This window comes from Pogoniulus pusillus, chromosome 25 (assembly GCF_015220805.1).
Source record: "Pogoniulus pusillus isolate bPogPus1 chromosome 25, bPogPus1.pri, whole genome shotgun sequence".
Taxonomy (NCBI): domain Eukaryota; kingdom Metazoa; phylum Chordata; class Aves; order Piciformes; family Lybiidae; genus Pogoniulus; species Pogoniulus pusillus.
Genome location: NC_087288.1, coordinates 16,179,603 through 16,249,778, shown reverse-complemented (window position 1 = coordinate 16,249,778; position 70,176 = coordinate 16,179,603). Strand labels below are relative to the sequence as shown.

Genomic DNA, 70,176 nt, shown 5'->3' with positions numbered 1-70,176 from the left:
AATTATTTCCCAGGTCTTTTCACAGTATCACAGTATCACCAAGGTTGGAAGAGACCTCACAGGTCATCAAGTCCAACCCTTTACCACAGAGCTCAAGGCCAGACCATGGCACCAAGTGCCACGTCCAATCCTGCCTTGAACAGCTCCAGGGATGGCGACTCCACCACCTCCCCGGGCAGCCCATTCCAGTGTCCAATGACTCTCTCAGGGAAGAACTTTCTCCTCACCTCCAGCCTAAATTTCCCCTGGCACAGCTTGAGGCTGTGTCCTCTCATTCTGGTGCTGGCCACCTGAGAGAAGAGAGCAACTTCCCCCTGGCTACAACCACTCCTCAGGTAGTTGTAGACAGCAATAAGGTCTCCCCTGAGCCTCCTCTTCTCCAGGCTAAACAATCCCAGCTCCCTCAGCCTGAGAAGGATATGTTCTTCCTGGAGAAGAGGAGGCTCAGGGGAGACCTCATTGCTGTCTACAACTACCTGAAGGGAGGTTGTGGCCAGGGGGAGGTTGCTCTCTTCTCTCAGGTGGCCAGCACCAGAACGAGAGGACACAGCCTCAGGCTGCGCCAGGGGAGATTCAGGCTGGAGGTGAGGAGAAAGTTCTTCCCTGAGAGAGTCATTGGACACTGGAATGGGCTGCCCGGGGAGGTGGTGGAGTCACCGTCCCTGGAGCTGTTCAAGGCAGGACTGGACGTGGCACTTGGTGCCATGGTCTGGCCTTGAGCTCTGTGGTAAAGGGTTGGACTTGATGATCTATGAGGTCTCTTCCAACCTTGATGATACTGTGATATGCTGAGCACAGATGAATGGCTCAAGTAAGCTGGAGGCAATGGCTCTGTCCTCAGCTTCAGGCAAGCCTGGATCAGCAGCTGGATAGGCTGGTGCTGTTGTGCCCACTGCTGCTGACTGGATATAGCTGGGGAGAGGGAAAGTCTTCCCTGGAGTCTGGATCACCCAGCAAGCATCCTGAGACTAACAGGAGAGTTGAACAATATCAGAGCTGGTCACTTACTTATCTGTAGCAGTAAAGTGTTAAACATTTGGTCCCTCAGAAACTCTTGGAGCATGTGCTGGTGTGGAGCAAAGCCTGCAATCAGCAGGTTGTTACTAAAGGGGCTGGTAGTAATGGCAAAACATCTGCCCCTCCCTGGGATAAGTAAAGGCATTGCTTGATAGCTTCCACTACCCCTTTAAGGGCATGAGCCTCAACTGTCCTAAAAAGGCATTAGAACTCTTCTGACCAACATGACAGGACACAGTGGCCTCACTGTTCCCACTGGCCTTGGTTACTCACTTCTCCAGGTCTCCAATCAGATTTACTCACATCACTTTTTCAGATGGGATATGCGTGGTGAGTAAGCTGGGTTGGGTGAGTCTAACATAGTTCATTATGCCAACATGAGATTCTGTTTGTAATGTCCTGGTTTATGAAAAGAATATATATATATACTGGAGGAGGAAGAGTATTTTGCTATAGACAGAGGTGTCTCCTTTTAATATCACACTACCATTCAGACAGCTGATAATGCTTACTAGTTTGCATGCTGCTCCATAGGATTGGATTTAATGTCCCATGAAATAATGCCAGATGATGTGCTAGGGAAATTAGGAGGCAAAAAGGCTTTTAAATACACTACACACTTCTGAACATAGTTTAAAGGCCATGGTGGACTTAGGTTGGCAGCTGGATTACCCTGGGTTACAGCTGGATATACTCTTTGGCCACAGCAACCCCAATCAGGACAACAGGCTGGGGACAGAGTGGCTGGAGAGCAGCCAGGAAGAAAGGGACCTGGGGGTACTGGTAGATAGTAGCTGAAGATGAGGCAGCAGTGTGCCCAGGTGGGCAGGAGAGCCAATGGCATCCTGGCCTGCATCAGGAACAGTGTGGCCAGTAGGACAAGGGAGGTTATTCTGCTCCTGTACTCAGTACTGGTCAGGCCACACCTTGAGTGCTGTGTCCAGTTCTGGGCCCCTCAATTCAAGAGAGATGTTGAGGTGCTGGAAGGTGTCCAGAGAAGGGCGACAAAGCTGGTGAGGGGCCTGGAGCACAGCCCTGTGAGGAGAGGCTGAGGGAGCTGGGGGTGTGCAGCCTGGAGAAGAGGAGGCTCAGGGGTGACCTCACTGCTGTCTACAACTACCTGAAGGGAGGCTGTAGCCAGGTAGGGTTGGTCTCTTCTGCCAGGCAACCAGCAACAGAACAAGGGGACACAGTCTCAAGTTGTGCCAGGAGAGATCTAGGCTGGATGTTAGGAGGAAGTTCTTCACAGAGAGAGTGATTGGCATTGGAATGGGCTGCCCAGAGAGGTGGTGGAGTCACCATCCCTGGAGGTGTTCAAGAAAGCCTGGCTGAGGCACTTAGTGCCACGATCTGGTTGATTGGACAAGACTGAGAGATAGGTTGGACTGGATGATCTTGGAGGCTTGGAGGTCTCTTCCAACCTGGATGATTCTATGATTAGATGGTCTTGGAGGTTTTTCCCAACCAAGAGAGTTCTATGACTCTGTAATATTTAGCTCCTGATCTGTGCCCAGAAAAGAGCAGTCTGATACATTCAGCAACATCTGCCCAAAGCTGTCCCTGGTCTTCATCCTGTGTGCAGTGTGTGCAGTGGCATGTTACTGATGGATTGCCATGCCCCTCCGACTCAGCAGGACATGGAATACCAGCGCTTGGCTTTGCACCCCTGGTGGAAACTGTCCTCTGCTCTCTGATCACTTCTGACAGCCTGCAAGGCTGGGAGAAAAGTCCATCAGCACAGGAGAATTGCATGAACCTTCTGTTTTACTGCCAACAAAGAAGCATCTCCAGAGGAAAACAAAACTAAGCTGGCTGATTTGGCCAAGTAGATCTGAGATGGAAAGTTGATAGACTCACATCCTGCCTGTGAATGTATATTTGCACATCACTTGCCCTCAGTTCCTTCCTCTAAGCAGTACACTCGAGGGGTTTTGCAGCTGCACTACAGCACCACCCAGAAGTTACTCTGACACCTGAGGAGTCTTGTTCTTGAAACCTCTCATGTTCCAGGGGGAACTGCAGCAGCTGTAGACCATGAGCACACTTTGTAGCACATCCACCCAACTGTCTTAAACTGTGGCACTACAAAACCCTCAGGCACATGTTATAGCCTCTGTTGGTGGTGGCATTTCAGCTAAACCTGTCACAGTATCACAGTATCACCAAGGTTGGAAGAGACCTCACAGATCATCAAGTCCAACCCTTTACCACAGAGCTCAAGGCTAGACCATGGCACCAAGTGCCACGTCCAGTCCTGCCTTGAACAGCTCCAGGGACGGCGACTCCACCACCTCCCCGGGCAGCCCATTCCAGTGTCCAATGACTCTCTCAGGGAAGAACTTTCTCCTCACTTCCAGCCTGAATCTCCCCTGGCACAGCCTGAGGCTGTGTCCTCTTGTTCTGGTGCTGGCCACCTGAGAGAAGAGAGCAACCTCCCCCTGGCCACAGCCACCCTTCAGGTAGTTGCAAAAGCTAGGTGTTATGCTCTTGGAAAAGGAAATCCTCTCCCTGGCAGGGTGTGAGCTGCATGCAGGTTGGAGGGTACTCACTGAAAGCATTCACTCCTCTTTTCCATCTGCTGTGCTACCTTGGTAGTGTAACTACCACCCCTGTGTCAGTTTTGGTTTCTAAATGGTTAAAGCTGATGAATTATCTTCTGTTTCCCTTTTCCATAGCCTGATAACGAAAAAAAAATTTCCCTTAAAGTATTTCCTGTGCTGTGAATGTTCTGACCATGACTGATCAGCTCCAGTCAGCACCATCCTGAATGACTGCAAATTGTGTAACGTTGTCCCTTGATGAAGAAGAGTGAGCTCATTGGACCCAAATGTGACTCTTCTCCCAGGCATTCCTTCATTAGCAGAGAAAGAAAGTCACAGAGGAGCAGGAAGGCTCCAAAACAAAAATCAAGGACTGGCTCAGTGAAACCTGGGCTAACTAGCAAGTGTACTGGGGAGGTGAGGTCACCACATTTGTGTGGCTCTTCTCACAGAGTGGGAGTATCCCAGGAAAATTAGCAGCCAGCAAATGTATGAGGAGTACTAACACTCTGGTTTACATACAGTGTAATTAACATATGGAGATCCCTTTCACAGAGAGTCTGGAGGTCAAGAGACAAGTGGGATTAACAGACTGAATGGAACACTTGGAGGGCTACTGCGTGCTGGGCAGCAGGGCAAGGGAGGGGATTCTGTCCCCTTACTCTGCTCTCCTCAGACCCCACTTGGAGTCCTGTGTGCAGTTCTGGAGCCCCCAGCACAAGAAGGACGTGGAACTGTTGTAGCCAGTGTAGAGGAGGCCATGAAGATGCTCAGAGGGCTGCAGCAGCTCTGCTATGAGGACAGGCTATGAAAGTTGGGGCTCTGCAGCCTGGAGAAGAGAAGGCTTCCAGGAGACCTTATAGTGGCCTTCCAGTGTCTGAAGGGGGCCTATAGGAAGGCTGGGGAGGGACTACTGACAAGGTCTTGAAATGAGAGGATGAGGGGCAATGGGGAGATTTAGACTGGATGTTAGGAGGAAGTTCTTTGCAGTGAGGGTGGTGAGACACTGGCACAGGTTGCCCAGTGAGGTTGTGGCTGCTCCCTCCCTGGAGGTGTTCAAGGCCAGGTTGGATGAGACCTTGAGCAACCTGTTCTAGTGGGAGGTGTCCCTGCCTGTGGTGGGAGGTTGGAGCTGGATGATCTTTGAGATCCCTTCCAACCTAAACCATTCTATGATTCTATAACTCTAGCGAGACTGCTCCTAACAACTCTGTTAGAAGGAATCAAAAGTACCACAGAGTTTCACCTTCAGGTGCATTTACTAAGGCTTGCACATTGTAGCTGTTCCTTGGTTGTTCACTGAGGGATGCATTCAATCTTTGGATGAATCTCCTTGCTCTTGGAGGCCCAGTATCAGAGTAGGTAGGTCCCTGGGATTCTCAGAACACCAGTTTGTTTGGATAGCATGGAGGGAATCATCAAAAGCATCAATTGTGTGGAAATTTACCTACACACACTTTGTAGATGGAAGCTATTTAATATGCATAGTTGTTCAGACCTCCCCAGGCTTTATGGCTCCAAAATCTGAAGGCATGAAATTGTCAAGAAGAAAAGTTGCATTCATCATCTTTTTCTTGCAAGCTCCAATTTGTATTGGAGCAACACTGGTCAGGACACACCTTGAGTGCTGTGTCCAGTTCTGGGCTCTTCATTTCAAGAGAGATGCTGAGATACTGGAATGTGTCCAGAGAAGGGCGACAAAGCTGTGAGGAGCCTGGAACACAGCCCTGTGAGGAGAGGCTGAGGGAGCTGGGGGTGTGCAGCCTGCAGAAGAGGAGGCTCAGGGCAGACCTCATTGCTGTCTACAACTACCTGAAGGGAGGCTGTAGCCAGGTGGGGTTGGGCTCTTCTGCCAGGCAGCCAGCAACAGAACAAGGGGACACAGTCTCAAGTTGTGGGAGGGGAGGTCTAGGCTGGATGTTAGGAGGAAGTTGTTGTCAGAGAGAGTGATTGGCATTGGAATGGGCTGCCCAGGGAGGTGGTGGAGTCACCGTGCCTGGAGGTGTTCAAGAAAAGCCTGGATGAGGCACTTGGTGCCATGGTGTAGTTGCTTGTCTAGGGCTGGTTGCTAGGTTGGACTGGATGATCTTGGAGGTCTCTTCCAACGTGGCTGATTCTATGATATACTGACTTCAGCAACTATAGCAGTGGGCATAGTAATATGAAGGAAAAAAGTCACAGCAAAGCCTCCCAGTTGCTTACCCATGCATGTTCCCAAATACTACACTGAGCTAGGCTGGAATTTTGCAAAACATTTTTTCTTAATAAAGGGCTGAATAAACAATGAGCTTAGAACAACCTACTTTTGGTTTTGGTCAGAGAGCTGGAGCACCTCTCCTGTGAAGACATACAGAGAGAGCTTGGTTTGTTCAGCCTGGAGAAGAGAAGGCTCCAAGGAGACCTTGTAGCAGCCTTCCAGTATTTGTAGAGGCCTGCAGGATAGCTGGAGACAGCCTTTTACAAAGGCATGTGGTGACATGATGAGGGATAATACCTCCTTCAAATGGGAAGAAGCTGGATTTAGATTTAGCCTGGAGAAGAGGAGGCTCAGGGGAGACCTTATTGCTGTCTACAACTACCTGAGGGGAGGTTGTGGCCAGGAGGAGGTTGCTCTCTTCTCTCAGGTGGCCAGCACCAGAACAAGAGGACACAGCCTCAAGCTGTGCCAGGGGAGATTCAGGCTGGAGGTGAGGAGAAAGTTCTTCCCTGAGAGAGTCATTGGACACTGGAATGGGCTGCCCGGGGAGGTGGTGGAGTCGCCGTCCCTGGAGCTGTTCAAGGCAGGATTGGACGTGGCACTTGGTGCCATGGTCTAGCCTTGAGCTCTGTGGTAAAGGGTTGGACTTGATGATCTATGAGGTCTCTTCCAACCTTGGTGATACTGTGATACTGTGATACTGTGATAGATGAGACAGTAGGAAGAAATTCTTCCCTGTGAGGGTAGTGAGGCACTGGAACAGGTTGCCTAGAGAAACTGTGGAGGTTCCATCCCTGGAAGTCTTCAAAGACAGGTTTGCTGAGACCTTGAGCAACCTGGTCTAGTAGGAGGTATCCCTAAGCATGGCAGGGGGGGTTGATTTTTAAGGTCCCTTCCAACCCAAACCATTCTGCTATTCTGCGTGTGTGATTCTTCTCCCTTCCTCTCGCTGCTCTCTCCCCAAATCTGCACTGTGTAACATCCTTACACCAAAGTCTACAGATGAAACTAAAATGCACGAGCTCCTTCTGCTATTTGTGTCTCTTTGGAATGCCTGTGTCCCTAGGTCCTCTGAGCAGTGGCTCAAGATCCGTGCTGCTGCCCAGCAGGCCAGGCTGTATGACGCTGACCCAGTCAGGATGACAGAACGCTTGGACGCTCCCATCACGCTTCTGAGCCCAAGTTGAAGTTTTATTTAGGCAAAGTTTGCCAGAAAACCTTTAGTCATGAATGAAATATCCCTAAGATCACAGGAGTGCTCCTCCTGAGTTTCTGTTTCATCTATTTCGAAAGGATGTATGCTTTGAGAGCACAATGGAGCCTTTTAACAGCTGCTGTGTACCAGAGATGACTGATACTTGCAGTGACGAGTGGAACAGATGAAGAGAGCTGTTGTTCATCATCCATCGTGGCAGTTGCATGCATCCTCTGCCTGATGAAGCAATTCCTTATTTGTGTAGTGAGTGCTAATTGTTTGTGTTTGCTCCTTGTTTAACACAGAGAACATTGCTCACTCCCCTGGCATTTACAATTAGTGCTTAACACAGGCAGGGTAATCAGATGTAGGTGGTACCTAAACAAAAAACCAGAGAGGTGCTGATTTTGTTACACCTGTACCTGGCACCATTGCTATCTCCTTTGGTAGACTTTATCCCTGCTGCAGGCATCCTGTGCTATGCCAGCCCCTCCTGGCAATGAAGGTGTGATCCTAGAATCTGGAGTAGGCCAGTCAGTAGACAGGACAAAAAATGGAATGCCTGGGAACTGCAGGATTCCTCTTCTCTTCTGGTCTTGACACTCTGATGGGAGAGCAGCAGGAGGATGAGGGCAGAAGAGAAGCAGTGCTCAGGCTGTGCTTGGCATTAGAAATGTGTTTCCTGGCAGGGAAAGGTTTGGTGATTCATTATCAGAGCCTCCACCAGTCTGAAACAATTTTGCTGCACATTTCTCAATCCCTGTTCTGCTCATCCCACAGATAACTAGGTGACAGGCAAAGACTCTTTGGAGAAAAAAAACCCCACATAATTTATATGTACATATATATATATAAGTGGTGAGAAACAGCATCACAGCAGCAGCTGGCAGAGCTGTTTCAGATAAGGGCTTGTGACAGTTTCCATTACCATGTTGTTCCAAGTGCTTATGGCTCAGCCATTAAAATTAGTTTGGAGCTAAAAGCTGGCATTGAGTTGCTCATCTCTAACACTGAACCAAGGCATGGTTTTCACAGCACACGTTCCCCAGGCTTGGCAAAATGCACAGAGAAGTGATTCTGATGCTTTGCTCTGCTGTGGTGAGACCTTGCCTGGAGCACTGCGTCCAGTTGCAATACATGAACCTGATGGAGTGAGTCCAGAGGAGGGCTATGATCAGGGGGTTGGAGCACCTCTGCTGTGAGGATAGGCTGAGGGAGCTGGGGCTGTTCACCCTGGAGAAGAGAAAGCTCTGGGGAGACCTAACAGCTGCCTTCTGGTACCTGAAGGGGGCCTACAAAAAGACTGGAGAGAGAAGGTTACAAAGGTCTGTAGTGATACAATGAAAGGCAATGGCTTCAAACTAGAGAAGAGTAGGTTTAAATTGGATGTTAGGAACAAGTTCTTCAACCATGATGGTTGTGGAACACTGGAATAGGTTGCCCAGGGAGTTGAGGCCCCATCCCTGGAGATATTCAAGGTGAGGCTTGACAGGACTCTGGGGAACCTGATCTAGTTGAGTATGCCCCTGCTGGCTGCAGAGGGGCTTGGCCTAGATGACCTTTGGAGGTACCTTCCAACCCAAACCATTCTATGATTCTATGCACATGCCCCCACCTGTTAGCATGCAGTTGCAGATGTGGGACACAGAGCTACAAAGGAAGATTTCCAGGTGTGGACCCAGATCTTCTCTGTCCTCAAAGCAGGCAGGCTGTTGTATGTCTGTGCATATAACACACTCCAGAGCTTCTCCATGGGTACTGGTGAGAACAGCACCCAAGCTATGCCTACTGGTGAGACCCCACCTGGAGCCCTCATTACAAGAAGGATGCAGAGATGCTGGAGTGTGTCCAGAGAAGGACCACTGGGATGCTCAGAGGGCTGGAGCAGCTCTGCTGTGAGCACAGACTGAAAGAGTTGGGGCTGTTGAGGCTGGAGAAGAGGAGGCTCCCAGGTGACCTTCTTGTGGCCTTCCAGTGTCTGAAGGGGGCCTACAAAAAAGCTGGGGAGGGACTTTTGAGGCTCTCAGGGAGTGACAGGCTTGGGGGGAATGGAGCAAAGCTGGAGGTGGGGAGAGTCAGACTGGACATGAGAAGGAAGTTGTTGAGCATGAGAGTGGTGAGAGGCTGGAATGGGTTGCCCAGGGAGGTGGTTGAGGCCCCATCCCTGGAGGTGTTTAAGGGCAGGCTGGATGGGGCTGTGGGCAGCCTGGTGTAGGGTAGGGTGTCCCTGCCCATAGCATGGATCTCCCACTAGAGCAGGTTGCTCAAGGCCTCATCCAACCTGGCCTTAAACCACTTCCAGGTACAAAGCACCCACAAACAAGTCCCTTTGGTTAGTTCTGAAGAGGTCATTCTGCATTGGAGGAAGCCCAGAAATGGAGAAGAGAACTCTTCCTGAACATGTATTGTGCCAGTACAGACACGAGAGGATCTCCCAGCTGTTGTCAAGGCATATGTCTACCCTGACACTTCTGGAAACAGCTCTTGGAAAAAGTGTCCTTCTGTAGTGATTTTCTGACTTGTTTCTGATACACCACACGTGCCTGACCACTGCTTGTTGGGTGGATTTTCCCTGGCCAAGGAGCAAAGCTGGGATGTGGAGGGGAACCATTAGAACTAGTCTCATGAGGAGCTGGGGTCATTTAATCTAAAGAGGATCAGGCTGAGGGGAGACTTCACTGCTCTCTACAACTCTCTGAAAGGAGGTTGTAGTGAGGTAGGGGTTGGTTTCTTCTCCCTAGGATAGAATGAAAGGAAATGGCCTGAAACTGTGTCAGGGGAGTTTTAAGTTGGATATTAGGAAAATTTTCTTTACTGAAAGGAAAAAAAGACAGGAAAACCTACATATATCTTACACCAGATCCTTTGTTTGGGAAGAGGAAGAGCCAAAAGGGATCAGGGAAGGTGGCAAGAGATAGAATCATAGAATCAACCAGGTTGGAAGAGACCTCCAAGATCAGCCAGGCCAACCTAGCACCCAGCCCTAGCCAGTCAACCAGACCATGGCACTAAGTGCCTCAGCCAGGCTTTGCTTCAACACCTCCAGGGATGATGCCTCCACCACCTCCCTGGGCAGCCCATTCCAATGCCAATCACTCTCTCTGACAACAACTTCCTCCTAACATCCAGCCTAGACCTCCCCAGGCACAACTTGAGACTGTGTCCTCTTGTTCTGTTGCTGGTTGCCTGGCAGAAGAGACCAACCCCACCTGGCTACAGCCTCCCTTCAGGTAGTTGTAGACAGCAATGAGGTCAGCCCTGAGCCTCTTCTTCTCTAAGCTAAACACCCCCAGCTCCCTCAGCCTCTCCTCATAGGGTTTGTGTTCCAGGCCCCTCACCAGCTTTGTTGCCCTTCTCTGGACACCTTCCAGCACCTCAACATCTCTCTTGAATTGAGGGGCCCAGAACTGGACACAGTACTCAAGGTGTGGCCTGACCAGTGCTGAGTACAGAGGCAGAATAACCTCCCTTGTCCTGCTGGCCACACTGTACCTGACACAGGCCAGAATGCTATTGGCTCTCTTGGCCACCTGGGCACACTGTTGGCTCATCTCCAGCTACTATCTATCAGTACCCCTAGGTCACTTTCCTCCCAGCCACTCTGTCCCCAGCCTGTAGTGCTGCTTGGGGTTGTTGTGGCCAAAGTGCAGAACCCTGCACTTGGCCTTGTTCAATCTCATCCCATTGGCCTCTGCCCACCCATGTAGCCTGTCCAGGTCCCTCTGCAGGGCTCTCCTACCCTCCAACAGCTCCACACCTGCTCCTAACTTGTTTCTCTTGCAGGACGAGTGCAGGAATGGTTCCTTGCTGAAGGTCAATCCCATGATGGCCACAGGGTCAGCAGACCCCCATCTGCTGCCCCACCTGAAGACCATAATCTACTGGCAGCTCCCACAGGGGCCGTGTGTCCATGAGTTAATTAACACTCAGCAGGAAGGAATCTTTCACTCCATTCTATCATCACTTTTTATTTTCACCCTCCTTCGATTACACCCATGAGTAACTGCTCCTCGCACTGTTGCCTTTGGCATCTCCTCTTGGGTTTCCTGCGCTCAGCGGCGGGCAGGGAGGTGACTCAGAGCACTGGAGTGAACCGGGGGCGGCGTCTAATTTAGGCAGTGATGGTCGGGTGCCTCCTCTGGGTGGTTTGGGTGCCTCATCAGCATGGCATGGATGCCTAGAAAGGAAAAGGACTAAAATGCTGAATTAAAATCCCTTGACAGGAGTCAGAGCAGACCCAAAGGGTGGTTATGGTGGTTATAGACCCAGCAACTTCCTTGAACTTTTCCTGGGACACCTCCCCTCTTTTCCAAAGGTGATACACTCTCTGTTTAATCTTTAATTCCTTCAGTAGCTCCCTGCCCATCCAGTCTGGCTGCCTCTCTCCTCAGCTCTTCTGCTGGCTCAATGGCACAGCTGCTCCTGTGCCTGCAGGAGTTCTTTCTTGAAGCAGGTCCAACCTTCCTGGACCCCTTTGTTTCCAAGGGCTTTTTCCCAAGGAACTTTCTGAGTGAGTTCCTTAAATAGGCTGAAGTCTGCCCTTCGGAAGTCCAGTGTGGAGGTTCTGTTGATGTCCCTCCTGGTTTCTCCATGTATTGAGAACTCTGTAATTTCATGGTCACTGGACCCCAGGCAGCCTCCAACCACCACACCCCCTACCAGGGTGACCAGAGTGACAGTGTTTAGGATTGCTGTATCTGACTTCTTCATTGGCCAGATGTGATGAGTGATATTTGAGAACTACTTTAATCAGATTAATGGTAAATTAACTCAGCTAGAAAAAAGTCCCTATCATTTTGGGGGAAATCATAGAATCACAGAATCAACCAGGTAGGAAGAGACCTCCAAGATCATCCAGTCCAACCTAGCACCCAGCCCTAGCCAGTCAACCAGACCATGGCACTAAGTGCCTCACTCAGGCTTTTCATGAAGACCTCCAGGGATGGTGCCTCCACCACCTCCCTGGGCAGCCCATTCCAATGCCAATCACTCTCTCTGGGAAGAACTTCCTCCTAACATCCAGCCTATACTTTCCCCAGCACAACTTGAGACTGTGCCTGACTTGCCTGATGCAGCACAAGTGATTGTCACAGCCCGGTGGTAGCGGTGCCCAGTAACAGGACAAGGAACCTCTGACATAACCTGGAACACAGGAAGTTCCACCTCAACATGAGGAGAGCCTTTACTCTGGGGGTGACAGAGCACTGGAACAGGCTGCCCAGAGAGGTTGTGGCATCTCCTTCTCTGGAAACTTTCAAAACTTATCTGGATGTGTTCTTGTGTGACTTGCCCTAGGACCTCTTTTGGCAAGTCCCTTCCAACCCCTAACATTCTGTGATTCATAGAATCATAGAATCAACCAGGTTGGAAGAGACCTCCAAGATCATCCAGGCCAACCTAGCACCCAGACTTGCCCACTCAACCAGACCACAGCACTAAATGCCTCATCCTGGCTTTGCTTGAACACCTCCATGCACAGTGCCTCCACCACCTCCCTGGGCAGCCCATACCAATGCCAATCACTCTCTCTGTGAAGAGCTTCCTCCTAACATCCAGCCTATACTTTCCCTGGCACAACTTGAGACTGTGTCCCCTTGTTCTGTTGCTGGTTGCCTGGGAGAAGAGCCCACCCCCCACCTGGCCACAATGTCCCTTCAGGTAGTTACATCTTACTAAGAGAAGCCTTCCCAAGACATTGTGGCTGCTGGAAGGCTAAGTGCTCCTGGGATCTGGAGTCAGGGCCACTGCTTGCTGATGGGCATGTTATCACCAGCTCAGAAGCAGCCATGCGGCTGTCTAGTGAGAACAGGATGCTTACAAAGACAGAAGGAGCTCATTAGAGGTCAGAAGACCTACAGGCATTGAACTGGAGTACAAAAAAGGACTGGTCAGCTGTTAACTGCATGCCAAGTTGCTTTCAGCAAGTAGCAGGGGGAAAAATGATTATTGGTCCAACCAACAAATTAATCCCTCAAGGAGGCATCTAAGTAGATGGTAGATGTGGTGATAATCCTCAGTGGGCTGGGAAAGCAAGCCCATAGTGTATAATCTTCACTGCTGACATCTCTTGTGTGAGTCCCTACACAGTAGTTTCACAACCTGTCAGCTACGGGATCATCAGCGTGGGAAAAGAGAAGTTGTAAGAAGTGCCTGGGACGTTAATACTGACCCTAAATAAACTTGGGTTTATTTTGTGTGCCTTGATGTATACGAGAAGGGTGCTGTGATCTCCTGCAAAGAGCAGCAGGCCCAACTCGAGTGTGGGCAAGCTACCTTCTGAGCAAGAATAAGCCTTCTGCACAAGATCTCTATTTACAGCCAAATGCTGCTTGCTGTGGGCTCACAAATGGGCAAGAGGCAGCCAGCTTCCTTTTCTCCTTTGATTACATCATGTTATTTTCCTTCTGCTGAGAGTGGTAGAAGTCCCTTAGGAAGTCCCTCAATCACAAGCCAGCTAGGCAAGACTTGCCTTAGTTTTTTTTATCACTTTCAAGCACTGATTACATTGGCTAGTGAATTTTACTGTCCCACTGCTCTGTTGCTCATTTATGTGGTGGGGTTGTAGTCTGCCTGTTGAAAGATAGGTCACAAGCAAGAACCACAGAGACAGGCTCACCTGGTGTGATGGTTTGGGTGTTCCTCACCCCCCCACACACTTTAGAAGTTACCCAGACTAGACTCAGCCAGCTCTGGGAATATAAATGAAGCTATTTATTTACAGCTAGCACAATGCACAAGCAGATAGAATCATAGAATCATAGAATCAACCAGGTTGGAAGAGACCTCCAAGATCATCCAGTCCAACCTATCCCCCAGCCCTAGCCAGTCAACCAGACCATGGCACTAAGTGCCTCATCCAGTTCTTTCTTGAAGACCCCCAGGGACGGTGCCTCCACCACCTCCCTGGGCAGCCCATTCCAATGCCAATCACTCTCTCTGTGAAGAACTTCTTCCTAACATCCAGCCTATACCTACCCCAGCACAACTTGAGACTGTGTCCCCTTGTTCTATTGCTGGTTACCTAGGAGAAGAGGCCAACCCCCCACCTGGCTACAATGCCCTTTCAGGTAGTTGTAGACAGTATTTACAGTATATACAGTTATAGACAGAAATAGACAAATGAAAAGGTAATACAGAAACACAACAGCCCTCCCAGAAATCTGAGTCCCCAGGAGGGGCTCTCAACCACCCCTCACCTTCCCCCTGCCCCTCTCAACCTTACCCCAGTCCTAAGGAAGAATGGAGGTTCGGCCAAGAGGTTAAGAAGCAAAGGTTAGTCCAAATGGAAAGTGAGGTTAGGGAGTGAGATGTAGCTCAGCCAGCAGCCCAGCCAGAGTGAGACAAAATGGCCAGAGTGTTATCTAATGTTTTCATTTCTTCCTCAGCAACACTCTGAGGGGAGTAGACATCACCATTGTTTTCCTTTCACAGCCTGTGATCTAGTTCTTCTCACCAAAATATTCTACTCTGCTTCAAACAAGCACACCTGGTTACACCCAAATTGATCTGTAGTTTTCTCCTATCATTTTTAATCCTCAGTGTCCTTCCATCATCTCCCAGTGGCTTTAATATATTCACCTCACAAAGGAAGAGAGGACACCTAAACCACAGTGAAAGAACATGCTCTTCCCCCTGGAACAATGTCCTTTGCAGAGGCTCACAGTGCACTGTGCCAAGATAAAAGCAGTGGTGACCTCCAGAGTAAAGAACTTAGAACCATGGAATCAACCAGGTTGGAAGAGACCTCCAAGATCATCCAGGCCAACCTAGCACCCAGTCCTATCCAGTCAGCTAGACCATGGCACTAAGTTTCTCATCCAGTCTTTTCTTGAACATCTCCAGGGATGGCAACTCTACCACCTCCCTGGGCAGCCCATTCCAATGGCAAATCATGTCTGATACCAGTTCTGTAGCAGAAGTTTGTTCCAGAGTGTCTTTTATCTTCCAGATATTTTTATATTCAACTTGAAACATTCCAAGGTCTAATTTTCAGAATGGAAAACTTGGCACCAAGAACTTGTGTGCTGGTGTCCCCCAATTGGCTCACCTGCCCTGCAGGGTTTAGCAAAAGTTTGGCTTCCTGCACCCATTCTGGAAAGTCCTGGCAGCCCCTGGCATCTTAGTGGATGGAGTAAAATTGAGGGGATTTCAGGTGTGTTGTGGGACACAGCTGGCAGCTGTGAAAGTAGAAGCCATCAAGGAGTGGTGTTCTGGTGGGAGGGAGTCTTTGTGGAGGCAGGAGTTGCTTTTTATGAAACAATCATCCCTTTCAAAGGGAAAAAAATCCCTTCAATGAAAGCTGTATAGACCCATGTGGGGCTCACTGGCCTTTGGTACAACAGACTGGCAAGGGAAGCACCCTTGCAGTTAAACTGGTTTGTTCTATCAGCCTAGGGAAGATGGTGGGAGTAGTTGTTGCTCACTGCCTCAGGGACTCAGAGGAGGAGGGAGACAATCTTGTCCAGTGGCCTAGAGCACTTTGCTCCTTGACTAATGAGAAGACAATTTTGAGCCCATTGAAATGAATTCCACTTTCTCTGGTGACTGACTTTGGCTGCACAGGGATGACTGCTGGTTGCTCGACTGTGGTAGGAGGCATGGGATTTGTGAAACAGGATGCAGAGCAGCCTCTGCTCTACCTGCTCACTCCATGCTGGTCATAAAGCAAGCTGCCACTAGTGCTGTGGTAGTCATAAGCAGAACAGGGTCAACTGCCTACTTCAGTCAACATGACAGAAATAGAGTTGATCTCAACAAGATCCCAGCTCTTTCTTCCTGCTAAGTTTCCACTTCCCATTTTGGGATTACTGTAATCAAGCTGAGGAAGAGACCATTTGTTCCATGGATGGGGATAACCTGGGCAGGAAGAGAGGAGTCACTTGAAGATGAACTTTGAGAAAGGAGTCTCTGGCCCACAGAGAGGGTCCATGTGGTTCAGGAGCTGTTCCTATCCAGTCATCATCAGCCAGACCTGTTCTCCTTCCCTTCTGGTGGTGGCTATGCCAAAGGAGGGAGGTGCTTGGGCTGAACCATCTAGTCTGACCCAGCAAAAATTTCCAGGTTTGCAAGTGTGCACATCCATTAAACTGCCCAAAGTCTGGCTCTGCACAGAGCCTCCCCTGTCTGCTGCCAAGGAATATTGATGCTATTCTCTTTGGAGGTGAGATAATGACAGCCCTAATACAGATGGAAATGGGTGAGGTAGGAAATGACACTGAATGGTACTCTAACTGAGCAGCAGCTTACAATACAGTGCCTCTGCCGTACACAAACTAGTTAGGATGTTCTCTCAGGACAAACGTTTGGATGGATTTATGATGGTTCAATTATTTCCCTCCAAAACACCTGCAAACACCAAAGTGCAGCACTGCTGATGGCTGACTGATGAGCTTTACCTTGCAGCCTGCCTCTGTATGTCCTCCATCTCCCCTGGGCTTGAAGGAGGGCTGAGAGTCCAAGGTCCTTCTCTCTGGCTAAGTGGGAAATTGAGCCACATCACTCACACTCCTGAGAAAGTCTGCTGCAGGTGGCCTCTGAGTAAAGGAGCAGATGGTGGTTTCTCTACATGGGTAGTGCTTTGCTGGTGAAGTTCTCCTTTGTGGCTCTGAGAAGGGACACAGCTGCCCACCTTTCTGGCTTTTTGCTGCTGTCCTTCTGCTATTTTGTTGTAAGTGCTGGTGCAAATTCAAGAACTGACCAGGTGGAGGAGAGGTAGAGGAAGGGAGGTCCACGCTGCTTCTGCTGATTGCTTTCTCACCAGGGTGAGATGCACAGGCCAGCACAGGACAAGGAGCAGCTGTAGAGGAGAGGCAGGCAAAAAAGTGCTGCATTCTTAAGAATGCAAGTCCAGATAACCAAGACTGGGTTTTGACCCTTGGTAGTCAGGTTGATCATGGCAGTGAGGGAGGCTGGTAACAGCACAGCTCTGCATTAGTTACACATCTGCTGTCTCGTGGGGCTTTATGTGGCCATGCAGCATCACACTTTTTCACAACCTCGACCTTCAGAGCCTGTCTGGTGTCTGCAGCTGAGCTGACCAAACCTGTAGTCTAGGTCGAAAGTCTGATGTGGAAGCCTGATCTAGATGATGAGAACCTTCTCACGTAAGACAGGAGCTGCCCTTCCTAAAGGGAGGCTGAACAAGGCCACCGCTGAAGCAGTTATAACAAGCAGTTGGAACAAGCATCTCAGAAGAACTGTTCTGGTACACTTCCAAGTGCAGATAAGCCATAAAGGTCATATTCCTGTCCTGCTTCCCCTTTTGTTTGTGGGGGTGGAGGCAGAAGTGTGCAAGACAGAGTATTCTCACTCTTGCATCTCAGGAGGGAGTTGCTACATCAGCCAGTGACAGAAAAAGGAGGAGGCTGAGCACAAAAAAGGCAGGAGCTGCCACTTCTGGCCTTCAGAAGCAGACATACTCCCTGGCATGAGGAGGAAATGGTTTGACCTCACCCACCTTTGCAAACAAGCACCAAGACTAGGGTTTGTCCAGGAACCCCTGGTGGCTTAGGGGTGACCTCATTGCTGTCTACAACTACGTGAAGGGAGGATGTAGCCAGGTGGGGTTGGCCTCTTCTCCCAGGCAACCAGCAACAGAACAAAGGGACAGAGTCTCAAGTTGTGCCGGGGAAAGTATAGGCTGGATGTTAGGAGGAAGTTGTTGGCAGAGAGAGTGATTGGCATTGGAATGGGCTGCCCTGGGAGGTGGTGGAGTCACCGTCCCTGGAGGTGTTCAAGCAAAGCCTGGCTGAGGCACTTAGTGCCATGGTCTGGTTGACTGGCTAGGGCTGGGGGATAGGTTGGACTGGATGATCTTGGAGGTCTCTTCCAACCTGGTTGATTCTATGATTCTATGATTCTATGAAATGGCTTGACCTCACTAATCTTTGCAAACAAGCACCAAGTCTGGGGTTTGCCCAGGAACACACCTATACCTGCCCTCAGCCAAGGGCCTTGAAGGACCCTCAGAAGCCCCCTGTGCCATGGTGTCAGCTGTGGCATGCCCTCACCTACCCTTTGCATGCCCATCTGCAGCTCCCAGACTGCCAGGCCAGGCCAATCGGATATTTGCCTGCGGGAAGGAGACCTTGTGCCAGCGCAGAGAGAGGCAGCATTTGCTCTCCCGGGATCAATAGGCTGCTTTGCATGCACTGGCCCAGCCGGCTGTCAATAGTGCTGCAGCCTTCTGGGCTCATGGCTCTGCTCAGAGCAGCAGCTACTCTGCACTTATTTTCCAATACCTCTGATTAGAATAATTCACCTTCCCTGATCTCTTTTTGAAGCCAGAAGGGCCTTAGCCTTTATGACCTGAAACTGATGAACAGAGCTGCAGGAGTGACTCCAGCTGGACTTCCTCCAGTCCTCTTGCCCTGCTCCCCATCAAAAGTATCTTCCACTTTGGCTTTCTTAAGGAGAGACAGAGCAAGGGATCTCACTCAGTCTCTAAGAAAAGGAAGTAAGCCTGTGTCTGGCCTGAGCAGAGACTATAAATAAAGACCTTCAGAAAGCAGTTCCCTTTTTCTTTTCACACTCTCTCACTCCTTCCCTCCTGACACTCACATCCCCCTCCTGTGAGGCATAGATGTGCTGCCTGCCCCTTCCTGTTGAAATACTCCTGGTGGGGAGAACATCTCTAAACTTCCTGTGCCTGGTGGTATGCACCCTTGGGAGGTCAGTAACTGCATACTCACCCAAACAGTCACTGGTTAAACAGGGAAATAATAATGACAAAATCACTGTGGGGGAAGAAAATATTGATTAGAATCCTCTGTCCTGCTGGGCTTTGGCCAGGCTGCAAACAGAGGTGGTTGGAGAAGCTGAAACACAAATGAGCAAGTTGGACCCAGGCAGGTTTGAAAAACTACCTGACTTTACTGAAGCAAACTGCCATTTAATCATTTCTCTGTTGTTTTAAAGGTGGCATATGCTGCCAGGTAAGTGGAAATATGTTTGTTTTGAAGCCCTGCATGAACATCCTGCAGAGGAATTAAAATGTCAGTCTGTGGCTGCATTTATTTAATGAAATTGCATAAACAAGGCTGTGAGCACAGATCATCTTCTCACTTGAGTGCTGCATCTTAAAGGTGTTGATCTGCTTTCCTCTCCTTCCAGTGCACAGCTGAAAAAGGGTCAGGGAGTGTTCAGGGGTCTGCTGGCCCTGGGTTAGGTTGCCCCCCTGCTTCAGCTGCGCTTCAAACTAACCCACCTCACCTGCAGCAGCTAAAGGAGCTTGCATGGTTGTTTCATGCAGTGCTACCAAGCACCAGGAAGGCAATGACATCTGCAAGGGCTGTGACCACAGCCCCATGGCAGCAGCTGAGAGCTGAACTGGAGCAGGCACAGAGGTCAGCAGATATGTGTTGACATCATCTGCCTGTCTGCCTGTGGTGTTGCTTTGTTTAAAGTGATGCTGCTCACTGGTGTCATCTCCTTGCCCAAATGCCCCCACGGCACGTCCCAAGGAAGGGACACCTGGCATCACCCTGTCTGCTCCTGTGTAACCCACACAGGTTACTGACTGTGCAGTAAAAGGACTTACACTGCTATAGCTAGCAGTGTCACTTAGGTCATTCTGTAGCAGCTTCCTGACTGAGAAGTCACAGGAAACAAGAAGGAGTAGAGGAACACATCTTCATGTTTATTGATGAATCTTATTTTTCTTATAAACTCACTCGGTGTACAGTTTTAAGCCTGCTCCCTCCCTTAGAAGATGAGCTATTTGTCTAACAGGGATTATGTTTCCTCTTGTACCAGAAGATCAGTTAAGAGGGAAGTTTGCATTTTACTCAGGAAAGGGCCTTGAGAACAGACTTCAGAGAGAAAAACAGGGCATCCCTTCCTTGCAGAAGGCCAACAAACTAAATCAAGTGGTTTCTCAGCTTTGCCCGTGTAGTGAACTGACATTCCTAATGAGGACAAATGAAGGTGTGATGCAGTGCATTAAAACCCATCAAGAATCAAAGAGCAGTAAAAAAACCTCATCTGGGCAAAGTTAAGTAGTGAACATACAGAAGCACAGTTTGGCCCCAGGGAGATCTACTTTGAGCCAGTTCATGCTGGTTCACATCCTGATGAAGTGCAAGGTACTGGTTTGCAATTTAAATACTGTGTTGGTTGGCACCTTTGCTTTGCACAGGTTTCTCAGTCTTCTGCTCCATGGTGTAAGCAACTGTGCAGCTTTGTGCAAGTCTTCCAACCTCTTGCTTCCCACTTCTGATGATAGAATTGGAAACTTTATTTACTCTGTTTGAACCTCAGGCTCAGGGGAGAGAGAGAGGCAACTGTCATTTACTGCCTATTATGGTTGATATTTCATGGAATCATAGAATCAACCAGGTTGGAAGAGAGCTCCAAGATCATCCAGTCCAACCTAGCACCCAGCCCTAGACAATCAACTGGACCTTGGCACTAAGTGCCTCATCCAGTCTTTTCCTGAACACCTCCTGGGATGGTGACTCCACCACCTCCCTGGGCAGCCCTTTCCAATGGCAAATCACTGACTTACCCCTTAAACCAAAATAACCCTCTACTGAGAGGGGTTGCTGACAGCAGCGGACACAGGAGAGCTTGGTTCTGCAGTCCACAGAGCATGTGGTGGTCATGGCAGAGAGAGAGAGAGAGAGAGAGAGAGCGAGAGAGAGAGCTTCTTTATACACCAGTTCAAATGCTTTCTTCACATAGGATATTGGAGATCTGAATATTCAGGGGGAACAGGGCAGGAGACCTTCCTTCCTCTCTGCTTAAAGTTGGAGCTGTACATGACTGTGTTGGCAAAGCTGGATGGGGCACTTGGTGCCATGGTCTAATTGACTGGTTAGGGCTGGGTGCTAGGTTGGCCTGGATGACCTTGGAGGTCTCTTCCAACCTGATTGATTCTATGATTCTATGATATGTGCGTGCGTGTGTGTCTATATAGAATCCTAAACAAGAGAAAAGGTCCCTGATGGTAGAGTGGAAGATAAGAATGCTTGGCATGGAAGAAATCTTTCAGTACCAAGGGACTCTCCAGTTTGAGAACACTTAAGGGATGTCTGTGCTGCTGGCAAGAATTGTGATGATTTCCACACCCTGTTAAATATTCAGTGTGCGTTTGTAGCAATCCTTACTCTTTTTGTGAGGTTGAACTGATCTGATTGGATTTTATGCAGTTGGTATACTGTGAGAGTTTGTGAGGATTTGCTTCAATTCCAAGATGATTTCCTCTTTTTCTGCTGGTGGTTTTCTACAAATACCTGAGCAACTGCACCATGATGGCAAAAGCGTTAGAGGGAAAGGAATGCCCAAATGCCACTACTGCTGGAAGTGGGAATTTAACTAAGATCTGACAGCTTTCATAGTAACAATTCTTGTCTGCTTTTCAGAAAACAGAAGTTTAGTTGTTAATGGATAGATAACTCATGCCTCTTATGGGTGTGAAATTACAGAAAGCAAATGTGTTTAGAAAGCTGTTCATTGCATGTGCCCAGAAAAAAAATCAAACAACAGTGGATTTGGTTTCTGAGAGCAGGAAAAAGGCCAATCTTCTGTCACAGGCTAATAAAATACATTAAAGGATGAAGTCAGTAAAAGTTCTGTAGGAAATCCTCTGAAACCAGGGAGAAGTAGCAATTTATAGTCAAGGTTCTTAGAAAAATATAAAGTTAAGTAAAATTTGAGGTAAAAGTACTTCTGGCCTCTCTTTGTGTTGTAAAAAAACTTGGCAGGGCTGAGTATTCTTCAGAAGGCAGCTCTGCTTACCATGGCTAAGCTCTGCTTGGTTCTTCTGAGCTCCTCCATTAACAAGTCACGAAGCATTTCTTTGGCACACCTTGTTAGGGCTGAGAAATCTGGTCAGAAAGTAAAAGATAGCTAAATCAATGCTTCCAAGGGCTTCCTAGTAAACATTTGCTATAGGACATGTCTAGGTTTCTGAAGATGTCTGAATGCAGAAACATGATTTCCAGCTCCCCTGGCCGGAAAAAAACATTTCAGGCAGTGAATCGATTGCAAGCCCATGGATTGAATTGATTGCAAGCCCATGGATAGTTCCTTCCCCAAGCCTGAGTGCGACTTGAAAGGGCAGTTCTGAGGCAAGCGCAAGCGGTGAGCCCAACACCAGCCTCAGCAAGCCACGGACAAAGAGGAGTACAGAACATGAAAACACTGCCTGGTGTCTGATGCTGGCACTTTTAAGGAACCATGTTTACAGAGAGAGTCTGAGACCAGTGCTAGTCTCCATTGATCTGTTTGCCAGCTTGCTGAAGAGGGCAACTGTTAAGGCGGCAATCGCACAGAGGTATTCCAAAGCCTGCTGTGCCCTTACACTGAGTGTCACAGTGACTTGCATTTCATAGACCTTCAGAAGGTGATGCCTCCAGACTATGCTCCTCTTTGCCAGTGTGAAGATGAAGCCACCCCATGATTTACTTACTCAAAGGCTTTGCTCTCAGTGGGATCAGATTGATAAAGGTTAAGCTGTTGTATGCAAGACCCTTCCCTTGGATCTCCTTTCCCCTCCAGCACGCAGGAGAATCGGTGCCTTGCTGTGGTACGGCAACACTGGAAACCGAGTGCCTGAGTTTGTGCTGGATGAGTCACAGTCCTGTGAGGAACGTTTAGGGAAAAGCAACTGATTGTTTAATGGATGGCTGGGAGGAGAAAGACCTGACTTGCTGTTTATGTTAGAACTATTGATCCAAAAAAATCAAGTATTCAGTACTTTTGCAATCTTGCTACCTGTCTTGGTGAGATTTTTCTTCTTACTCTGAGTTGCTGAATGCTGCTGTTACTGCATTTTACACTGTGTTTTGCAGCAGCTCCAGTTGTATTGTTAGTCACAGCTTGAAAATCTCGGTTGAAAAAGGAATTATCCACTTACACCCCAGAACCATAGGAATTTAGATTCAGTGTTAATCATACTCACATCACTTTACCTCCTCTAACTTCACCCTTCCTCCTCTAGCTCCAAGTGGTTGCACTCCTGATTGCAGGTGAAACTCTCCAGCACTCCTTCCATCAGGAGGACATGGCGGGGTGCATCATTACAGTGACGCCACTTCCCCTGTCTCTGACCTGGGGGACCGAGTGATGAGAACCATGAACTGTGAAAATGGATTGTGCAGTGGGGAAGGAAAGGGTGCAGAAATCTGAAGCCAAGTTGATCCATATGGCCTGAAAATCAGCTTCTGACTTTTGCCTTGTATTGCACTTGTAGCAAGGATGAGAGCTCACTATTTCACTCATGTCAAGGTCTAACAGAAAGGATGATAGGGATTTATAATTGTTCTGTAACTTGTCCCTAAAATCTTGTCCTTGAGCCTCTGTTAGTTTCCTTTTACACTGTGAAAGTGCAGCTTAATCTGAAGGCTGGACAAGGATGGACTGGCAGGATGCCAGAAGCTGGGCTTGATCTGAATTTCCACAACAAGGGCCAACTGAATCCACCCCTCTCAACAACTGGAACACTTCTCCTAAGAAGTGACTAAGAGAGTTGGAGTTGCTCAAACTGGAGAAGGCTCCAGGGAGACCTTTCTGTGACTTTTCAATACTGAAAGGGGCCCTATAAGAAAAATGGGGACAACCTTTTTAATCCAGGCCTATTGCAACGAGAGAAGGGGTAATGGCTTTAGACTTAAAGAGGAAAGGTTTAGAGTAGAGGCAAAGAAGTTTTACAGTGAAGGAGGTGAAACACTGGCACAAGTTGTCCAAAGAAGTGGTAGATGGCCCAACCCTGGAAACATTCCAGGTCAGGCTGGATGGAGCTCTGAGCAACATGGTGTAGTTGAAGATGTCTCTGCTCATTGCAGGAGGGGGTTGGCCTAGAAGAACTTTAAAGGTCCCTTTCAGCAAAAGAATTCCCCAATTCTATGATTAATTTTTAACACTAAGGTCAGGCAGGTGGAGAACCACAGACCCAGCGGGTTCTGAGCTGTGCACAGAGGTGATCTTCTGCCCTCCCCATATTTTATAGCTGCTGTGCAGGCAAGTTACTGTTTTTCTACACAAAAATATCTTGTATAGTCCTTTTTTTTTTGTTGTTGTTAAGAAGAAAATTGTTTGGCAAAGTATTTAAGAAGCAGCCTCCTTCACCTGGCACCGCTTAGACATCACCAAACAGCTTGTTGTGGTGACTGGGGAGGGCTGGCAGCAAGCACCCTGCTGCCCCAAAACTCCAGGAGCAGCAGACAGAATCCTACTTTGAGGACAACTGGTGGTCTTGCCACAGGTTGTGTGAAGAGCTTTGCCTAAGGAAACCACACTTTGAAGGGCATTTTGTGGAGGAGGTTGGTGGTGATGGGGAGGCAGCACATTCCTCTGAGGTGCAGCTTCCTCACACATTGGTGTAGCCCAAGAGGTGGCAGGCCAGGGGTTACTGGGGTGTTTGTGGCTTTTCCTGCTGGAAGGACTGGCTAGGGACTAACTATGGGCTGCCTGGTTCAAAAAGGACAGGGAACTGCTTGGAAAGGTGCAGCAAAGGGGCTGTGGTGACGATTAGAGGACTGGACCATCTCTTGTATGAAGGAAGAGGGACTTGGGGCTTTTTAGCCTAAAAAGACTGAGAGGATTTCGTCAATGCTTGTAGTTAAATGTTGGGTGTCAGAAGGATGGGGCCAGTGTTTTTTTCAGTGGTGCCCAGTAACAAAACATGAAGTAACATCCAGAAACTTAAACATAGGAAGCCCAATTGAAGCATGAATTGAACTATTGGAATGGGCTGCCCAGGGAGGTGGTGGAGTCACTGTCCCTGGAGGTGTTCAAGCAAAGCCTGGCTGAGGCACTTAGTGCCATGGTCTGGTTGACTGGCTAGGGCTGGGTGCTAGGTTGGACTGGATGAGCTTGGAGGCCTCTTCCAACCTGGTTGATTCTATGACTCTATGAGAGTGCAGAGCAGTGGCACAGGCTGCCGAAAGACGTTGTGGAATCTTCATCCCTGAAGTCATTCCAAACCAGCACGGACATATTCCTGTACAAGCTGCTTTAGGTGAACCTGCTCGGACAGGGGGGTTGGCCCAGGCGGTCTCCCTTCCAACGCCTACCACTCCCATTCTATGACGCTCGTTTCCGCAGGCGGGCTGCACCGGCAGGACCAGCTGCGCACCCAGGCGTCCGAGCGCCCAGCCCCGTCCTGCAGGGGGCGCTGTGCTGCGGGTGGGAGGGGGAAGGGAGGAGGCGGAGCTGGCTGACGCAGCCCGCCCGCCCCTCGCCGCCTCCGCCCTCCCCTCGCCGCCTCCGCCCTGTCAGCCGGGGAGCAGCTGCGGGCCCCGCGGCGCGTGCCGGCACCGCGCCTTCCCCATTGGCTGCCGATGACATCACGGCCCCCGCGCCCCGCGGCATGGCCACGCCTCCTTCCCCGCCCCTCCGCCCGCCGCCGCTCCGCTATTGGCCGGCGTGGGGGCGGCCCGCCGGCGCGCGCCCCGCCCCGCGCCCGGCCGTACATTTACGCGGTAGCGAAAAGAGAAAGTAAGGAGGATGGTGCGGGCGGTGCGCGGGGCGGGCGAGCGGCCAGCGGCGGGGCAGCAACGGCGGCAACAGCAGCGGGTGCGAGACGCAGCGGCCATCGCCGCCAGGCACCGTGCCGGGACGCGCCGCGCCGGTGAGTGCGGGAAGGCGGGGAACGGAGCGGTGCCGTTCGGGACGCGGGAAGAGCGGGAGCCCGCATGAGGCTGCCGCGGCGGGGAGCACCGGCTCGGCTTGCCTCAGCTTGGCTTGGTTCTCTTCGGTCGGCTCGGCCCGCCGCGCTTGTGGCGGCAGCCCTGGTTCTCTGCGCTCAGGGGTAAAACTTAAGTTTCCCGCTTTCCTTGTGTTTCTTTCTTGCTGTTTCTCTCGCCCCTGGCTAGGCTAACTGGGATATTCCTCTCGTTTCTCCTTGCCTCGGGCGAAGATGCTCAGGACTTATCCTTCTTTTCCAAACAGCGGAAAAGGCAAGAGGATGTTTGGGAAAACAAAAATGGGCTGCAAAACCTCCTGGGTGAGGAGCCGCCGCTGGGGCTGCTCCGCCCGGGCGCGGGACCTGCGCTGCCCCCCGGGCGAGTAGGTCGCAGCGTCTTGCCTGGCTCCGGAGATGTTCGCTGGCTCGCTCTGTAAAGCGGTGACTTCTGGGATGGGGGCTAACGGTGTTCTCCGGGCCGCCCCGGGAGGAGGTGTTACTATGCGGTGTGGGGCATCTCCGTGCTTCTTATCAACGGGTCCGCTGCGCCGCTGGATGGGGAGCCGAACCGGTGCTGTAAGCGCTTTTGGTGGAGTTGGTGAAGTTGCTACTAGGTCCGCGTTCCCTAGACAGTGCCGTGGCTGTTCCTAGAACTGCCGGGGAAGAGGAGGCATTGTGTAGGCTTTCTTAGGTTGCGGTGTTGTCTTCATCCTTCCCGAGGGCAAAGGGGCAGTTTCTAATCCCATATGCTCTCCGCTGGTAAACGTCAAGCCGAGCTTGAGCAGGCTGTGACCTTGGCTGGGGAGGAGGGAACCCCAACTTCTCAAAGCTGTGGAAAGTGTTGGAAAGGAGGGAACTTCTGCCTCTGGGGCTGCTGGAGAACAGCAGCCTTCCCAGGCCTCTGGACCTGGGGGCTTAATTGGGGCTGAATTAACCGAAGTGGGCGATGGAGGCGTAAGGCACACACCTTTTATTAAAATAAGAGAAAAAAAGGCCTCTAGAACCTGTTTTCTCCTGGGTAATTCTGCTTAACTTTATGTTTTTGAGGTTTGTAACTGTCTCAGAGAAATTATTCACAAGCTAATTTTATTCCAGCTTGCTGGAAAAGTTGCATATAGCCACTGACACATTGAGCTCTTGTGTGCTCCTCCCAGTAGTAGAGTAAGCTCTGTGACTGCTTCCCTTGCAGTAAGCAACGGGATCAAGAGAACTTGCTGCTCTGTCACTATCAGTTGCATGCCTTGCAGCCTGGGGTTTCAGAATAGCTCAGTACCATCTGCATGTAGAGAAGTGCCTCCTCCAGGGTGTAGCTGCACAGTCCAGGCTAGTTGCGTGTATCCAGCATGCCATGTGTGCACATGCAGATAGCTGAAGTATTTGCTGTGGGACTGGAAATGGTTTTTTGGGAACTGCTGTGAGCTGGTAACTGTCTGAAGGGTTTGTTAGGTTGTTACCTGTGGGTAATGGGTGTTGGAGAAGTGAGTTACTGTATCTGTGGCTCACGTGATTTCATGATCTGTTTGCATCACCACCTTCTGCTTTTCATTTTCCGTCCCTTTTGTGTTTTGCAGGGTGATCTTGAGTTCTTCATAACTTGCTAGTGCTCAGCCTCCTCATGCCTCCATCTCCTTTAGACGACAGGGTAGTAGTGGCACTTTCGAGGCCGGTGAGACCTCAGGATCTCAACCTTTGTTTAGACTCTAATCATCTTGAATCTGCCTCAGCTGCCAGCGGGAGCCACTCCAGTCTGCTTAGCACAGCTATCGTGTCCCTAAAGACTGCTAATCTCACGTATATGCCCTCATCTAACGGCTCTGCACGCTCTCTGAGTTGTGGATGCAGCAGTGCCAGTTGCTGCACTGTGGCAACATACGACAAGGACACTCAGACCCAAACTCAAGCGAGCACCAGCAGCCCCAGCGCCGGAGCCTCCACCACCTGCCCTGCCAACCAAATGGTCAACAACAATGAGAACGCTGGCAGCTTGAGCCCGCTGGGCGGAGTGGGGAGTCCTGTCTCGGGCACCACCAAGCCACTTGCTAGCATCAAAATCATCTACCCCAATGATCTGGCGAAGAAGATGACCAAATGCAGTAAGAGCCACCAACAGAACCAAGGGCCTGTCATCATTGACTGCAGGCCATTCATGGAGTATAATAAGAGCCACATTCAAGGGGCTGTCCACATTAACTGTTCTGACAAGATCAGCCGGAGAAGGCTCCAGCAAGGCAAGATCACGGTCTTGGACTTGATCTCCTGTCGTGAAGGCAAGGACTCCTTCAAGAGAATCTTTTCCAAAGAAATTGTAGTTTATGATGAGAATACCAATGAGCCAAGCAGAGTAATGCCTTCCCAGCCGCTCCACATAGTGTTAGAGTCACTCAAGCGAGAAGGCAAGGAGCCTCTAGTCCTAAAAGGTAACCTTCTTCTTTGCCCACAAACAGTATCACGGTTCACTTCGCAGTGGTTGTACTCCAGTGTCAGCCTTTCTCTAGGCTCAACTTTGAAAGTGCCTGTTTCTCTAGGGAGGCCTGAATGCCTCAAGTCACCAATGTCAAAGTGAGTGCTGTAGACAGATCCACGGAGCCAACAGCAAGGAGATGCTTGCTTTTCTCTGACTGTTGTCCTTTGTATTGGAGGGAGTGGAAGCTGGAAGGAGAAGGAAATGTGCTTCCTGGTGTCTGTCTGTGCAGACAAAGAATTTCCCCCAGTGCTTGTTCTGGGTATTTATAGTCTAAGGGGCAGCAGTCTGGGAGGATACACTTCTCTTTTAGGTTCTCAGACTGACCTTTACTTAGCAGTGTTATTTTAGTCCATATAAAACTGATCTCATAGGTGCTGGAGTTGGGCAGTGGAAGAGTAGAAGGAAGGAGGAAAGATAAGGGAGGCTACATGGTCTGAGGTATTGCATCATGGAGCAGTCAGGAAAACTTGAGGAGCAATCAACCCTTTATTTGGTGGTATGGGGTCAATACAATGAACAGAGAGTGGTATTTTATCCAAAATGTGATGCAATAGTGTTGTGTTTCTGGTGTGCATACTAACATATGTATATGATTTTCCTGGAAGGACTTCTGTTTTCATGGGGTGTTTGCTCTATCCATGCTTTGGGAGGAAACAAGCCCCATCAATTAAGGCAGCATCCAAGAAGACTTCACATTCTTAATTTCCTAGCCCCTATCTATAACAATGTTGCTCTCCAGATTGAATTTCCTGTTCTCCTGTCTCTATGCCATTCAGAGACATGGCTGGTAGAGCCTGGCCATGACATTGAGAAGCTATGGAAGGATTGGTTGCTTAGCTCATACTGTATATACCTAATTAACTTCATTTTCCTATACAACTTACAAGATGGCAGAAGAATGGGCTGGGTTGGTAGTTTATCCCCTTTCAGTGTTTAGCTTCATTGCTGAGGCTCCTAAAAGAGCTGTATCTTGTGGAAACTTAAAACTGCACTGAACTTTCAGCTTGCTCCCTGAAAGTGTACGACCATGCTAAACTTGCTGTGATGCTTGCTGCAGGTTTCCAGTGTGCTTTTAGTGAGTCTCTCAGGTCATGGTGGTGTCCTTCACGTGTAAAAGAGGGAGAAGAGGTGCTCTGCAGAGTGGGGTTATTGCTGAAGTCCTGCCATTTCTGGTGTTAATCATTCTGTTGTACAGCCCTTGCTGCAAGATGTGTGGTTGTAGTCTGGAAGCCTTCCTATCTTTAGAAAAGTGGGATGCTGAAGGTATTTTTTTCCTGTCTCCTGAAAATGCCAAAGCTTCTGTGGACCTTAGACTGGCAATTTTTTCAGTACCTGAAGTAAGATTCTGACAGAGATGGAGCTGGGAAGGCTGTGGGCAGTCCCTTGCCTCACCTTCCGATGCCGGTTGCTGCCCGCCTGCGCTGTACCCAGTTTAACAGAGTGCTTGGGGGATTGCTTGGGCTATATTTGGTGTTCAGCCACTGAGAAAGGTTAGCATCTGTCTCAGAGATCTGCTTAGCAGAAATCCCCTCCCCAAACCGTTCAGCCAGCAGATCTGGAAGTGTGCGAAGAGGCAGAGGAAGCCCAAACCCTTTGCTTTTTGAATGTAATGAGCCGGACCAAAGCGAGCCCCACATGGGGAAGTTTGTAGTGGGGAGCTGCCCCATCACTTTAATTCCTTTCCCTTCCGAGGTGGGGCTGAAAGTGGGGTCCCTTGGAGCCGAGTGCAGGGTGAAGCAGCGTTCGAGAAGGCCGTGGCTCAGTGTGAGGTGCCGGCGTGGGGCTGTAAGGCGCCGTTACTCAGTGTCGCTGGCCGGGGAGCGCCGTTGCCGCCGTGTGCGTGCTGCCGGCCGCACGCACTGACACCAAGCAGGGGGTGGCTGCGGTGCCCTCCTCGCCGCTGTTATTTTGAGCGGCGACTCCTGCTCGCTGCAACCCAGTCCTAATTTTATTGCTGGCCCATCTGATCCCCCGTGTTGTTTGCAAACACTGGTTGCTAGCCTGGCTGGCCAAGTTTCTGTCCCCCGATCCGGTGCCACCTTCTCCATGTTTGGTGCTGCCTGTCAGCCCGGGGCCCCGTTGCTGTTTTTGCGGCGCGGTGTCATGTTGTGGGGCGAATCCGATCGGCAAAGCAGAGGGTTGAGTTACAGCCGTGGCTTGCAGCGTGCTGGGGTAGCAACGTGGCCCTGCATTTGGGTTTTAGGTGCTCAGATCTGTGTTAAGTGACAGGGAAACTTTGTGCTGTTTCCAAAAGCCGGTCTGTGATCCACAGATAAATGCATCTGTTAGGCTCAAGTTAAAAAGAGGTGGCCTGATTTAAAGTAGCTGGCTAATATGTCAACTAGCAACGTGACAGGAGAGCATTGGGATTTTCTGTGTGCTCTATGGCTGGATATTAAGACCTATATTCCTTCTTTCCTATCCCTGTCTTTCTTTGCTGCTTCCTTTTAACAGGGAACATTTGCATCATTTTGATTTAAGCTCTTCGGAAGCAAAGCTTAGCTTCTTTCTTTGTTTACAAGGCACAAATAGTGCTTGAGACAGGCATAAATCCTCTATTTGAGTTTAAAAAAGAAAAGAAAATCCTGTGTTTCACAGTGCTGCTGCATGGCCTCTAGCAGCCGAAGCTGGCAGGGCTGAATCATAGAATCATAGAATCAACCAGGTTGGAAGAGACCTCCAAGATCATCCAGTCCAACCTATCACCCTGCCCTATCCAATCAACCAGACCATGGCACTAATTGCCTCATCCAGTCTTTTCTTGAAGACCCCCAGGGACGGTGCCTCCACCGCCTCCCTGGGCAGCCCATTCCAATGCCAATCACTCTCTCTGTGAAGAACTTCTTCCTAACATCCAGCCTATACCTACCCTGGCACAACTTGAGACTGTGTCCCCTTGTTCTATTGCTGGTTGCCTGGGAGAAGAGGCCACCCCCCATCTGGCTACAATGCTGCTCAGTCTGTGTACCACATAGGAAATAGGTTAGACTTGACCTTAGGTCTTTTCCAACCTAAATGATTCTGAGTTTCTCCACAGCTTTGTGCTAGACCGTGGTATTGCATGCTTGGTGAAACCTAAAGGCTTTGCTTTTTATCATTTTATTTGCATTGGGAAACGGATGAGTTAAAAGCAGTGGCCTAAGCCCAGTGTCCCTTCTACTTCAGGCTGACAGCAAAGCTTGTTGCTGAATCTGAGGAGGGAGAGCATGGTGAGTGCAGCCCTGGGCTGGCTGTCAGTAGCCCTGGTCCTCTTTGTTGCTGCTGTGCCCCTTCCCCTCTTGCCAAGCCAGCGCTGCAGCATCTCTGCCTTCCCTGATCATCTCAGCTCGTAATGAAAGCAGTCTGGAGTCATGGGGGTTTGCTTGAGTTTGGTGCTGGTGTCCAGAAAGAGGAAGTGGGAAGCTAATTTGCGTTCAGATGGAAAGTATTATTTTACCAACCATTACATGTTTAGGCTGAGCAGCTCATTTCCAAGTTAAATCTACAGAAAGTAAAAACTGAAGCATCTGTGCTGGAACATTTTAACAGCTCTTAACACAGGAGGAGTTGTCTTCGCCTCTCTGGCCAGTGTCTAGTGGTGTTGTCTTCATCCTGCCCTTCCTCCTCTGCCTTCAGACCCCGGTAGTGGGAACATTGTGAACCTGCACAGGTTCTTGTGCTTTTAAAAGCTTCTGTGTTTGCCTACATGAAAAGACCCAATTCAAAAGCAGAGGTGCAAAATGTAATTTAGCAAACAATAGCTTTGTTTTCCTCCCTGTGCTCTGTAAACTGGTGGCCAGACTGCTTCAAGGAGGATGGGAAGGAGCTGGCTGGTGGTGATAACAGCTAGTTGCTTCTCTGTTCTTGTTCCTGGTCTGAGCAGGTTATTTATGCTTTGACTTTAGGTCTTTTCATTGCTCAACTAACAGGGAAATAAATGAAGTGACTTGCTCTCATTATAGCAGGGAGTGTAAGACCTGCCAGCAAACCACTTCATGCTTTCTGCCACTGTCTAAGAATAGCTTCAGATCTCTTACCACACTGAAGTCACATATCAGTGAAGTTGAAATGGCTACAAAGGGACTGAGATACCTATAAAAGGAATAAGTACCTGTTCCATGTTGTCACATGTTTGTGTGATCAACTGCCTTTGGAATACCTGACCTGGTTATAGTCTCTTGGACATACATTTATTGTTATTAGTTTAATTATATAATTTATCAGTGTCTGTTACTTTAAGCCCTAATTGGATTACACTGCACAAATGTATCTGAGAGTGAAACTTAACACAATTGTCCACATATTCAGCTGACCAACAGAACACGTGCCTGGCACTTATTTCCACCAGAGATCTCCACTGAATAATTATTAGGTCATGGTTGTAATAAGGAAATATGTATTTTTAAGTGTGAAGTAATATATGTGAGGCTTCCAATGTGTTTGCAATTTTAGTGTGTTCCCTCTGTGCTGCAGGGGAAATCTGTCCTATCAGTCCCTGGGGAAAAAAAGACTTCTGCATGTTCTGTTAGGGCTGAGATTTAACCTTCAGTTTCAGACTCTTCCTGTTGGGGCTTTAAAAACAAACAAACCCCAAATAGGAATTGGTCATAACACTTGAAAATTTGGCTGTGTGTGTTTCTACAGCTTTTTGGGGCAGCAGTGTGATTGGAGTTCACAATCTTATCTGTTCTTTGAGGGGATGCTCCTGCAGAGGAGTGTACCTCTAAACTTCATGAATTCAGCAGCAAGCCAAAGTATAGCATGTCTTCCTAGATCATGGAATTAACCAGGTTTGGAAAAGACCTCTGGGATCATCAAGTCCAACCTGTCACCTAATACCCTCCAGTTAACTAAACCGTGGCAGTATGTGCCCTCATGCAGCCTCCTTTTAAACACCTCCACGGATGGTGACTTCACCTCTCTGGGCAGCCCATTTGAATGGTCCAGCACTCTGTGAAGAGCTTCTTCCCATCATCCAGCCTAAACTTCCTCTGGTGCAGCTTGAGACTGTGTCCTCTCATTCTGTCACTGATTGTCTGGGAGAAGAGACCAATCCCCACCTGGCCACAGCCTCCTTTTAGATAGTTGTAGAGAGCAACAAGGTCTCCTCTGAGCCTCCCCTTGTCCAGACTGAACACCTCTAGCTCCTTCAGCCTCTTCTCGTAGGGCTGTGCTCCAGCCCCCTCAGCAACCTTGGTGCCCTTCTCTGGACATGTTCCAGCACCTCAACATCTTTCTTGAATTGAGAGGCCCAGAACTGGACACAGCACTCAAGGTGTGGCCTGCACAGGGGCAAAATGGCTTCCTACTGGCCACACTATTCCTGAAACAGGCCAGGATGCCATTGGCCTTCTTGGCCACCTGGGCACACTGCTGGTTCACATTCAGTCACCTGTCCATCAGCACCCCTAGGTCCCTTTCTGCCTGGCTGCTCTCCAGCCACTCTGTCCCCAGTCTGTAGTCCCGATTGGGGTTGTTGTGGCCAAAGTGCAGAACCTGGCACCTGGGCTTGGAGTGCTGGTTTGCACAGTGCCAGTGCAAACAGTTCTCCTTGGGGAAGAGAGCAATGATGGTGTCTTGGAAAGAGAAACTGGAAGGTGATTGATTTGATTTTTTAGTTGCCTCCTTTTTTCTCTAGCTTCTCATACCCTTGAAAACTTAGCTTTAGAGTTAAGCAAACTGTTGCATTAGGCAGGTATCTCTGATGCTTGTAAAGCATCTAGCTCTGTTTAAACTGAGGGATATCCCTTGCAATGTTCCTGGTAGGTAGACCTTGGGCTAAAATTAGCTGAATGCCTCATGTGCTGCCTTTACCTTTACGTTGCTGTAGGTGAGACACTTACAGTGAAACTTTGCTGGTGTGTTTTCTGGCTCTTAGTTGTCAAGGTGAACACAGCCTTTTTGAGAGGCTCAGGGTAGAAGAGGTTTGTATTTGAGATTTGAGTGGTGTCTTCTGGATGTCAACAAATGCACTCCCTTCCAAAAGCAGCTGCCAATTTTCTTTTACCGTGGTTAGAAGCACGTAAGTTTTTAGTGCTTGGCTTTGTGATGCATTTGAAATAGAAGATCAGCCACTTACAGGTTATGACTCTCCCTCCTCACTCTCAGTGAAAAGCCACATTATAATTGATTTGTTTTTAATTTCTTTTTTTTGATGAGTAACTCTGAAGTGAAGAAATGGCATAAATGGGAGCAACAGGGACACCCTGTGAATGTTTGTCTGTTTTGCATGTTTGCATGCTGTTTAAACAAGCAGATAATGGTGATCTATGAAGATGACCTTATGCATTGTCCCTTTGAATGCAAGATAAGAGTGTGTGTGGTGCATTGGCCCTCTTGGGAAGTCTCTGGTGGGCATGAGAGAGCACTGCCTACAGAAATCACAAGGCTGACCTGAATTATCATGAGCTGTTGTTTGCCTGGAGCTTTGTTTTTAGATACTCACCTGAATCTGTCTTCAGTGGTTTGTTTTTGTTGTTTTAAACACCTTTGTACTGTAAACCTCAAACCTTTTTTTTTCCCAAAGTTCTCATTATCACAAAGGTGTTTGGTAAGCTGGGGCTTAAAGAAGAGCAACAGTTATGGATGTCACCTTTCTCCTCCTCACCTAAAAGTCTAAGTGGGCAAAGGATCCTTTGGAGAGGAGGATGGATAGAAGTGCTTTCTGGTCTTGATCCAGTGACTGTTGATGGTTATAGTGGTAAGCTTATGTGGGACATGGTATACGAAGGTGTACCAGTGCCTTTGGATCCATCCAGCAGTCAGTGTTGTGCCTTGGCTCACCCTGTGTGGAGACAGAACATGGGACTACTGTGAGAAGGAGACGTGGTGGAAATCAGTGTGATTGTTTCAGCAGCTGGAAAGTCCCACGGTGCTTGTGGTCAGTGAAGCTGTAGGGTTGGGGTGTTTTAATCACCTAACATTAGAGGTTGGAAGGGACCTTCAGAGGTAGTCCAACCTTCATGCCAAAGCAGGATCACCTCAGGTACTTAATGCCTTGTGACTTTTTAGTACAAGAAACTATTTGCTTTATGCTTGAGGCAACTTTAAGTCTGGAAGCATCTTAGCTCGCTGGAGGTTAATTTTGGTGCGTCCTCACCTGTTCAGAAAGGTATCTGTTCCCCAGGACCCTGTGTCACTCCAGAAGGTGGTCTTTGGCCTGACTTTGGAATTGTGGAGAAGCATTTTAGAGCTTGAAGAGGGAAGGAGACAGGAGAAGTCTCTCCAGTGTAGTACAGAAAGAGGGTCAGCTGGCTAGAGGGATAATTCATTGCTGGGTAGAGGGCTGGCTTTGGGCCAGGGGAGTGCTGACCAAGGCTGTGCAGTGGTCTGTGACTTTTGCCCTCTGACTAAACATACACAAGAGACTTGATCTGAGGCCTTGGCCAAATCATTTTAATCTGTCTGGGTTTGATTTTTTTTCTGTCCTTTGCATGTTTTGGAACTTTGAGCTCAGCTCTTTTGCCATCAATATTAAGTGTGGTTGGCTTAGGTTCATCTGCTGCCACAGAGGTGCCCTGTTACAGCACAGCTGAGTGCTGCAGAAAGCAGGAGAGAGACTTAGGAGCACCTCCTTCCCCTCTTCCCTGAAGAATAATAAACTGTAGGCTCTGCTTTGCCTCTAGGTAGTTTTTGTTCTTGTACTGATTTGAGATTTGTTTCCACGTGGCCCTCTGCTTGGGTGAACAGATTACCTCCTCCTTAAAAGAAAGCTCCATTCCCACTATAGAAGCCAGAACCCAGGAGAGACACAAGCTTATGATCTCCTGGCACTTGTTCTTAGTGGTGCCCCTAAAGAGCGTGTCCCAGGGGCGTGTGTGCTCACTCAGGTGAGTGAGCAAGTTTACAGGGAGCAACTGAGAGCAGGTAGGTGTGAGTGCCACCTCTTGTCCTCAAAGAGCGAGCCTCTGATTACTGCTGCCTGGGGCAGCACTAGCCTCGTCTAACTCAACTACATCCACAGCTCCCTTGGCTGAGGAACAGCCAGCCCTTGTGTCCCTGCAGTAGTCTGTCCCCACTGGAGTGGTCTGGGTTTATCAGGGTCAGGATGACTGTAAATCTGTCATCACCTGCTGCTGGGGGGACATGAGTGCACTCAAGTGTGTGGGCAGGACTTGGGAGCCACTGCTTCCACTAGGGTTAGATGCTGCGTTGTCCATGTGCATCACTCTGTTTCCAGGACAATGCCTCTGAAGGAGGAAGCTAGAAAAAAAAACACCTTAGGATAATAGTAATAAAGTGATGTGAACATGTTGATATCCAACTCATTTGCTATCTTCTAGCTTTAAAATTTCTACAGCCTCCCTGGGTTAATTTCTGCTTGATTCCCTGTAAGAGAGAAGAGCTGTTTCTAATTAAAGGTAACAAAAAGAACAAATCCTACTCCTTGTCTACACATGAGTTTTTTAACAATAATTGAAAGAGATCTAGGAAATAGAAGATAACTTGCAAGCTCCTGTCCATAAGTCAAGTTAACAGTCTCCAGCTTATTATGATATTAAGCCTTATGTAAGCAGTTGACCAATGTTTTAAAGCAAAATGTGGTTTTGGAGTAGTTGACCAGTACTGTGTTGGTAATAACAGGCTCTAATCTGTCTTGGTCTCTGCTGAGATGATGGGAATGTGTTTGTTCGGTTGATGGAAACTAAGAACAAGCCTTTTTTGCTGTGTAGAGTTTGCTGACATCTTTCAGGTACAAAACCACTTAATATGGTTGTTTAACTTGAGGTTAATCTAGGACTCCTAGGTGGTAGTCCCACAAGGCAGCGTGGCATCTGTTGAGGGAAAGATAACACAGTGCTTATGCTTCCTGGGAAGCATTAGTGTTTACTCACCTGTGGAGAGAGGGAGTTCTCAGTTGGTTTTGATCTTGCTGAAGAGATTCCTTGCTTGATTGCTCTTTAGCTCTGGATTCTGTAAATGTCTTTTGGATATTTTTTTCCTCTTCCATTGAATCTGGAATGTAGGGTTGCAAACTGGGGTCAGCTTTCTCTTGACCCTTGGGTGTTTTTAAGGTCTAGCTTTTCCTCCCTGAGCATTAGAATTGGGATTTAAGTTCCAGCAAGGCTTGTCCTGAAAGTTAGATCAGAGTGGGGCTGGTTTGCACCATGTGGTTTGCTGCTTTTATTTTCAGCAGCACCTTTTTGTGTGTTGTTTTTTTCTCTTTGTTTTCTTTGTGTGCTTTTGAAACACTTTGATAGGTGTCAAATTAGAGAGGGATATTATTGTTGCTATTTTAAGTTGTTGTTACCAACTTCTAGCCAAAAGGACAGATATTCTTCACTTTAAGGGTTTAAATCCAGCAGCAATGGATGGCACTCTCAAACACTTGTGTGGTGTATCAGCACCCAGTTTTCCTTTTGTATTAATGCATGTGTTCTGGATGTGGAGGAGCTGTGGTTTTACTGGGAAAGAGCCTGTGCACAGCATTCAGTATCATAGAATCAATCAGGTTGGAAGAGACCTCCAAGATCATCCAGTTCAACCTATCCCCCAGCCCTATCCAGTCAACTAGACCATGGCACTAAGTGCCTCAGCCAGGCTTCTCTTGAACACCTCCAGGGATGGTGACTCCACCACCTCCCTGGGCAGCCCATTCCAATGCCAGTCACTCTTGCTGGAAAAGAACTTCCTCCTAACATCCAGCCTAGACTTCCCCTGGCACAACTTGAGACTGTAGCCTGCTCTGTTGTTAGAAAGAAGCTGTCCTGAAGAGGTTGCCCTTAAAAGGGTAAAGTAAATAGATGACTGAACCATGAAGATGTCAGTGTTAACTAAAACATAGAAACTGACCAGAAATGTCCACTCCTGCACATTCAGGGTCACAGATGTCTGACACTGTACTTGGACCTTCTCCCCATTTGGATGTTCACTGCATTGTGCTTGTTCCGTGTTACCATCACACTGCCTGCTGCTGTTGGTCTCCAGGCCAGTTGCTCGAGGGATGTGCAGGGTGGTGATCAGGAATGGAACTGGTAACAGATTAAAAACCAACTTGAGTGTCTCAGAGCATACCAGATTTGTCTGCCTCTGCAAACACTCAGAGCTCTTTGTCAATATAAAACTATTTGTGCTATCTTTATCGCATTAAAATAATTCCTGTTCCCTTCCCCCCCTCCACTTCCCCTGCTTCCTTTGTACGTAGCTGTAGCATTTCTTGATGACCTTTTTGTTAATATGCTCTCCAGTGGGAGCATTTCACAGTCAGTAGAAGCATGTATTCCTTCAGGGTTTAGGCTGACATTTCCAGTGATTATTTAATTGGGCTTCATGTTAGCCTGCATCCCCCCGGGAACGCATACTTTTGCTGTGAGGAGTTGTAACGTGTCTGGTTTTGAGTTCCTGCTATAAACACTTGCCCTCCAGAGAGGGTAAGACCAAGCCTCGTCTGTGGCTGCAGATTTGTCACCACAGTGCGTTTGGGATGTGGGATTTCTTGTCTTGTTCCTAGTTATGTTCTTGTATGATGCAGTCCTTGCACCGAAATTGAGAGCAGGCCTTCTCCTCTTTCACCTTCCTGACTGATTCCCAAGCATGCCATCATGCTTTGAAAGATGCTGTCATGTGGTTTGTTTTCCTGCAAGTGAAATCATAGAATCAGCCAGGTTGGAAGAGATCTCCAAGATCATTCAGTCCAACCTAGCACCCAGCCCTAGCCAGTCAACTAGACCATGGCACTAAGTGTCCCATCCAGTCTTTGCTTGAACACCTCCAGGGATGGTGACTCCACCACCTCCCTGGGCAGCCCATTCCAATGCCAATCACTCTCTCTGACAACAACTTCCTCCTAACATCCAGCCTAGTCCTCCCCTGGCACAACTTGAGACTGTGTTCCCTTGTTCTATTGCTGGTTGCCTGAGAGAAGAGATCAACCCCACCTGGCTACAGCCTCCCTTCAGGTAGTTGTAGACAGCAATGAGCTCTGCCCTGAGCCTCCTCTTTTCTGGTCATTCTTTCAAAGGGCAGGTTCTGCACTCACTCAGCATAAAGGATTTCCAGTTTCAAGCTGAAACTGCTGCTTTAAATGTCTTGAATTCAGTTGTATGGTCCATAAGCATACACAGTGACTCTGGGACATGCTGGTGAGTAGTCTAGAGGTTTAGTGGCATCTCTTGGAAAAAGTAGGTGAGGAAGGGACTTGTGGGATTTTCATGGGTGGCCTGAGCCCAAAACTTAGGTCTGAGGGAAAAAAAAAAGTTTCAGATGACAAAAAAACAAAAACAAACAAAACAAACAAACAAAACCAACTAAACACACTCGGGGAGGTGGTGGAGTCGCCGTCCCTGGGGCTGTTAAAGGCAGGATTGGACGTGGCACTTGGTGCCATGGTCTGGCCTTGAGCTCTGTGGTAAAGGGTTGGACTTGATGATCTGTGGGGTCTCTTCCAACCTTGGTGATACTGTGATACACAAACCCCCTCCAAACCACATAACCCAAAAACCAAACCACCAAGGAGGGCTTCCATTAGGCAGGTTTAAAAACAAATTAAAATGTAAAAATGTTGTTTTATAATTGGAACTAATTAGAATCCTAGAATGGTTTGAGTTGCAAGGGACCTTGAAGGTCATCTAGTTCCAACCTGCCCACCGTGGACAGGGACAACTTCCACTAGAACAGGTTGCTCAAGGTCTCATCCAGCCTGGCCTTGAACATCTCCAAGCAGGGGGCACCTCCGTGAGCAACCTGTGCCAGTGTCTCACCACCCTCACTATAAAAAATTTCCTCTTAGTAGCCAGTCTAAATCTCCACTCTTCCATCCTAAAGCCATTCCCTCTTGTCCTATCACTGTGAGCCCTCCTAAGTCCCTCCCTACCTTTCTAGTAGGCCTTGTTCAGGTACTGGAAGGCTGCTGTAAGTTTGTACCAGAGCCTTCTCTTCTCGAGGCTGAACAGCCCCAACACTCAACTCTGTCCTCATAGGGGAAGTGCTCCAGCCCTCTGGTCATCTTTGTGGCCTCCTCTGGACCTGCTCCAGCAGTTTAGTTTCATCCTTGTGTTGACCTAGTTGTCATCAGAAGAAGAAAGGAGAAGGGGTGAGAGGCGATGGTGGAAAGAAGCAAGTCCTGTTGAGACGTGGAAGGCGTTGGAGGTGACAGTGTGCTTGAGAGGAAGCGATGGTGGGACACGAGAAGCTGAGAGTGGAGCTGGGCAGAGCTTAGATCTCTGCATGGCAGGGAAGGGGCTGTCAGTGACCTCTCTCCTGCCCTGTTAGGATGTATCTCTGGGACAGCTGGCTGCTCATTGCCTGCAGTCAAATACAAAATAGAAGTAGATGACACCAGGGACTGCAAAGGCCAGGGGAGAGGATGTGCTGTGGCCAGGGGCGTGAGCTGTTGGGAGATGGAATTAGACGAATGGAAGAATGCCTGCTGAGGGGAAACCTTTCTGCTTTATCCTACATCACGCTCTTGACTCCTAAAGGGACCTCAGAGTGGTTGTCAAGGATGTGCTTGTAACTCCTCTAGGCCAGCACTGTGTACAAACAGACCTCTCGGGATAGTTCCCACATGGAAAAAACCTGACCTTGAAAGTTCTCCAGAGTGCAGGGCTTAGGCTTTTTGTTTAAGTGCTGTTGGCAGTTTGATTAGAGGGAGGAACTAGATTATCGAGGTGGAAGCTGTTCTTGGTGAACAATGTTTACTTTTACTTTTTTGTGTTTGTTTAAAGCTTAATCTTTTGCAGCGAGGCTGATGCTGACTGTTGGTGTGAGCGACAGGGAAGTAAACCCTGCAGTGGGTCTCTGGAACCTCCTGGGGGTAGGTGAAAAATATCCTTGCAGGACTACTTGACTTGTTTGAAGCAGGAGCAGAAACATAGAATCATCCAGGTTGGAAGAGACCTCCAAGATCATCCAGTCCAACCTAGCACCCAGCCCTAGCCAGTCAACCAGACCATGGCACTAAGTGCCTCAGCCAGGCTTTGCTTCAACACCTCCAGGGATGGTGACTCCACCACCTCCCTGGGCAGCCCATTCCAATGCCAATCACTCTCTCTGGCAACAACTTCCTCCTAACATCCAGCCTAGACCTCCCCTGGCACAACTTGAGACTGTGTCCCCTTGTTCTATTGCTGGTTGCCTGGGAGAAGAGACCAACCCCAGCTGGCTACAGCCTCCCTTCAGGTAGTTGTAGACAGCAATGAGGTCTGCCCTGAGCCAGGTGGGGGTTGGTCTCTTCTCCCAGGCAACCAGCAGCAGAAGAAGGGGACAGAGTCTCAAGTTGTGCCAGGGGAGGTCTAGGCTGGGTGTTAGGAGGAAGTTCTTCACAGAGAGAGTGATTGGCTTTGGAATGGGCTGCCCAGGGAGGTGGTGGAGTCGCAGTCCCAGGAGGTGTTCAAGCAAAGCCTGGATGAGGCACTTAGTGCCATGGTCTACTTGCTTGTCTAGGGCTGGCTGCTAGGTTGGACTGGATGATCTTGGAGGTCTCTTCCAACCTGCTTGATTCTATGATTCTCCAGGCTGCACACCCCCATCTCCCTCAGCCTCTCCTCACAGGGCTGTGCTCCAGGCCCATCACAGCTTCGTCACCCTTCTCTGGACACATTCCAGTATCTCAACATCTCTCTTGAATTGAGAAGAATACTTTTGTTAGGCCTTCCATTTTGGAAAACAGGGGCAGTGTAGGTGGTTGAGGTTAATGTGAGCATCTAAAAGGATATACTTTCTTTGTTTCCCCTCTTTTCTGTTGACAGCAGGAATGGTGATGTACAAAGCAATGCTGGTGTCACTGTGATCTCTCTGCATAGCAGAAGGATGGACTCTCCTCTGTTGTGGGCTTATCCTGACATAAATCTCCTTCCAGTGTTATAAAAACAAACAAAAAAAACCCCAAACCACAATTTCCTTAAAATTAAGGGAACAGCTCCTAACGTCACCTGGGTGAGTGTGGTCTCATGGGTCTCCACCCGCTTTGGCAGAAGGGAGTTGCCTTTCTCATCTCAGTTTCCTGCTCTGTGGGCCAAATACAATATTTTTAACCACACTGAACCTCTTACAGCAGTAAGGGCATATCCTGAGCACTGCTCAGCAGTGGCTGTGGGGAGAAGGCAGACATCTGCCTTGGTGGATGAATGGTGACCTTCTTGATGTGAGAAGCACAGTTCTTCACCACAGCGAGCAGAGCAGTCTTGTTGCTCAGGGCATCTGAGCACCCCTCCCTTCACTATCACAGGGTGGAGAGTGGTCTCCAGTGTGCACTGTGAACAGTCTTTGCTGTGGCTAACGTGATGCCAGCAGCAGCTGTGGGGAAGTGTGATTGTTGATGTTCCACTGCAAGTTACTTTTAGCTCCCACGCTCATCATGTGCACTCTCGGTGTCTTCGTGGCCTCTGTACCAGTGCCTTTGGTAGACCTACCCCTCCCTGAGGCTAAGGGAGTACTGGTAGAAGAAATATGGAGAGTTAGGTACTTGACTCCTGCTTTTACTCTGTTATCTGGTTGTGTTGGAGATAAGGTGCTGGGGTTTTTGTTTGGTTCTTTGTGCACAGCCACACACTTCAGCAGACACGGCTGTGTTGGTCAGTGGTACGAATCATAGAATCAACCAGGTGGGAAGAGACCTCTGAGATCATCCAGTCCAACCTGTCAAATAATGAAGAGGTAATCTGGGGGGTTGTTGATTTCCTGGGAGTGGATTTGGCCTATACTGGGTGAATTTTGCCTCAGCCTGTACAGCTCTCAAAGCAAGCAGGCTGTGATGGGTTTGCTGCTACCAGCACGCCTGTGTCAGATGGGAGCAGTGTCTCTTGGTACCTCTGCGCTGGACCTTGCTGGTTCACTCTTCATGACAATCTCTCCTAATGTAGATGTGACCTGTGGACAGGACACTGCCTCCCCATGAGCTTGGCTAGTCTGAGCCCCCTGTAAACCTGTTATATGACAGTCAGCACAAGGAAAGCAATGATACCTACCTTCTAAAGCTGATGGAGCCTATAGCCTGAGCCAAAGGGGAGTAATATGGAATCATAGAATTGGTTTGGAAAGAAAAGACCTCTAAGATCATTGAGTCCAACCATCAACCTTAGACCACTATGGCCATTAAACCATAGAAATGTAGAATGGTTTGGGTTGGAAAAGGCCTTCAAAGATCACCTGCTCCAACCCCTCTGCAGTGAGCAGGGACATCCTCCATTAGATGAGATTGCTCTGAGCCTTGTCAAGCCTGACCTTGAATATCTGCAGGGATGGAGCCTCAGCCATCTCCCTGGGCAACCTGTTCCAGTATTCTACCATCTTCATGGTAAGGAACTTGTTCCTAAGATTTAAACTGGAGATTGTCTGATGTAAAACCATGTCCCAGGGTGCCACGTTTACATGTTTCTTGAACACATCCAGGGGCCATGACTCCACTTGAGCAACCTATTCCACTCTCTGTACACTTTCAGTAAAGAATATCGTCCTGATGTTCGACCTAAACCTCCCTAGGCATGATTTCAGGCTGTTTCCTCTTGTGCTGTCACCTATAGTAGAGAGAAGAAACCAACCCCCACCTCACTACGACCTCCTCTCAGAGAGTTGTAGAGAGCAATAAGGTTTCCTCTCAGCCTCTTCTTCTCCAGGCTAAACAATCCCAACATGTGACAGTAAGGAGAAAGAGAAAATAAAGGAGTGTGGTGCTCAAAGGTAAGTGCATCTCACTTGAGCATGGTGCTACAGTCTGTAGCATGCCCTGCCTATGGTACAGGAGCAGCTTGAATGCTTGCATTAAGGCAGTACCACCCTGCACCCTCTGAGCACTGCTGGTGGCATAGCATAGGGGTAGCTATAGGTCCTGGATCCTCCTACCAGGCTAAAAGAGGACACAGCACTGAGTGGATGATGCATCTGGACAGTACCTGGTCTCTATTTTTACATGCTGGAACTGCATTTGCTTAACCTTGAGGCATCCTGCAGTTTGAATTAACTTGACACAAAGTCATCTGTTCATTAATAACACAGGAGCGGTTTAATTGTTGTCTTAGTGGAAAAATACATGAGACTGTCATCAGCTGTTGCTTCTGGCAGTGCTTTTCTGCAGTAATGTAAATAAATGAGGTCACAGGTTTAAAGGAACAGGCTGTACTTGCACCAATCCAAAGCGTCATCTTAAACAGATAGGCAGCAATTGTCAGGCTTTCTCTGCCCTGCACCCCGAATGTTCACTGCAACTTCTCAACCTTCAGCACACTCAGAGGCAGTCACAGGAGCTTCTTTTGCTGTGTAGGTGCTGACAGAGCACATGCTAAGTGTGTGCTTTAAAGTTTGATTTCAGTCCTGAGTGAGTGAAGCTTTAGGTGGCCAGAACCTTGGTATTGCCAAATTCTCTGCTGCTCCTCTCAGGCCTGGCAGCTCAAGAGGAAGGGAAGTTACAGGCTGAGCATCTTCTCTGCTGGTGCTTCACAGCATCCTGGGACTTCTGCTTTTGTTGAGCTTGTCTGTTTTGTTTGGTTTGTATGGTTTGTTGTTGTGTGGTGTGTGGTTTTGTTTGGTTGGTTTTATTTGAGATGGCTTTGTGGTATTGTGGTCGAGGATGAGCAGATCCAGAAATCTGCCTGGCCAGCTCTGAGAGCTGTATAAAAGGTCTGTTTGTCTCCCAGGACCACGTGTTCTCTCTAAATGTGGATCCTGCATCTGCAGCCCATCACGATTGAAAATGTGCTCCTATTTGCAATCATAGTGGGAACACCCAGTACCTGTCCTGCTCAGAACAATGCAGAGGTATTGCTTTATGGTGAGAGTATTTCATGGTGGCTGGCTCTGTAAGTGCTCTCCCTGTAGAGGGAACAGGGACACTTACTCCCTTGACTGTGGGGTAAGATCCTCTTTCCAGATAGGAAGCGTATTGCAGGTTTACTGAAACGTGTTGTAATCCCACATCCTGGTTTGCATGTAGTCACCCAGCCTTGGGGCTGCAGTGTCAGTTGTCAGAGGTGCCAAAGCAGACACAGGGAAGGATGGCAGGTGTTACAGTTCTCCTTGTATTTCAATTCTGAATCTCACCTTTAAACAAAAAAAAACCCCACCAACCCTACACACACACAAAAAAATAACCAAACCAAACCCATCACTCAAACCACCAACATCAAAGCAAACTAAAACCTGGACAAATGCACACACCAACCCACCCCCAAACTAAAGAAAAGCAAACACTCTCCCCTTGTGTAAAACGTGTAGGGTTTGTTTTTCTTGCTGCTTTTTTGCAAGTGATTGTTTCCAGTGCAAGGTCATAGTCCCTTGTAAGAGCTGGTTGCCTAGTTCCTGCCGTGCCTTCTGTGCCTGTTTTGCATCATATTTGCCATCTCCTGATAGCAAACGACAGGCACCATGTTTGGCATGATTTTTTTATGCAAGCACCATGCTGCTTGTCGTCTCTTGTTTGTTCAGAGCTGATCTGGCTTCTGCCCAGCTGCTCACCTGGCCTCTTCACTGATAGATGTCAGGGAAGAAATCATGGATGAAGCTGCTGTATGTTTGTCTGCTCCATTTGGGCATCTTCCGTGTGGTGTATTTGGGGTTGTCTTCCCATCATTTGGCCTGATGCTCCTGTTGGAGTAGTGGTGATTGTCCTGGGCTCCTGGGTGCCTGTAGAGCTGGGAAGTCTGTGTGCAGCTGCTGCATGGGTGCTGCACAACAGGGTACTTTGAAGAGCATTAAGCAAGATGTTTATGGGCAGATGGTTGTGAAGACCTTGAGCAAACGTGAATAGCTGGAGCATGTGTGATGCTGCTCTGAGTTTTGAGGTCTCAGACAATCCAAAGTCTGTTGTCACTCTAACATTCTATCAGGGCAGGATGCTGAAAGATGTCACACACCAGTACCTGGCAAAGTCTCACTGGCTTTTGCATCAGTGGTGAGCAAGACTCCTCAGTCTCCTGTTGTGTTCCACTAGTCTAGCCTTGAGCTCTGTGGTAAAGGGTTGGACTCGATGATCTGTGAGGTCTCTTCCAACCCTTATGATACTACTACTACTAGATAGCAGACAAGGCCACCTACTGCAAAGGGTCCTGCTTCTGTGATTTATTTCCTTACAGAAGAAATCCTTTGGACTCCCTTGTGTACTGGGCATCCTTCTGTGTCTGTCTTCATTTGGGTTTGGATAGCTTCAGCTCCCCTGAAAGCCTGCCTGGCAGCTGTTCTGGAGTACCACATACACAAAAGCTCTTGGGATGTTTTCCACATCCTTGCCTGAGCTGCATCAGATTTACTGGGTGGCTCAAGCTTTTCACTGTACTTTGGTGATTTTACCTGTGTGGTATGTGTAAAGCTGGAAGAGACAGGTTACAAGCATGATGTTCTGTGGAAGGGAACACTGAAGGCTTACCAAGCTGTTGGCATTTTGTTTTGTTGTGGATGATGGCTGCAGAGCTGAGCCTAGGCTTCGTGGCTGTCGCTGAAACTGCTGATGTGTGTCACTATGCATGCTAATAATCTTTCTTGGTGGCCATATTCTGTTGCCCCTCTGCTTAGCCTGCCTGTATGTGGTGAAGGCTTTTTGCAAGTAGGAACTCAAAAGCTGCTTCTAAAAGGCAGTGTATTTTTGTGCCAGCAAGAGGCTAATGCCAGGTTGTGCTTCTCTTCCCTGCTCCCCATTAGTGCCCTCTAACACTTCCTTCGTGCCCTGAGTTTGGAGGTGCTTGAGCTGCCTTAACTGTAAAACAGCTTTTCTTACAACCACAAGTGGAGTCTCTGCATCCATGCCTTGAGCTTCCTTGTGATGTGGAGTTGCTGTCAGTAGCAGTGATATGTAGTAGTCAAGCATTGGAATTGGTTGCCCAGGGAGGTGGTGGAGTTTCCATCCCTGGCGGTGTTCAAGAAATGTGTGGACATGGCATTTGGGACATGGTTGAGTGGCCATGGTGGTCTTAGGTTGATGGCTGGACTCAGTAATCTTAGAGGTCTTTTCCAACTGAAATAATTCTATGATTCTGTATTTTGGTTCTTGCTGAGTTTAATGAATCAGCTCTTAGACCAGGCTTGTGGTAGCTGCGTGTTGGCCTGCTCTCCAGGTACAGCTGCTTCTGTCACACTCCTGTGTCCTGCTACACAAAGGTTTTCAGTGCTGAAATGGCAACTGCTTGACAGATGAATACAGATGCACTTGAATACCCTGTACACTGTATTCACTTCCATGTGGAGAGTTCATCCCTCTTTGACTGCTCATAATGAACTTTGCTTGGACTATTTTTGGGCATTGGTCTTATTGAACAGTAGAAAAACCTGAAAGTTATGCATGCATGGGCACTTGGGAGGCATTAATGTAATTTAAATTACCTAGGAGCAAGGATGATGTGTGGTGAGTGTGTCAAGAAGGGATTAAAGGAACAGTGTTCCTAAGGTGTCTGGATCTTGGTTTGGGACCTGTATGACTTGGATGGCAGCGCAGATCCAAGCTAAGCTCCTTCTTATGACTTTAGAGTTCAGCTTCCTTCTGTGACTGTATCTTGCTGCATCCTTCCTGAGTGTCCAGTCTCCCACTGCTCACATCTGAGCCAGGTCAGGTTGATAGACTTTGCTCAGGAAAGTGTTGTTTCAAGGATGTTTGCTCTGAGGATTGCTTGGCTATGATACTTTACATATTGCTTGAACTGACTTTTAAATCCATGACCACCCAGGTGAGGGAGGAGATGTGGTCTGACATTAGCAAGAGGTGATCTCTTCACTGATAGATGTCAGGGAAGAAATCATGGATGAAGCTGCTGTATGTGTCTGCTCCATTTGGGCATCTCCTGTGTGGTGTATTTGGGGTTGTCTTCCCATCATTTGGCCTGATGCTCCTGTTGGAGTAGTGGTGATTGCCCTGCACCTCTTGGTTTCTTCTGTGTGCAGTGACAACAGCTCTGCACAAGGTAATGGTCTCTGATCCTTCCCACCCTGTTCTCATCTGTGGACCAAAGCTCACCCTGAGAAAAAGTTGGTAACAGTGACTTCTGGGCAGGCAGAGGCTCTGCAAGGAGGATGTAGATGGTGAGTAAAGAGCTTTCTCAGCTCTGATGTATCTTTGAAGGTGGCTGATTAGGCAGAAGGATGTCTGCCACACCATCAGTATGTATGTGCTTGAGTGATGAAGCAATGGAGTCCTGCCTCTGCCTATGCCTGCTTACTCCCAGAAGGCAGCAGAAGAGGTGGAAAATGAGTGTTGGCTTTGGAGTCACTAAAGTAACTTGTCAGGGTTTTTTTGGGGGAATCTCAGCACGATCTAGTTCCTGTTTAAAGAGCAGTATTTAAACAGAATGGATTGTTTCCTTGTACAGGAGGGCAGGAATGTGACTTAGGGCTTAGCTTTACATTCAGTCTCTAGGCTGAGGCTCTGGTTTGGATGAGACCTCAAACACCTTTGGCCTGAGGACCATAGTCTTGTTTTCTTGACTGGACTGAGAAGGCTTTTCAGACTCTGTCAAGGCCAGGTGGTGCAACTGGCAGCCAAGCTCATATTTTTGTTCTTGCTCTTTTTTGCCATCCTGCTCCCCTGTTGTAACAACTTTACAAGCAGAGATCTTTAAGGCAGATCTTTCTGCTGTTTGGAGGACAACAGCAAACAGCTGAACACAAGCATGCTTTTGAGGGAGGGGAAGTACTCTGCCTGTTGATAGAATCATAGAATTGTTTCACTTGGAAAAGAACTCTAAGATCATGGAGTCCAACCTAAGACCACCATGGCCATCAAACATGTCCCAGAGTGCCACATCCTTCAGTTTATAATGGCCTAGTAATGAATTAAACACTTTGAAATGCCTCTACTCAGCTCTGCTAAGACTCCACCTGGACTACTGCATCCAGTTCTGGAGCCCCTATTCCAAGAGGGATGTGGAGATGCTGGAGCATGCCCAGAGAAGGGCCACTGGGATGCTCAGAGGGCTGGAGCAGCTCTGCTATGAGGACAGACTGAAAGAGTTGGGGCTGTGCAGTCTGGAGGAGAGGAGGCTCTGAGGTAACCACCTTGTGGCCCTCCAGTATCTGAGGGAGGCCTACACAAAAAGCTGGGGGGAGGGACTTTTTAGGCTGCCAGGGAGTGACAGGACTGGGGGGAATGGAGCAAAGCTGGAGGTGGGGAGATTCAGGCTGGACATGAGTCACTGTCCCTGGAGGTGTTGAAGCAAAGCCTGGCTGAGGCACTTAGTGCCATGGTCTGGTTGACTGGCTAGGGCTGGGTGCTAGGTTGGACTGGATGAGCTTGGAGGTCTCTTCCAACCTGCTTGATTCTGTGATTCTAGGAGAGTGGTGAGAGGCTGGAATGAGTTCCCAGGGAGGTGATTGAGGCCCTGTCCCTGGAGGTGTTTAAGGCCAGGCTGGATGAGGCTGTGGCCAGCCTGCTCTAGGGTAGGGTGTCCTTGCCCATGGCAGGGGGGGTCGGAACTAGATGATCTTTCTGATCCCTTCCAACCCTGATTCTATGATCCGCAACTTTCTCAAACTCTTCCCTGGTCAGCCTGTTCCAATGCCTGACCACTCTTTCAGTAAACAATTTATTTCTTACTATCCAGCCTAAACCTCCCCTGGCACAATTTCAGGCCATGGAATTTCAGAATTTTATGGCAATTCAAGGATTTGTAGGAAAGGAAAGTAAATTAGTAGCAGTGTGTGGGGCACAGAGGTCTGGATGTTAAAAAGAGGGTTGTAACCTAGTCTGGGTGGCTTGTGCTCAACTTGTAGCCAGGTGGGGGTCGGCCTCTTCTGCCAGGCAAGCAGCAACAGAACAAGGGGACACAGTCTCCAGTTGTGCCGGGGGAGGTCTGGGCTGGATGTTATGAGGAAGTTGTTGTCAGAGAGAGTGATTGGCATTGGAATGGGCTGCCCAGGGAGGTGGTGGAGTCACCATCCCTGGAGGTGTTCAAGCAAAGACTGGATGAGACACTTAGTGCCATGGTCTGGTTGACTGGCTAGAGCTGGGGGATAGGTTGGAGTGGATGATCTTGGAGGTCTCTTCCAACCTGGTTGATTCTATGATCTGGTCCCTGAGTTTGTCCCACCCCACGTACAGGTATGTGGACATTTGGAGTTTCAGCACTCAAAGCAGAGGCATCAAAGTCCTTTGCCATGCCTGATCCAGAGCCCATGTGGCAGTGTGTTTTGCTTTGGTTTACACTCTTCCTTCACTTAAATAACTGTAAAAGCTTGAAAAAAAAACCAAACAAATCCACTTTTTTCCCTTTTATTTTCTTCCTTTAGTTATTTAAATACCGTTATTGGGATGGTGACATTCAGGTTTTACTTTGTCTAGCGTAGCTCCTTCTAGCAACTTCAGTGTATCTCTCCCTTCTCCTGGGCTGTATTTTGTTTAGGTGTTGGGTTTTTTTGGTGGTTTTCTTTTGGCTTGCATTGAAGCACAGCAGAGTCTGAACACTGACCCAACTCAGTGTGGTACATGACTTCAAATCTCCTGGTAGGACATCACCATGTGCTTTTGTGGTCAAAGCAGGGGGGATATGTGGTTGCATTTCTCCCCTCTTTCTGCCTTTTGGAGGAGCCACCTGTTAGCATTACATCAGCGGCTCCCAGGAATGCTGCTGCCTCCTACCAAAAGCCTTACACAAAGTCGTTCTTCTTGTATTGTTTGTGCTCAAAGAGCTGATGTCATGCCAGCTGATGTCATTGTGTGCTTTGTGTAATCGCTATGGAAACCAGGCAGGTGGGGAGCCTGGGGCTGATGTAATTGCTGAATGAGGTGTAGAAAGGAGGTCTGGTTTGCTGGCCTCAGTTCTGTGGAACTGCCCCCTTGTGTGGAAGGAAAAATTAAGAAGGGAGAAAGTGCTGCATGAAAAAGCCATCAAGATGTGCAAGAGAGCCAAGGGACACACCAGCTGAAAAAAGTGACTTCTCTTCTCCTCCCCCCCACCCCCAGATACGTTTCCCAATCCATATTTATAGCCTAAAAATAACTTGCTAGATATTTTTGGACGACTGGGGCAGAAAAAGGAGAGCTGTTTGCCACACAAGTGAGCACCTCAGTGGCTGTTAGGTTACAAGGAGAGGTGTTCTTTTGTTGGAGTGCTCAAATGTGTACAAACCCTTTCCTGGAGCAGAGCAGTGAGGTCACTCGCCCCTCCGCAGGGGCGTTGGATGGGGGCATGTCCTGCTTGGATGCTCCTGGTGGGCAAATCTGCTGTAGCCTGGTAAAGCTAAAATACTGTGCCAGCTGGCTCACTGCTTTGCTTTAGTGCTGCTCATCGTTTTGGTGGTGTTTTCCTTCCTGGGAAAAGGCCTTTTGTCTTTACCCTCCCGACTTTTCCTCCTTCTATGGTCTTGTAGATAGAGCAGCTCTGGCACACAGATGTTGCACAGAGGTGTGTTTGTTCCTTGGCAGGGTCAGCTTTGTGGAGGGGAAACCAGCGTGCGCTGCTGATTCATGCCACCTTTGCTGTTGGTTGCCCTGCCCAGCATTGGTCTCTGACAGAGGCGGTGGGGACATACTACCTGAAGGGGCATTGTAGCCAGGTGGGGGGTGGCCTCTTCTCCCAGGCAACCAGCAATAGAACAAGGGGACACAGTCTCAAGTTGTGCCAGGGTAGGTATAGGCTGGATATTAGGAAGAAGTTCTTCACAGAGAGAGTGATTGGCATTGGAATGGACTGCCCAGGGAGGTGGTGGAGGCACCGTCCCTGGGGGTCTTCAAGAAAAGACTGGCTGAGGCACTCAGTGCCATGGTCTGGTTGATTGGTTAGGGCTGGGTGCTAGGTTGGACTGGATGATCTTGGAGGTCTCTTCCAACCTGGCTGATTCTATGATTAGAGCCAGGTCCAGTCCTGGCAACCTCAGCATGTGCTCTAAAGCAGGGTTGCTCCAAAGCATCCCCCACCTCAGGATCCCTAACCAAAGCATCTGCTTGGTCTTTATTTTCCAGGAGGACTCAGCGGTTTCAAGCAGAACCATGAAAACCTCTGCGACAACTCCCTCCAGCTGCAAGAATGCCCAGAGGGGGGAGGAGGGGGCGGCGCATCCGCCGTGCCCCCCACGCTACCTCAGTCCATCCCCACCACACCAGACATCGAGAACGCTGAGCTCACCCCCATCCTGCCCTTCCTCTTCCTCGGAAACGAGCACGATGCTCAGGACTTGGAGAAGATGCAGAGGATGAACATCGGCTACGTCATCAACGTGACCACCCACCTGCCCCTCTACCACTACGAGAAAGGCATGTTCAACTACAAGCGGCTCCCCGCCACTGACAGCAACAAGCAGAATCTCAGGCAGTATTTTGAAGAGGCTTTTGAGTTCATTGGTAATTACCCTTGGCTGGAAATGCTCCTGTGTGTTTCTACCTGTTGTAAGAGGCTAGAGTGGCTGCTGTGCTTCGCTAGCTGCCCTAAAGGCTGCAGAAAGCCACATTGACTTTTGGGTTGTCAGAAAGAATCATAGAATCAACCAGGTTGGAAGAGATCTCCAAGATCATCCAGTCCAACCTAGCACCCAGCCCTAGCCAGTCAACTACACCATGGCACTAAGTGCCTCAGCCAGGCTTTGCTTCAACACCTCCAGGGATGGTGACTCCACCACCTCCCTGGGCAGCCCATTCCAATGCCAATCACTCTCTCTGCCAACAACTTCCTCCTAACATCCAGCCTGTACTTCCCCTGGCACAGCTTGAGACTGTGTCCCCTTCTTCTGTTGCTGGTTGTTTGGAAGAAGAGACCAACCCCACCTGGCTACAACCTCCCTTCAGGTGGTTGTAGACAGCAATGAGGTCTGCCCCTGAGCCTCCTCCGGGCTGCACACCCCCAGCTCCCTCAGCCTCTCCTCATAGGCTTTGTGTTCCAGGCCCCTCACCAGCTTTGTCACCCCTCTCTGAACACATTCCAGCACCTCAACATCTCTCTTGAAATGAGGGGCCCAGAACTGGACACAGCACTCAAGCTGTGGCCTGACCAGTGCTGAGTACAGGGGAAGAAGAACCTCCCTTGTCCTACTGGCCACACTGCTCCTGATGCAGTCCAGGATGCCATTGGCTCTCCTGGCCACCTGGGCACACTGCTGGCTCATCTTCAGCTACTCTCTACCAGTACCCTCAGGTCCCTTTCTTCCTGACTGCTGAGCACCTGAGGCTGAGCACCTCATGTTTCTGCTCCTCCTCATCTCTCTTGTCTGTAGCTGAGTGACCTGGGGACACAGTTTTTATCCACTGATAGCAGTGCCTACCTCCAAGCTTCCAAATTTTGGGAAACCCCAGAAATCTGAAGACTTTTGTCAGCCCTTTTTTCTTGATGCACTTGTATTCCTAGTTTCCACAGTGGTTTGCAGCCAACTTTTCATAGTAACTGTTCTTAACAGTGGCTGAGGCTTTCCTGACTTAATTCCATGAGAAAACTGACAAACCTTCCCTGTTTGCTTGCTCTGCCATTAGATTTATAACTTCAGAGTGCATGCATGGATGAGTGGGTTGTGATGAAAGCTTGTATTAATAAGGCTCTAAACCTTGTAGGCTGTGTGAGAGAGATCACCACAGACATGCAGCATGCTGAGGAGGTTGCTAAAGAAATGACCCAGCAATGTCACCTTGCTATGATCTAAACAGTGCAGCCATCAACCAAATCTAGGAGTGTCTTCAGCTCTGGTGGGTCATCTAGGCTAAAGCAAGGTGGCCTCTTTAAGCCAGGCTGGCCAGTAAGGATATCAGTATGTGACCCTGAAAGCTTCTGAGGACCTTCCCTTGTTCTTTTGTATGTCTTTGTGGGCACAGCTTTTGCAGCATGGTGAGTGTCCACTTGTGATTCTGCAGCAGCAGAACATGTCCGAAGTGGTTTTGTGAATTATGCTGGGAGGAACCACTGCCATGTAACTTTATTTACTTCTTCTGAGGCTGGGCTAATCTCTGCTAATACTTCAGGCCCTATAGTGGAGGAGTGGTCAAAGGAATCATAGAATCAACCAGGTTGGAAGAGACCTCCAAGATCAGCCAGTCCAACCTAGCACCCAGCCCTGGCCAGTCAACCAGACTATGGCACTAAGTGCCTCAGCCAGGCTTTTCTTGAACACCTCCAGGGATGGTGACTCCACCACCTCCCTGGGCAGCCCATTCCAATGCCAGTCACTCTCTCTGGGAAGAACTTCCTCCTAACATCCAGCCTAGGCCTCCCCTGGCACAACTTGAGACTGTGTCCCCTTGTTCTATTGCTGGTTGCCTGGTAGAAGAGACCAACCCCAGCTGGCTACAAACTCCCTTCAGGTAGTTGTAGAGAGCAATGTGGTTCCCCCTGAGCCTCCTCTTCTCTAGGCTAAACACCCCCAGCTCCCTCAGCCTCTTCTCATAGGGTTTGTGTTCCAGGCCTTTCACCAGGAGGTGTCCTTTTGTGCTGTGTTACAGCTTAGGTCCCTAACTGACCCCATGCTGTGGTAGGATGCAGAACTACCTTCATCTCTGCCCTCAAACTATTGCTATTTATGACCTTTTGAGATGTGAGTTCACTGCTTCTGAAACTCAACCTGTCTTGTGCTAGCTCTGTGGAGGTGCTCTCAGGCTCATCAAGGATTGGGCTCCAGTCATGGAACTTGGTCCTAGGGCAGGAGGTCAAAGCTCAGCATATTCTTCTGAGCCCATCTGTCCTTGCTGTATGCGTGGGCCAGAGCTGTGTTTCAACTGGCAGTGGGGCACTGTGCTGATGCTGCTGCTCCAGTGAAGGTGAGCAGGCAAATGGTTGCTTACACCACAGTTCAAATGAAGGTACTGTACTAAAGCTTGAATCTTACCTATGAGACCAACTTCTGTGAGCCTCTCTGCATTGTGGAGAACCAAAGGATCTCTACTTAAACCCAAACTTTCTCTAGTGTTGCTAAGCCAACTGCAGCTCTACTGGTAGCTCCCCAGACTGCTGATTGCTTTGTGCATGGGAAGTTGAACTTCCCTTTTTGAGTTAAGAGAACCTCTCTCTGAGGTCAGGGGTGGGAGGTAACCTCCCTTTGGCTCTCTGAGAAATAAAACTGGATCAAAAAAATCAATAAAACCTTAAATTTTGAATTTAGGTGGAGAAACTGCAGAGGTCTGCTGAGGCCCTTTAGGAGTGGGAGGGAGATTTCTGCTCCCAGCATCCCAATGAAATGCAGGATTAGAGCTCTCCAAACCACTAAAAGATAGTGTTTGGCTTACCAGGGGCAGGAGAAATAGCCTTGCTCTGAAAAGGCTTAGAAAATATTTCAGGCTCCATTTTATTTTCCTTTTTAATAATTACAGCTTGAGGGTTTGTCTTTAATAGACAAATATTTCTCCATTGAGAGTAGTTTCTCCGTAGCAAATTTAGGCAGCTGGGGAAGTAACTAGTCTGAGCTTTCCCTTCCTTGGGGTAAGCTTTAAATTGCATTTCAGAAGATTTGGGCATGTTTAAATAGCCAATCATTGCCCTGTGTTTCTTTAAGTATATCCTGGAAGAAAACCACAACCCAACCTAGCTTTAGCTAAGGTTAAAGCCATAGGAAGTGAAATCATCATAAACTCTCTGGAAAAGTGTGTCCAAACGAGCTAGAGAGGTTCAGCTTTTGGAAGGACTAACAGGCTGAAAGTGTCTACAGGGAAGCTGGTTTCATTTATGCTTTCACTATAGAGGTTGAACATGTGGGGTAGGATGAACCATACTCTTGGTGGGGTTGGATTCATGCCCAAACTTGCAAATTAAATTCACTCTCCTGTAGATTAAACTAAAAGAAATAGGTTAAAATGTCACATCTCCAAAGTTTTATCTCCTGTTTTAAAAGCAGGCTGTGGGAGGTGAAGATGGTGTGGTAGTGACTTTTTCATGTCCTGTTAGCAAGTGGTTCCAGTGGCTCTGTCATACTTAAATTGCTTCCAGGTTGCATCCCTCTAAGTGACATATCCTGGTAGAAAGTGAATGTGTAATTTTGAGTGTGTCTTTTGTGTGCCTCCTTGCCCTCCTCATCCTTTGCCCACTGCTTGCAGGGAAGCTATGGAGAGGCAGCTTTCAGCAGCATGCAGTACCTTGCTCAAATCCTTAAGAGACAGAATTATGGTGTCATTAAGGTTGAAATAGACCTCTTTAAGATTAAATCCCATCACCACTCTGCCCACTAAGCCATGTGCCCTGTCTATGTTGTGTAACACCTCCAGGGATGGTGACTCCATCATTTCTTTGGGCAGTCTGTTCCAATGCCTGACCACTCTTTCAGGAAAGAAAGTTTTTCTAAGATATCCAATCTAAACCTCCTTCTGGTGCAACTTGAGATCATTTCCTCTCCCAAATAGCTACTGAAAGGGGAAGAGGCCAACACCCACTTCACTGCAACCTGCTTTCAGTTAGCTGTAGAGACTATGGTTGGACTTGATAGTCTTGGAGATCTTTTTCCAACCAAAGCAATTCTCTGATTCTACGAAAGGGAAGCGACTGCTGTGCTTTAATGAAATAAAGAGGCCTTCTACATTGCTACTCTTAGAATCATAGAATCAACCAGGTTGGAAGAGACCTCCAAGATCATCCAGTCCAACATATTCCCCAGCCCTAGCCAGTCAACTAGACCATGGCACTAATTGCTTCAGCCAGGCTTTGCTTCAACACCTCCAGGCACGGTGACTCCACCTCCCTGGGCAGCCCATTCCAATGCCAGTCACTGTCTCTGCCAACAACTTCCTCCTAACATCCAGCCTAGACCTCCTCTGGCACAACTTGAGACTGTGTCCCTTTGTTCTATTGATGGTTGCCTGGGAGAAGAGACCAACCCCACCTGGCTACAGCCTCCCTTCAGGTAGTTGTAGACAGCAATGAGGTCTGCCCTGAGCCTCCTCTTCTGCAGGCTGCACACCCCCAGCTCCCTCAGCCTCTCCTCATAGGGTTTGTGCTCCAGGCCCCTCACCAGCTTCGTTGCCCTTCTCTTGACTCGTTCCAGCACCTCAACATCTCTCTTGAATTGAGGGGCCCAAAACTGGACACAGCACTCAAGATGTGGCCTGATTTTTTTTTTTTCTGTGTGTGTGATTTAGAGACTGACAAAAGTCTTACTTTCATCTGTCTGTCTTCTTTCCAGAGGAAGCTCACCAGTGTGGAAAAGGTCTCCTCATCCACTGCCAGGCTGGGGTGTCGCGATCTGCCACCATCGTTATCGCGTACTTAATGAAGCACACGCGCATGACCATGACAGATGCCTACAAATTTGTCAAAGGCAAACGACCAATCATTTCCCCTAACCTTAACTTTATGGGGCAGTTGTTGGAGTTCGAAGAAGACCTAAACAACGGCGTCACCCCACGAATCCTCACACCAAAGCTGATCGGCGTGGAGACTGTCGTGTGATGGGCGAAGCTGCCGAGAGACGGTCGTGGAAGGGTTAAGCTGATTTGGGGCAGCAATGGGTGGGTCGTGGGGTTTTCTTTTGGCTTTTTTTTTAGCTTTCGAGGAGGGTTTTGTGACAAACCTTTTGTGAATAAAATCCTTTTTGGTTTTTTTTGTAAGGAAAGGTTTTTAAAAGCTTGGAGAACTTTGGCTGTGTTCGGGATGCTGTTGGCTATTTCCTCCCCAGACGCTGGCAGAGCAGGGAGGCTTCAGAGCGAAAAGGACTACTTTTAAAGATCAAAAGGAGAAGAAGAAGAAGAAATATTGGCCTCTTTTTTTTTTCCCCTTATGCTTATTTTTCCCCTCCTTTCCAGCTACTTGTAGAATTTATGGCTAAGTAGTCTGTGCAGGTTCATAGACTGAAGAAACCTAAGTTGAAAATGAAATCCAAGCAGCCAAAACTCCCTGAAACAGAAGGGCCTTCGTTCTGCAAAGGCTTTGCTGAAGATAACCTAGTTAACGCTCACCGATGCAGAGGAAATCAGAGCAGCTTAAAAAGTCTGCAAGGCACTTTTTTTTTTCACACTCCTGACTCGAACTAAACAAGATTTTGGGGGGAGGGGGAAGAGGAGGAGAAGTTTCTTTGGCGTGTTTCATGTTCCAGTTCTATTTTTCTATTTCGGGGCGTTAAGATTTTAACAGTAAAGGGACTTTGATCATTCTATGCCATATGCCTTCACTGGCTTCTTGTGCAATAATAAGTTGGGGTTTGTTTTGAGTGTTCAGTTGTAGAGTTGGCTGCCCATTAATAAGAAGATAATAATTTTTAGAGTCTAATAGTGCAACAGCAGCCAGCTTGGTTCAGGAAGGATGAGAGCAATTATTTCGTTCCTCTTTAGATGATTTTTTTGGTCCTGGTTACAGTGCCATAAACCTTGTTCCATATGTATATCAGAATGTACAAAAGAAACCACCCCAACAAACCCAAGAATGAGCAAAATTTATTTAAAGGTTTGTTTTTCTTTTTTTTTTTTTTTTACAGAAAATATTTGTGTGCTTCAGTAGTCTCTGTACAGAGGAAGAAAAAGATGATCATAAACCAGAAAAATCTTTGGGGCAATGTTGTGTCCTTTCATTTCTTTAGCAAATGCTCCGTTGCCTTTCCCTGGGTTGGGCTTTTGTTTTTTTCTGTTCTGTACTTTTTGGTTTGCATTTGGTTTTGTTAGCAGTGTATATCTCTTTCCTCCCCCCACTGATGAAACTGGTGTCACTTCTTTTGCATCTCCTCTCGAGTGTTTTCCTTCCTGTCCTCTGCTGGTGGAATGTTTTCTTTCTTTTTCTACTGTACTTTTGCATCCTTCGATTTCTGTAACCGGATTTCTCTCCCCTCCGAAGCGGATTGGGTTTGGAGCTATCTAGCTGAGTTAGCAAGGGCTCTTTGGGACAGACCTGTCATTTCTACAGCTCAGTAGGCATTTGGAAAAAAATAAGAAATAAACATTCTCCACTGATTCCTTCTCATCTTCCTGCAATTAGCTTTTTCTGTCTGACAAAGCTGTCCGGTTTCTAGAAATGTGTTGGTCCTGTGTGTGCTTTTCACAGCTCCACAGTCCCTAGGAGTCCTCCTTCTGGGATTTCCCCCTGTCTTGCCCATCTTCATCCCCTTCCAGCTGTGTCAGTGTTAAGTGTGGTGTGTTTTGTAGGGCTGATGTTTCTGCTTGGCAGTGTCCCTTAGGGTGGCTGACTTCTGCTTGCTTGCTTTATATTTCCTCTTTGTTTTTAATGCTGTGGTATAACCTGATCTCTTCCAGGCTGTGACTGACTCTAAAGTTTATTTGTATGAGCCTAAAATGAGTTGGGAAGCACTTCTTGTGTGATTCTGTCGTGCAAACTGATATATCCCAAAAAGTCTGATAGCAGGGAAGGTTTTTTTTATCCTAGAGGAAAACCTAGGTGGACTGAACCAAGGCTAAAACAGGACCTGTCAGAAAACTTATGTATAATCACCTTAGACTTGTATATTTTTGTGGACATTTTACTTAAAATGTTGTTACTATACAGATATTTTCTTGACTCTCATCCCTTTATTAAATTATTTTTCTACTGGAAGTGATTTTTTTTAATTATTATTTTTAATTCTTTTCTTTGATCTGTATTGGTCCTTTTGCTGAGATGCCTTTGGCAGTGAGTGTTGCCTAGGTGGCAAAACTCAGACTGTGATGACTGGATAGAGAAGTTACTGTTTGCTGGCTGGAAGCCTTCTTGCCCTAAAAACAAGGAGGTGCCTTACCAAAAATGGTCTCTGTCTTTCCTTCCATCCCCCCTTCTCTTTTGTTTAGGCTCAATCTTGTCCAGCTGTTCTTCATGACCTGCAGGTGCAGGTTGTTTGATGGCGAGGAGGGGCTTATTAAACCTCTTTGTTTCTTGCCAGGGAGGTAAACCCAGGTGCAGCAGAGCTCAGGGCTGGCTGGAAAGTTGGTCATTGCAGCCTGTGTTTCGTGGTTGCAAGCACTGTGTCACAGTGCTCTGCCAAGGAGACAGGTTATTCAGCCTGGAATGCTCTCCTGAGCATGAGGGGAAGGAGGACTTAGTTCAAAATTGGTCTTCCCTGCTACTACTGTTTTCTTGTTCCTGTGCTACATGGCCTGATGCAAATGTCTCAAGTGGAAGGAAGAGCCTGCCGTGCTGATGTGACTGATGGAATCTTCTCTGGTTCAGCCTCAGCTGCTGTCTGCAAGCTTGCCTCAAGATCAAAGTCTCAGCCTCGTAAGTTCTTGCATTTGGTATTTGTTTTAGCTGAGGGGCAGCCGTTGGTGAGTTAGTGGCTGCAGAGAGTCCCAGTGCTTTTGTCTTGGTGGGGCTGAGCTGTGCTGCTGCATGCATGAATGTGGAGTTTGAGGGTTTGCTTCCTGCTAAAGGAACCCCCTCAGCCTCTGCTGTGGTTACTGGGGAGAGTGAGTGCCTGATTTTGCTCTCTGCTGTGATGGACTTGGAAATGATGGGGCCAAGGAATGCTAGGTTGTGAGTGGAGTTTGCTGTGGGTCTATCAGTACAAGAGATGGACTGGAACAAATGTCCTTTGTGTAGATGCTTTCCTTTAGAAGGGTCTGGCACTGGGCTGTAGGAGGGGAGCTCAGGAGGGTTATCACAGGATGGCAAGGGTTGGAAGGGACCCAAAAGGATCGAATCCACCCTCCCTGCTGGAGCAGCACCATACGATCTAGCTCAGGTCACACAGGAACACATCCAGACAGGCCTTGAAAGTCTCCAGAGAAGGAGACCCCACAACCTCTCTGGGCAGCCTGTGCCAGTGCTCTGGGACCCTTACAGGAAAGAAGTTCCCCCTTGTGTTGAGGCAGACCCTCCTGTGCTGCAACTTACACCCATTGCTCCTTGTCCTGTCCCAAGGAGCAGTGAGCAAAGCCTGTTCTCCCCTCTCCCGACCAGCCCTCAGATATTTATAGACATTTATTAAATCCTCTCTCAGTCTTTCCCAGACTAAACAGCCCCAGGTCCCTCAGCCTCTACTTGTTAGGCAGTGCTCCAGTCCCCTCATCATCCTCGTAGCCCTCTGCTGTACCCTCTCCAGCAGATCCCTGTCCCTCTTCAACTGGGGAGCCCAAAGCTGAACACAGTACTCAAGATGAGTTCTCAGCAGGGCAGAGCAGAGGGGGAGGAGAACCTCCCTTGATCTGCTGGACACACTCCTCCTAATACACCCCAGGATCCCATTGGCCTTCTTGGCCACAAGGGCACATTGCTGTGCCATGGGGAACTTGTTAGCCACCAGCACCCCCAGCTCCCTCTCCACAGGGCTGCTCTCCAGCAGATCACCTCCCAGCCTGTACTGCTGCAGTTTATTATTCCTCCCCAGGTGCAGAACTCTGCACTTGTCCTTGCTGAATCTCATTTGGTTTCTCTGTGCTCAGCTCTCGGTCTGTGTGAGTCTCACTGATGATCAAACAGCCTTCAGCTGTTAATGACCCACCGAAGGCAGTGCTGGGATATAGCAACCTGAAACCACTTCAAGAGGGGACAGACTTTGGGGGGGGTGGGGAATGCTAACTTTTAAATATTTTTTTTGGTCAGGCAGAATGTGTTGAAGCCAGCAGATAATCATTTGTCATCTGGGGACAGGAGAAATCCAATTAGTGTTTGTAGAGTGTTAGCCCAGCTGTGAGTCCTGTCTGTGTGCACCTGTTGGAGATGCCTTCATTTTTGGTTCCTAGCACAGTGCACTGCAGACATGTGCCTACATATTAGTAGAGAGCCTCTGAGCACCACACTCCTAGCCAGAAGAGAAGAAATAAAGGAGGAGGAGATTTGCCTTCATTTTGAGGAGGGAGCAAGGAATAGGGGACACAACTGTGGGCCAGTATGAGAAGATACAGGAATCTCCAGAAAGGTTTCTTTCTGACTTTAGGTTTCTGGCCCATTTTTTGCAGGCTCAACAATCTCTTGTGGAACATAGTTCTTCCCAGAGAGAGTGATTTGCCAATGGAATGGGCTGCCCAGGGAGGTGGTGGAGTCGCCATCCCTGGAGGTGTTCAAGCAAAGCCTGGCTGGGGCACTTAGTGCCATGGTCTGGTTGACTGGCTAGGGCTGGGTGCTAGGTTGGCCTGGCTGATCTTGGAGGTCTCTTCCAACCTGGTTTATTCTATGATTTACAGCCTCTCTGAGACAGGCTACAAGCAAACCAAAATACAAATCCAAAATAATGAGACAGCTTTTGTGTGTGTGTGGGCATCAGTGAGGACAGGACCTGCTTTTCCCTGCTCAGCATTGCATACTTGTGTGTGAGGTGTGCCAAAATAGGCACTGCCCTGGAAAACTGATTCTCTCATAACTTGCTTTCCATTTTCCTCTTTAGGAGCTTGAGATAGACCCTCTGAGTGCTTGTTTCTGAGAGCAATGCCCTTAGGATTCAGGTCTTGGGAGCAAGTCTCTGAAATCTGGCTTTGCAAAGCCAGGCAAGGCATTTGGAGGCAGTGCTGCTTCTGGTTGTGAATCCACTTTCTCTGTACAAACTGGGAAGGTTCCCCAATGAGCTGTTGGTGTGTGAGTGGTGAGACCTGCTGTAAATCCCTGTTTAATTCATTGCTCTTGCAAGCTATCCTCATCTTTAAGGTTATACTTTTAGAGGCCAGAGAGTGTTTAACTTAACCATGCTAAGTGTCTTGTGTGCTTCATTCTTCTGCCTCGCACTGAGGACCGAACTGGATCCCCTTTCTGTCTTGGCAGTTGATTTTCTGAGGCTTCCTAATGCTTTACCTTCCACCCATGTTGTTCTAACGTTTCTCTGGGGAAAGATGAATAAAAGGTCCTTCTCCTACCCACTTGACAGATATAGGCTAGGAGACTTTCAAGATGAAGCCACCGCGTAGGAGGAGTTGCGTTACCTTCTGGTCACACGATCTGCCAAGGGCTCCTTGTAGGAAGGCTTGTTCAAAGGCAGGCAGGGGCTGATGAGACTGAGATAGGGGACACAAGGGGTGTGGGAAAGTGCTGAACAAACTAGGAGTGGTTTTTTGCCTTGGGGCCTGCTCAGCTGTGGTGGAGCAGGCTCCCAGAACGTGCAGGACTAGCAGTAGGAAGGTCTCCTAGGAGCCGAAGGTGCTGTTTCAGTAAGGAGGACAAAAATAAAGCGTGCTATCTCTTGATGAAGTTGATCAGGAAGAGATAACAAGTGGTTGATGGATGTCTTGTTAAAGATTGCTTTCTTGTGGCACGTTTGCCTGCTGCTCCTGCAGGTACCACAGGGGAGCTAACAGAGGATCAGGTTTCACATAGTTTGAGCACAGCCTGACAACAGTATCTGATAATTAGGGTCCTTGGTTTCCTGGCAGTGTATGCTGCTGCTGCCAGTGAAGTGAGGTGGCTCAAGATGTACCATGTTCCCAGGAGCAGTCCTAGGTCTTGCATCCTCCCAGTGCTGGGTGCAATCTTAACCTCTCTGCTCAATCAGACGCTGCTTTTGCTGAGCTGCTGACTTCGGGTCTGCTGTCTGTGTGGACTTACTTGGGGGTCTGCTGTCTGTGTGGACTTACTTGGGGTCCTGCTGTCTGTGTGGACTTACTTGGGGGTCCTGCTGTCTGTGTGGGCTTACTTGGGGGTCCTGCTGTCTGTGTGGACTTACTTGGGGGTCTGCTGTCTGTGTGGACTTACTTGGGGGTCTGCTGTCTGTGTGGGCTTACTTGGGGGTCCTGCTGTCTGTGTGGGCTTACTTGGGGGTCTGCTGTCTGTGTGGGCTTACTTGGGGGTCTGCTGTCTGTGTGGGCTTACTTGGGGGTCTGCTGTCTGTGTGGGCTTACTTGGGGGTCCTGCTGTCTGTGTGGGCGTACTGGGGGTCCTGCTGTCTGTGTGGGCTTACTTGGGGGTCCTGCTGTCTGTGTGGGCTTACTTGGGGGTCCTGCTGTCTGTGTGGGCGTACTGGGGGTCCTGCTGTCTGTGTGGGCTTACTTGGGGGTCCTGCTGTCTGTGTGGGCTTACTTGGGGGTCCTGCTGTCTGTGTGGGCTTACTGGGGGTCCTGCTGTCTGTGTGGGCTTACTTGGGGGTCCTGCTGTCTGTGTGGGCGTACTTGGGGGTCCTGCTGTCTGTGTGGGCGTACTTGGGGGTCCTGCTGTCTGTGTGGGCGTACTTGGGGGTCCTGCTGTCTGTGTGGGCGTACTTGGGGGTCCTGCTGTCTGTGTGGGCGTACTTGGGGGTCCTGCTGTCTGTGTGGGCGTACTTGGGGGTCCTGCTGTCTGTGTGGGCGTACTTGGGGGTCCTGCTGTCTGTGTGGACTTACTTGGGGGTCCTGCTGTCTGTGTGGACTTACTTGGGGGTCTGCTGTCTGTGTGGGCTTACTTGGGGGTCTGCTGTCTGTGTGGGCTTACTTGGGGGTCTGCTGTCTGTGTGGGCTTACTTGGGGGTCTGCTGTCTGTGTGGGCTTACTTGGGGGTCTGCTGTCTGTGTGGGCTTACTTGGGGGTCTGCTGTCTGTGTGGGCTTACTTGGGGGTCTGCTGTCTGTGTGGGCTTCGGTCCTAGGTTTCTAGAATGCATTGTTTTGGAAGGGACCTCTAGAGTTCATCCAGTCCAACCTCCCTGAAGTAAGCAGGGAGACCTCCAACTGATCAGGTTGCTCAAAGCAACATCAAGCCTGACTTAATTTCTCCAGGCACATTGTCCCAGTAAAGCATCAGGTGAAGGAGCAATCTCTTCTATTCTCTTGCTTTAGCTGTCTTCTGCATATTTTCCAGTGCTGTCATTCCTCAGACTAGAGAAAAGTGATTTACAGCCAGTCATTCTGAAGGTGTACTGCAGTGGGTGGGATATTTGCAATCACTCTGGGCTGCTGGTCTGATTTGGGTATTATTGAGGCAGCATCTCTCCTAGTGAGGCTTAGAGCCTGAGATCACCTCTTGTACCAATTCCTACTTGCAAGCTTGAAACCAGCTTGTTACTGGAAACAAAGGACATTGCTGGGATGACAGAATTGCATCTTGCAGTCACCTGCTGAGTGACATGCCAGTCTCTGGTTGGTGCTGCTCAGGGTGAGGAGGGCCTGTCAGGTGCACAGTGAGCTGTAGCGGAATGTACGCAGTTTGAAGCCAGAAATCCCACTGGTGACTCTGTAGCTGCCCTTCTCTTTCTGTCTTTGTGGAGCCAGTATCCTGCAGCATGTAGAGCTATGGACCTTTGCCTCGGAAGCTGTCTGAGTGCCTGTCAAACTGGGCTGGAGCCAGCCTGGTTTAAATCCTTCACCGTGAGCTGCCCATCTGTTCTGTGCGGCATGGGGTTGCGACGTGAGTTTGGCAGAGCCAGCACAGAGCCTGTGAGCTCCTGCCTAGGGCTGGGTTTATTTCAGTGACAGCAGGGTGCTGCACTTTGGCTACAACAACCCCATGCAGAGATACAGGCTGGGGTCGGAGTGGCTGGAGAGCAGCCAGACAGAGAGGGATCTGGGGGTGCTGATTGATACCTGCCTGAACATGAGCCAGCAGTGTGCCCAGGTGGCCAAGAGAGCCAGTGGCATCCTGGCTTGCATCAGGAATGGTGTGGCCAGCAGGAGCAGGGAGGTCATTCTGCCCCTGTACTCTGCACTGCTTAGACCACACCTTGAGTCCTGTGTTCAGTTCTGGGCCCCCCAGTTTAGGAGGGACATTGAGATGCTTGAGCGTGTCCAGAGAAGGGCAACGAGGCTGGGGAGAGGCCTTGAGCACAGCCCTACGAGGAGAGGCTGAGGGAGCTGGGATTGGTTAGCCTGGAGAAGAGGAGGCTCAGGGGAGACCTTATTGCTGTCTACAACTACCTGAGGGGTGGTTGTGGCCAGGGGGAGGTTGCTCTCTTCTCTCAGGTGGCCAGCACCAGAACAAGAGGACACAGCCTCAGGCTGCACCAGAGGAAATTTAGGCTGGAGGTGAGGAGAAAGTTCTTCCCTGAGAGAGTCATTGGACACTGGAATGGGCTGCCCGGGGAGGTGGTGGAGTCGCCGTCCCTGGAGCTGTTCAAGGCAGGACTGGACGTGGCACTTGGTGCCATGGTCTGGCCTTGAGCTCTGTGGTAAAGGGTTGGACTTGATGATCTGTGAGGTCTCTTCCAACCCTGATGATGCTGAGAACACTGAGGGCCCTTCAAGTGAGAAATGCCCCAGCATTTGCTCCTCAGGCTATAAGTCCTCTTTGAGGACACCCAACCTAATTCCTCCCGTCTGTGCTCTCTGTGAGGAGCACTAAACCCCAAGACATAAGCCATTCCCTCCCCTTGTCTTGCAGGTCAGAATGCTGGAGGTGAGGGTTAAGCCCATATTTCAGCACATAAATGTCTGCCTTACCAGAAAGAAGTGCAGAAACCAGGAAGCCTTCCCTGACATTCCCTGAATGGAAGCATTCTCTGACCAGAGTGCTACCAGACAGCCAGACCTAGGCAGGCTGGAGAGTTGGGTGGGGAGAAATCTAATGAAATGCAACAAGGGCAAGCACAGAGTCTTGCATCTGGGAAAGAACAACCTCATGGACCACTACAGGTTGGGGACTGACCTGCTGGAGAGCAGCACAGGGAAAAGAGACCTGTGGATCTTGGTAGACAGAAGGATAATCATGAGCCAGCAGTTAATCTTTGTGGCCAAGGAGGCCAAAGGCCTCCTGGGGTGGTTTAGAAGGCCTGTGGTTAGTAGGTTCAGAGAGGTTCTCCTTCCCTCTACTCTGCCCTGATAAGGCCACACCTGAAAGGTCCAGCCCTGGGCCTTTCAGTTTCAGAAGGGCAGGGAAGGAAGGGAACATCTTCCTTATGATGAAAGGCTGAGGGAGCTGAGTCTCTTTATCCTGGAGGAGACTGAGAGGTCATCTCATTAATGTTTACAACTACATGAAGGGTGAATGTCAGGAGGATGGAGCCAGGCTCTTCTCAGTGATGTTCAGTGACAGGACAAGGGGCAATGGGTGCAAGTTGGAGCAGAGGAGGTTCCATGTGAGTACAAGGAAAAACTTCTCTACTGTGAGAGTGACAGGCAGGAGGGCTGGACTCAAATCTCTTGAAGTCCCTTCCAACCCCTAACATGTTGAGATACTGGAAGGTGTTCAGAGAAGGGTGACAAAGCTGTTCAGAGGGGCCTGGTGCTCAGCCCTGTGAGGAGAGGCTGAGGGAGCTGGGGGTGTGCAGCCTGGTGAAGAGGAGGCTCAAGGGGGACCTGATTGCTGTCTACAACTACCTGAAAGGAGGCTGTAGCCAGGTGGGGTTGGTCTCTACTGCCAGGCAAGCAGCAACAGAACAAGGAGACACAGTCTCAAGTTGTGGTAGGGGAGGTCTAGGCTGGATGTTCTGAGGAAGTTGTTGTCAGAGAGAGTGATTGGCATTGGAATGGGCTGCCCAGGGAAGTGGTGGAGTCACCATCCCTGGAGGTGTTCAGAAAAAGCCTGGCTGAGGCACTTAGTGCCATGGTCTGGTTGACTGGCTAGGGCTGGGTGCTAGGTTGGAGTGGATGATCTTGGAGGTCTCTTCCAACCTGCTTGATTCTATGATTCTGTGTTCCCAAGTGCCATGTCCACATGTTTCCTCAACACCTGCAGGGATGGTGGCTCCAATACCTCCCTGGGCAGCCTTTCCCAATGCCTGACCACCCCTGAAGTAATGAATCTTTCCCTAATGTCCAGTTTAAACCTCTCCTAGCACCACCTTCGGCCATTTCCTCTCACTCTATCACCTGAACACTGCAAAGCCTCTCACACCCTAGATCATCTGTGCTGTAGAGAGGCAGCCCAGCCAAGTAGAAGTCCCTTTGGGCCTGTGCTGGAAGCTTGGCTTTTCCAAATACATCAAAACCCAAAGGCCAGCACCAGATGCAGGTTTGCTGAGATCAGGGCTATTCTGGTGCAGACAGGCTGATAGGGAGGATTAATGAGCCAGGCTGCTCATCCATTGCAATTAGAAACAACACTGCCACTATTTTGGTGCCATTTCTCTGCAGAGCACTCAGATGGCTTTATCAGCCCCTTCCGTATCTTCATGTAATTATGGCTTTGTTAAACACCGGATGGTAGACTGCCAGAGAGAGGCACTGAGCTTCATTCAGAGCTAAGGTGCAGAGGGCCATTTGCTAATGCTCAGACAGTAGTAGAAAAGGGTTTAGTGAATGGCACTAATAAGACTTCAGTGTCACTTCATGGAAGCTAAAATTGCTCTGGCATTTTCAGTGCATATAGGACAGCTGGACACAATGGGGGCCTAATTTGCTCCTCTTTCAAGGAGAAGAGCCTCAGCATCTCAAGCTGTAGCTAATCACCACATTTAGCAGCAACCAGCAGAAGATTTAAGAAGTAGTTCTGTGACATTGGTAAAGCAAAAGTTTTAGCTCCCAGGCTCTCTTCCTCACTGTACTCTGACTGCAGACATCCTTTACATCCACCCCAGCTGCAAAATGGGAAGGACAACATCTGTCAACTAAGTGCCTCAGCCAGGCTTTGCTTGAACTCCCCCAGGGACAGCAACTCCACCACCTCCCTGGGCAGCCCATTCCAATGCCAATCACTCTCTCTGCCAACAACTTCCTCCTAACATCCAGCCTAGATGTCCCCTGGCACAACTTGAGACTCTATCCCCTTGTTCCATTGCTGGTTGCCTGGCAGAAAAGACCAACCCCCACCTGGCTGCAACCTCCCTTCAGGTAGTTGTAGACAGCAATGAGGTCACCCCTGAGCCTCCTCTTCTGCAGGCTGCACACCCTCAGCCTCTCCTCACAGGGCTGTGTTCCAGGCCTCTCGCCATCTTTGTCCTTCTCATGACATGTTCCAGCACCTCAGCACCTCTCTTGAATTGATCTGACCAGTGCTGAGTACAGGGACAGAATAACCTCCCTTGTCCTACTGGCCACACTGTTCCTGCCACAGGCCAGGATGCCATTGGCTCTCCTGCCCACCTGGGCACACTGCTGGCTCATCTTCAGCTACTCTCTACCAGCACGCCCAGGTCCCTTTCTTTGTGGCTGCTCTCAGCCACTCTGTCCCCAGCCTGTAGTGCTGCTTGGGGTTGTTGTGGCCAAAGCACAGAACCCTGCACTTGGCCTTGTTCAATCTCATCCCCTTGCCCTCTGCCCACCCATCCAGCCTGGCCAGGTCCCTCTGCAGGGCTCTCCTACCCTCCAACATATCAACACCTGCTCCTAGCTTAGTGTCAGTAACCACAAAAGTTTGGTCTCAGGTGCTGAAACATTACAAGACAGAGCAGAGTGAGGCAGATGCACAGCACTGCATCTTGGAAAAGAGCTGTGGAATGAACGCTAGCAGGACAAAGTTTTGTTTGGGAGGGTTGGACAGACCTTTGAAAATGCAAACAACTGCAGGCAAGTTCCCCAGCCCAGCAGCCAACAGTTCACAGACTTTCACACCAAGATCCTCTCCCATCCTCCCCATGGATTTTAACAAAAGACTACAATATGTTCTTGGGGAAGCTTCTGCCTCTGACTAGATGCTTTGTACCTGCCCGGGTCCTGGACTAGAGAGAGATCTTACAAATCCAGTGTCTCTCTCTATTCAGGGTCACAGTATCACAGTATCACCAAGGTTGGAAGAGACCTCACAGATCATCAAGTCCAACCCTTTACCACAGAGCTCAAGGCCAGACCATGGCACCAAGTGCCACGTCCAGTCCTGCCTTGAACAGCTCCAGGGACGGCGACTCCACCACCTCCCCGGGCAGCCCATTCCAGTGTCCAATGACTCTCTCAGGGAAGAACTTTCTCCTCACCTCCAGCCTAAATTTCCCCTGGCACAGCCTGAGGCTGTGTCCTCTTGTTCTGGTGCTGGCCACCTGAGAGAAGAGAGCAACCTCCTCCTGGCCACAACCACCCCTCAGGTAGTTGTAGACAGCAATAAGGTCTCCCCTGAGCCTCCTCTTCTCCAGGCTAACCAATCCCAGCTCCCTCAGCCTCTCCTCGTAGGGCTGTGCTCAAGGCCTCTCCCCAGCCTTGTTGCCCTTCTCTGGACATGCTCAAGCATCTCAATGTCCCTCCTAAACTGGGGGGCCCAGAACTGAACACAGCACTCAAGGTGAGGTCTAAGCAGTGCAGAGTACAGGGGCAGAATGACCTCCCTGCTCCTGCTGGCCACACCATTCCTGATGCAGGCCAGGATGCCACTGGCTCTCTTGGCCACCTGGGCACACTGCTGGCTCATGTTCAGGTGGGTATCAATCAGCACCCCCAGATCCCTCTCTGTCTGGCTGCTCTCCAGCCACTCCGACCCCAGCCTGTATCTCTGCATGGGGTTGCTGTGGCCAAAGTGCAGCACCCTGCACTTGGAGCTATTGAACGCCATCCCCTTGGACTCTGCCCATCTGTCCAGGCGGTCAAGGTCCTGCTGCAGAGCCCTTCTGCCCTCCAACCCAGCCACATCTGCCCCCAGCTTGGTGTCATCTGCAAACTTGCTGATGACTGACTCCATGCCCTCATCCAGGCACTTAGGAAGTGGTGGGTCAGTCTGCAGAGGTCGACTCTAAAGGCATTGTTC

At 49.1% G+C, this 70,176-nt stretch overlaps 1 protein-coding gene across 2 annotated transcripts; it reads left to right on the top strand.

Annotated features, from left to right (window-relative positions):
• Positions 1-25,387: 25,387 nt before the first annotated feature.
• Positions 25,388-59,303, top strand: DUSP10 (dual specificity phosphatase 10). Of its 2 annotated transcripts, none has more exons than XM_064164557.1 (4): positions 25,388-25,520; positions 27,146-27,991; positions 51,830-52,120; positions 56,950-59,303. In XM_064164557.1, exons 2-4 carry the CDS (start codon positions 27,190-27,192, stop codon positions 57,213-57,215), a joined length of 1,359 nt encoding a protein of 452 aa, XP_064020627.1. In that variant the 5' UTR covers positions 25,388-25,520; positions 27,146-27,189; the 3' UTR covers positions 57,216-59,303. The 2 variants fall into 2 exon arrangements, with proteins under 2 accessions (XP_064020627.1, XP_064020625.1); XM_064164555.1 differs by having other exon boundaries at positions 51,830-52,207.
• The last annotated feature ends 10,873 nt before the right edge of the window (positions 59,304-70,176 follow it).

Coding starts and splice junctions, on each gene's coding strand:
- DUSP10 (XM_064164555.1), top strand. CDS start 27,190: ATGCCTCCATCTCCTTTAGACGACAGGGTAGTAGTGGCACTTTCGAGG. Junction 27,992..51,829: donor GGAGCCTCTAGTCCTAAAAG/GTAACCTTCTTC, acceptor TTTATTTTCCAG/GAGGACTCAGCGGTTTCAAG. Junction 52,208..56,949: donor AGAGGCTTTTGAGTTCATTG/GTAATTACCCTT, acceptor TCTTCTTTCCAG/AGGAAGCTCACCAGTGTGGA.